The following is a 60,948-nucleotide window of genomic DNA, read 5'->3' as shown; positions in this document are numbered from 1 at the left end:
TGGTTGTGCGTGGAGAATTCCCGAAACACTGGCATTTTTTTGGGAAAGGAGACGTCTATGTTTTAGCTGGTGAATATTGTTAAATTCACCTTTTGCAAGTGATTTTTAGGAAAACATTCTAGTTCCATCAGTTCCTTCTATAGGTGGGATCATGAACCCATTATGTACTCTAATTTCTATTTGGTTGTACTCTTGCAGGAGATTTCACTAATTTATTTATAAAATATATATTTGCCGTTTAATTTTTTTTATATAGAATTATTATATAGAATTGATTTTTGTTAAAAGTAATTCTCACTAAAATGATTTGTGTTTGGATGCATTTATGTAAAAGTGAGTTGAATTGTAAATTTTTGCATGAAAATCAAGAGCTACAAATCCACCTTCAAGTAGAATCAATTCAGGAGACAGAATCAATTCTACTCGACAACAACCAAACATGTCAGAATCAATTTTACACCTCCAAAATCAATTATGATCCATTTAGAAGTGGAACCAAACATACACGCATATGTTTGGTTCAACTTCTACACCATCAAAAGCAATTCTAGTAACATCAAAATTGAAAACTAGCAATTCCAACATGTTTAGTTCAGCTTCTCAAAATCAATTTTCATCTCCAAAAATAATTTTAGTTGAAACTGCAATTCCTAACATTTGAGTTAACTAAAATCAATTCTGAATTAAATTTTGTATTTTGGTTATTACAACCCATTATTCACTTTCACTACCCTTCATCAATTCTCCTTCCCTTTTGTTGCATACCCAACCTCCATTATTTTTTCTCCATAAACTCAACCACTTTCCTTCCAAAATTTTGCTTTGTATTTGATTTGATGAACCAAATTTGATCTAAAAATTTGACGAACCAAATCTGCCCTATAAAATGTACTCCCTCCATCTCTAAATAATAGTCGTTTAAGGTTTATGCACGATTATTAAATAAATAATTAATTGTGTTGACTTTGATGGTAAAATTAGTACCGTTTACTAAAACACCCTTATTAATTGTAGTTAATGGAGTAGTTAAGTTGAATGAAATTTAATAAATAAGGGTATAATAATGGAAAAAAAACAATAAATACTGCATTGATATTTTAAAGTGACAATTATTTTGAGAAAAAGAAAAGTGGGTAAAGAGACAATTATTGTGAGATGGATGAAGTATATGGTCATGATTCACCAAGCTTTAGGTTTTCCTTTAAGGTATTTCCGTCGAAATTTATTGTATTTTTCTTTTACGCAATATTTAACTTGAAAATATTTTAACAAAAAAACTTATATCTAAAAAACATTTGAATTTTTTAAATTATGTTTTAATTAATAGCTAAAACATTTTACTTTTCTTTGAAAATGAAGTTTTTGCCTCAAAAGATATCCATAATCATCACTACCCATTGAGTACGACTTTTTTATCCATAATCATCACTACCCATTGAGTACCACTTTACAAATAAGTAACTTCCCTATTTTATCATTAATTTTAAAAATAAAAATCCACTATATTCCTTATGGGATTAAACACAATATTCTCTCTCAATTTTAACATTTTTGTAAATTGTAATATCTTTATACGATGAACCATGGGACCATATCACAAATTTATCATTCGTGCTAGGTTATTTATTTGTACGTTATACGTGTAGTTTAAATGGCAGCAAAATCTTATTCTTTTTTTTTTTTTGAAATAATTAAACAAAAGATGATAGTCCAAAAACAAAAAACAAATTATGGGGTGAGAGAGGCTCGAACGAACTCTCGACCTCAGGATCACTCAGTAGCTATGAGACCTACGCGCTAGCCAACTGCGCCACCACCCCATTTGATGCTATACACTTGTTCAAAATCTAAACAAACATTTGATGCGGTCTATTAAAAAAACTTTTAAATCCCAGGTAAATAGATGACTTTTAAATCACATCCATATCATAACATGATTAAATGCAAAGCAAGATAGGAACAAATTGCATTGTAATATGAAATTTAATATGCTTAAGCAAAATACTATATCAAACAACAAATCGAGACTTGTTATATGAATTCACTGGAAATATTTCTGGGAGAGTGAAATATTCACTGGAAAAATATTCAATATATGGGATCAAATAGTTTTTTGTTTTGTTTTTGAAAAATGTTACATAGACACCCTTTATTCTCATACACCTTTGTACACCACATACATTAGGATGAGAAATGAGAAGAGGAAAGAGAAAATGTGCTTGTGCGGAGTCCACGTGGCCACGTGTCAGATTTTTGTGTGGATGTCAAGGGGTGTATTGCCACCTAAGGGTGTCTATGTATCATAACTCAATTTTTACTGAGCAAAAGATGGGACTCAAGTTGTTATTGGATCAATTATTGAAACCATGCCTACAAAAATAATTGCTTCATTCGAAAACAAGTTCACAATTCCTAATCAGGATCACAATACTCAAAAACAAAATGCCAAGTCCATCTTTTTAGATGTAATACTACAAGAGTCCCAAGTACAAATTTACCACGCATTCCAAATAATCATTGTAATCCCAGCTTGTGAAATTTTCCATTAGCACAGCATAAGATACCAATCAAAAAACCAACATCTGATACGTACTTTTTTTTGGCAAAACCCAAAGAATACTTATCTATGCAAACTTACAAATGAACTTAGACTTCACAACCCCAAATAATCATTGTAGTACCGGTTTCAGAAATACACAACATAAGTAACTCATCCAAATAAGCACTTAATTATCCACAAAAAGAAGAATTTTTTTTTAGACTTTTTGGTGGGGTGCACCAGGCAAATGTTGTAGTGCAACACAAAGGCGACACCTGAGAGAACCAATAGCAAGCTATACTCTCCCCCCTCAAGATATAAATTTAATATCGTGTGGACCATTGGTCCACATATTAGATATTAAACTAATAAGAATAGATACTACACTTGATCTTAGCCAAAAGGCCGAGAAATGTATGATTTTCTAAGTGAATGGAGTCTTGTTTTATATCACGAGCCTCAGTACTTGTTATTTCATCTAACCAATGTGGGACATAAAACTCATGAAGAGTATAATATTTCTTTCTTTCTAATGTCCAATTTCATAACCATCCAATCTAACAATCCTCTTTTCTAACCTTGGATGATGAATTAGTTTAACCACTGGTTACAAATTTGGAGAGATAGGGAACATGATTAAGATTTGTAAATTGAAATTTCATTTACTTAAGTCCACTACTATATGAAACAACAAAAATAAACATTACATTGCCTTCTAACTTTCTAACACAAGCTAAGATATTTAGTTTTGTTTTTATTTTCCTTTTGCGCAACATATAAAGAGATTAAGTATTGATAACATGAGAAGACCTACCTGTAAATCAATAACATATGCTCTACTGCCAAGCATTTTTTTAGCTGATACACCCAATTTTCTGCATTGCACACAGCATACAAATTATAAATGGTCTGTTGGCACTTGGCACAAAACAGAAACCTTGGAATTTCACATTTCTTAGTTCTTGATGGAATTGTGATATTAAAACCTTGGAAGATATGTCAAATATATTGATGGTTCCAGCTTCTTTTCCTTCACATCATCACACGTGAAAATTTAAATAAAATGGACATATAAGTTTAAACTTGTGTATGCAAAATATTGCCAGATTAAAAAAAAAAATCGGTTATTGTTTCAATAGCCATGAAATATACTTGTAGAGCCAGACTTGATTATATCTCTCTGTTTTCCAATCCTACATGACCAATGAAATGACACCATTACTGTAAGTAAGGTAACAATTGACAGGTTCTTATTGTTTAAACAACCAAAATAAGTCAAGCACACAAGCGATGGAACTTTCATGGATCCACAAAACTGAAATCTGATTTAGTCAGTCAAAATGACCTTAACTCAAGCAATTTGTACTTGTTCTGAGTACAATAGTTCCAACCCTAGCCGCGAAGTGCTTTACCAAGGTCAGAGGTATGGGTAGTCTGTATATTCGATTGCCATTATGAGGAGCCTGGCTCTGGTATTTATAGAAGCCTAAACCTAGCAAAAAGCGGAACTGCTTTCCCTCCACATCCCACGCCAGCTTTGCCCGTTCCTTGCCTTTACCCCCTAAGTTATCGGCCACATGAAATTGGAGAGGGTAGACTTGGTCGAAGTGGGCGGGGACTTCGGGCTTGAGTCACAAAAATCCGTTGTCCTCAATGTGGATTGTGAATATGGCTCTGGGATCCTAGATGTTATGCAGGGATCATGCCCACGTGGCAGGCACGTGGTAGGCCTGCTTCTGTGGACTTCACCCAGGTGGTGGGCAAGTGGAGTGTCCCCCTAGACCTGTAGGATTTATTTCTTATGGTAATACACAATCACTTAGATCCTTCATGTCATATGGAATCAACTAGATCCATATTTAGCGAGGTAAGGAACAAAATGCTTATAATCTGAAATCTTGTATGCTTAACTAATCAAACAACTATTTCTTGGATAGTGAAATAAATATTTATAAGTAAAGACATGTTTGTGAAAAAAGATGGGACTCAACCTGCGGGCCTGGATAGATAATTGAAGACATGTTTGAAAAATACTATCAAATTATGCTTACGATTCCTTGTCAGGATTAAAAATATTCAAACAAAATACCAAATCCAAAACTACCATTCAATCCGAATAATAATTGCAACTCCATCTTCTGAAATTTTCCATTAACACAGCTTTATTTATTTTTTAATTAACTTGTCTTTAGGGTGAGGGGAGCCATAGTCCAAGGCCAGAAGAAACCTTCGGGCTCAAAGAACGCTTACAAAGGTATCCATGAGAAGAAAACAAATTAAGCCTTGGTGGGGTGACAGCTTCTGAAACTACCATTCATATCTAGATAATCCTCGCTGTTTCTGCTTCAGCAATTATCCACCAACAGAACTTAAGATACTGCCAGTTAAAAAACCAAGAAAGTTCTAACAAGTACTTAACCGGATAAGCACTTATGAAACTAAAACAACAAAATTTAATACTAAATTGGCGGGGTGCGCCAGGCCAATGCAATAGTACAACGCAAAGGCGACACTTGAGAGACCCAATAGCAAGCTATTGTGGTGGAGGACTCTCCCCCTCAAAAAATAAATTTAATATCATGTGGACCATTGGCCCATATATCAGATATTAAACTGATAAGAACAGATACTACACTTGATCTTAGCCAAAAGGCCGAGAAAGGTATGATTTGTTAAGAGAATGGACTCTTCTTTTATATCAAAAGCCTCAGTACTTGTTATTATTCTAACCGATGTGGGACATAGAACTCATGAGTACCAAGCTATTTCTTTCTTCCAACGCAGCAATCATCCGAGTCTAACAATTCCCTATTCAAACCTTGGATAAAGAATGCATTTAACCACAGTTAACAAATTCAAGCCAGGGTAACAATATTCTTAACATGATTAAATGCAACTTGGTAGCTACTGCTTCTTTTGTTGTACTGCAAGCTGGTTTAAGTTTATTTTTTATTTTTTATAAATGCAGCTTAAGCCAGGGTAACAATAATCTTCTTCTGAAACGCCCAGGTTTCTGCAATGCACAATATACAAATTATACTATTGGCACAAAAAAGAAACCTCACAGTTTCAACTTTCTAAATTCTTCATGGTATTGTCATATTGAAACCTAAGAAGTGGCCTAATATATTGACAGGTCGGGCTTATTTACGTTTAACACCATCACATGAAAGTTTAAATTAAATGGATAGGTAAGTTTCAAATTGAGTATGCAAAGTATTACTAGATGACAAAAAATCTATAAAACTGAATAGAGTTTCAACAAGGAAACCCTCTATAATTCACGCCAACTGAATTTTATTTGTCTTACACTATGTATTAACTTTGAGCTTTGATGCCTCAGTCTCAATAGGGGGCATGACAACATGGAATAAGTTTTGGTCCAAAATTCTTAAGCAGGAAACATATGTTTCAATGTTATATAAACAATATGGTGTGAATGAATATACCAGCAAGGAGGCAATCAAGGCCTTGAAAATGCTCCTACAGCAGAAAAAATAAGATGGATGAACCCCAATTAATAGAAAAAATCTTACTCCCAATAGTGAGAACGTATACGAAAATGGGCTTATGAATCAAATAAAGTTTTCAAGACAAAGAATGGCCAAACTTTTAGTTGCTGCAGAGCAAACAGCTAGCTTTTTCCCCTGCAACAGAAAGGATGACAAACTTATTAGCAGATAGATCATAGAACGGTGAGTTGGAACAATAATCAGAACAACTCATATTGCAGTCACTCAACCAGTAAAAAAATTTAAACTTTGTGCAACGAAACACTAATTAGAGATCACAATAGTAGAAAAATATATGTAACTGGTAAACAATGATATTGTACGTCATCTCTGGCCTCATCCGTAAATCTCAAAACCATTGGTCTGGGTTTTACCAATGCAAAAATGTACAGGTAATTTAACTTAAAAGATAGATCCACAACAAAAAAACCACCTTCACACTTCACAGTACAGGAATGAGGAACATTATGTGGAAATATACTTACGGAGCTAGACTCGATTATATTTTTGTATCTCTCTGTCTTCCAATCCTACATACTAGTGTTGGAACTTTCATGGGTGCATAAACTTGATTTCCTCACTCAAAATAACTGACTCAAGCAATCACTTAGTTAGATCCTTCTGTCATATCGAATCAACTAGATAGATATCATAACATTATTGTTGGTGATTTCCAAAATAATGGAATCACTTTAGAACCATAAATTGTAACTCTTCATGAGAATCATTCATATACATTGAAACATTATTATTTATTATAGATAATGAACCTTGACATTGATTCAAGTGTATATGGTTATAACCTTTGGCAAAAGGGTTCTTAATGAACCATAGCATTGATTCAAGTGTATATGATTATAACCTTTGACAAAGGGATGTTTAATGAACCATAACATTGTTTCAAGTCAAAGGGGTGCTTTCTCTCATGTGAAGGGTCATATAATGCACTATAAATGTTTAACATTTGGACATTAGTTTGATACACGAAAGAACAACAACACACAATTTTGGACAGAATTTTGTTGCATTAACAACATAATTCTCCCTCATTCTCTTACTCTAAATCATCCATCAATTCTCTAATGCATGAGTGAATTGCTGGAACCATAAATCTGTAAAATACTGTTAGGAGATACGCTTGGTGTGGTTGTGCAATACACGTCAAGGAACTCATAGTATCCTGAAGGGGATTCGCCGGTCATTCCTTATTGCATCCAATATACAGTTATTGGTGGGGGCGAATCGAACCTAAAGGTTAGTATGGCAACCCCATACGCTTTGAGTTTGCATGCATAACCATTAATCTTTTCAGGTTTCAAGTACAACAACATCTTCCCAACAATCAAGATATACAACAAATCTTTGGAATTTATGTGCACACTTCATCGTATTCATCTTCATCATCTTCTTGGTCAAGTTATTGCAGCAGACCCCCAACACAAGATCCAACAATCTTTAGGTTCGATTTATGATTTACTTGTGATTAATGGTTGCAATTTTTGGAAGAGATGAAAGCTTACATTTTCATCCATGACTACGGTGAACGGTAAACAAATTCCATTTATGAATATATGTCGTGGAAATTTATGGATAAATATTTCATATGTGATGTGTTTGTGTTAAATTTACATATGGTTGTAGATGATATATGCATGATAAATCTTGATATGTATGAAATTTATCGTTTGAAATCCATTTGATGTTAATTTGAACATGAGATAATATGCATATAAGTGATGACGTATTATGAAATATTTGGTGTTCTAAATGCATGTGTATTATCTAAAAGTAATTTATTTATGATAGATTTATCATATGGTATTAGATCAATACATGATTTAGAAATAATTCAAGAACAGAATTGGATAAGTATTTTGGATAAATATGTGACTTTGTTTTAAATGGTTTGAAAAACATTGGATAGTATACAAACGAAAAATAATGAAGTTAGTAATAGCCCACTGGTTGCCCTGTTTTGACGAATTGCATACTATTGTAAATAGAACTAGCGAAAACAAAAGGCATCACTTCATTTTCGAGCACAGGATATGCACAGAATTTACAATGCACTAAACCAAGTAAAAATTGGTTGTGATATTCTTTTATGATCATGTTTTATTTTGCTATGTATGTTTAATGCATTCAATGTATGATATATCTTAGCTAGATATAAAAGAAAAGTTGAAGTTCAAATTGAAATGCATGTTAATATTGTTATAGCAAATATGTAATGACATAAAAGTTTGTGTATTATTGCAATATACTCAAGTGACAAAAGTGTGTCATGGTTTGATGATAGTTGGTGAATACTATCAAGAGTATATAAGTTGATCCATAGACATAGCTATGAGAATACAAAATCTATGTGAAGAATTGAATATTCAAAGTTTATAAAAGTTAAAAGAAAATCTTGCAATTATTTGACGAAATGATTGACAAGGAATGATGTCTTTGGAAATGATGTTGAATACATTGAAGACATTATTAGGGATGTGGTACAAACCCAAATCTAATTGATCACCAATGGTGGAAACTCAACCCACACTTGAGTAGCATCAAGTCTTGGGTTCAATGGTGAAAGTACACTATTAGAGTGATTGAAGTACTTGACAATAGAAACATCCCAAGGGGTAAAAGTACTTGGACCATAAGAAGAAAAAGGGTAGGATGAGGTTTTCCTCTTAATGGACATATAGCATACATTTGCTGGAATGCATACTTATGGGGCATTCCCGATATAGTCTACCTATGTGAGAATGAAGTTTGGCCGCTTCACGGAGTTCAAGGGTTTGACTCTTAAATTCTCATGAAAAGGGATATATGACACAAGGCCTTCTTAATGTGTCATCTTACAAGTCTCTTTATCAATGGTACCGAGATTCTATGTGTAAGTTATGCACACTTGTTCTAATGAATAGTTGGTTCAAAGCTTGCCTACCATACTATTTGGGAATGAGCGAAAACTTAACTTACTAAGTAATGGTTCAAATCGCGAGATACCATTATCTGAAGGCATGGAATTTCCGGATTTATGTGATTTAGTATTTTGAAAATGGTGGGGGATTGTTGGTGATTTCCAAAATAATGGAATCACTTTAGAACCATAAGTTGTAACTCTTCATGAGAATCATTCATATACATTGAAACATTATTATTTATTATAGATAATGAACCTTGACATTGATTCAAGTGTATATGGTTATAACCTTTGGCAAAAGGGTGCTTAATGAACCATAGCATTGATTCAAGTGTATATGATTATAACCTTTGACAAAGGGATGTTTAATGAACCATAACATTGTTTCAAGTCAAAGGGGTGCTTTCTCTCATGTGAAGGGTCATATAATGCACTATAAATGTTTGACATTTGGACATTAGTTTGATACACGAAAGGAGATACGCTTGGTGTGGTTGTGCAATACACGTCAAGGAACTCATAGTATCCTGAAGGGGATTCGCCGCTCATTCCTTATTGCATCCAATATACAGTTATTGGTGGGGGCGAATCGAACCTAAAGGTTAGTATGGCAACCCCATACGCTTTGAGTTTGCATGCATAACCATTAATCTTTTCAGGTTTCAAGTACAGCAGCATCTTCCCAACAATCAAGATATACAACAATCTTTGGAATTTATATGCACACTTCATCGTATTCATCTTCATCATCTTCTTGGTCAAGTTATTGCAGCAGACCCCCAACACAAGATCCAACAATTATTAGATGCAATTTAGCGAGATAACGAGCAAAATGAAGATTTGTATTGCGGTCTGAGCCAAAACCCAAACCAGGGACGGTCTGGACTTCCCTCCTGATAGGTCATGAAGGACCCTGAGATGGAATTATCCCTCGACTGCACTGGAATAATGACCCCATGGAGCCATCTGGGCCGTCCAGTCCGGATCCAAGGTGTCCTCTCACAATCTGCTTACAGCTGTCCTCCAAGGACAGCAGCCCAGGTAAAGGTTCAAGGACCAAAACCCTAAACCTACACTATAAATACTACTAACTCAGGAGCATTGCTAAGATGGGACTCAGATTGTGGGTCTTGGATAAATTCTTGAAGACATGTTTGCGGAAATAAATGCTTCATTTTAGTGTAAAAGTAGGTATACAATTCATAATCAGGATTGCAGTTCCTCCAACACAAAAAAGCCAAGTTCAGCTTAGTAAGTAACATTACAAGAGTCCCAAGTCCAAAACTATCATGCAATCCAAATAATCATTGTAGTCTCAGCTTCTGAAATTTTACATTATTAGACTTCTTGAGATACTGGTTAAAAAACCACATCATAAGTTAAAACCAAAAAAAAGTACTTGGCCAAGAAAAGAAATTAAAAACAATTATAACTTAATTGGTGGGGTGCGCCAGGCCAATGCAATAGTGCAACACAAAGGCGACACTTGAGAGACCCAATAGCAAGCTATTGTGGTGGACTCTCCCTCTCAAAAAATAAATTTAATATCATGTGGACCATTGGCCTACATATCAGATATTAAACTGGTAAGAACAGATACTACACTTGATCTTAGCCAAAAGGCCGAGAAAGGTTTCATCTAACCAATGTGGGACATAGAACTCATGAGTACTACACCATTTCTTTCTTTCTAAAGTTCAATGCAACAACCATATCCAAGTTTGACAATTCATTCTTCAATCTGACACAATAGTCTAAGTGAGGCAACAATCGACAAGGTCAACATAAGCATACTAGTGTTGGAACTTTAATAGGTGCTAAAATTGATTTACTCGCTCAAAATAAATTGAAAAAGGATCAAGAAAAATATCTAGTTCTCAGATTTTTGTAGTCTCGAATTTGCAAGTTAAATAGCCAAACAAGGAAACTACAATCATAATGAATGATATTATGAGATGGAGCAGTGAAGAACCTTGTAAGAGTCCAAAAATCATTTTGCTGTTCTGGTGTAAATCCTGAACTGTTACCATCTCCAATAGATCCCTCAGCCGCACTAGATTTACCATATCTTCATTTTCAATGGTACTAGTGGTACAATTGTCAGCAGAACCATTATTGGTCTTTCCGCAATGAGATGGACAACCATGCTTCATGAAACAAACATCATTGGTGTGAACCAGTTTATTGCAGTGAGTACAATGCTCATTCCCGCAGCCACAACCTCCGGAGGACCTGACACCACCATCTCCTCAGCCTTAATCAGCACCACAACCAGAGTTGGAACTTTTATTAGCAGCTTTTCTTACAAAACTAATATTTGTCGTAATGTTTTCACCTCTACTTACTACATGTTAAATCAGGATGATATAGATATGGTAAATTCAATGAATTTGGATTAAAATTGTTTTTATTTATATTGTTTTGTACTGGAAATTATATCCTGATAACTGAAACTATTCTAGCAAATTTACAGCATTGAGGACGGCTTCCATTCAAAATGAAATGATGAGTAAATAATTAAATTTGCTCTTTGAATGATATACAATTAGTCTTGTTAGTTTTTCATTGATGAAAATGTAATCTGAGGTTCTTAAGTATATTTTAAATCAGTTAATAGCCTAAAAATATGTATTTTACGGCTTAAATAGGCCTCAAGATCTTAAAAAAAAAAAAAGGCCTCAAGATATTTCAATAGATGATTTGACTGAAGAAATAGAGTTCATTGCTGGTCATGTTCATTCTTAAGAATCTTAAGGAGGAAAGAAACTAATCATTTGAAAATATTAAAAATAAAAACATCTCAACTTTCATGCACTGAACTTGATGAACCATGAAAGTAAATTCATGAGAGACATTCAAAATACAAACAATGGATTATGACCTTTATTACATTTTGCAATGAACTGAATCCACATAAAAACATGTAAAAGAAAGAAAATAAAAGAAAAGAAAAACAAAGGATCTTAGCCTTGTGATAAACCTCAAACTTTCGACCGGCTTTACTCACATAAACCAATTCAAGGTAACTAATAATAATAACATTTCCATGTCATAAACAATAATTCTATTTAGCAGCTACAACATCTTGAAGTAGCAACTCCAAATCTTTCAAGCTGCATAAATGTTCAAAAAATATTAGTAGCTGTGTTTGAATTGAGAACACCTAATAGAAACAGTTTTCAGCAATGCATTATGATTATACCTTACGTTACTCAAGTCAGGGTAGATTGCTATGGCTTCTTTGAAATCCTACATTCGATCAAAGACAAAACCAGTTATGTCATCATGCAGCCAGTTTTTCCACCCGAATTTCAATATCAAATCGTAGTATTTTCTGGTTAAATTCATTTGAGGGTCCTCACCTGCTCAGCAGTGGAAGATGTGTAGGTAACCACACAAGACATCCCTGCTTGTGTTGCTGCCTGTAGAAATTTGTTAGTTTTGTTGTTAGTTTGAGAATGTATTTTAGTCACAAAAGATGATTAGTTTAGTGGAGAGAAAAAAAACTATTTTAATAAAAGAATTATAAAACAAAACTTAAGACTTAAATGGTGGGGTGCGCCAGGCCATTGCTATAGTGCAACGCAAAGGCGACGCAAGAGAGGCCCAATAGCAAGCTACCGTGGTGGCCTCTCCCCCTCAATAAATAAATTTAATATCGTGTGGACCATTGGCCCACATATCAGATATTAAACTGATAAGAACAGATACTACACTTGATCTTAGCCAAAAGGCCGAGAAAGGTATGATTTTCTAAGAGGATGGACTCTTGTTTTATATCACAAGCCTCAGTATTTGTTGTTTCATCTAACCAATGTGGGACATAGAACTCATGAAGAGTATAATGTTTCTTTCTTTCTAAAGTCCAATGCAGAAACCATCCAAGTCTAATGATTCACGCTTCAAGCCTTGGATGATGAATGCGCTTAACCACAGTCAACAAAGTCAGGATTACAGTATTCTGAACATGATTAAATGCAATTTAGGTAGATAAGGAACCAAATAGAGATTTGTGAATAGAAATTTCATTTATTTAAGCCAACTACTATATCAAACAACAAATCAAGAGTTTTCCTTGCCCTCTAACTTTCTAACACAAGCTAAGATAGTTAGCTTTTTCTTATCTTCCTTTTTCACAACATATAAAGAGATTAATTGAGCACATATATAGAGTATTCATAATATGAGAAGATTTACCTGTAAACCAATAACACTATCCTCTACCACCAAGCAATTTTTCTCTGATACACCCAACTTCTGCAATGCACAATATATAAATTATACTTGGTAATTTGGTATGCAAAAAAACCCTCAAAATTTCACTTTTCAAAGTTCTTGATGGTATTGTCATATTAAAACCTGGGAAGCAGTCACATATATTGACGGGTCGGGCTTCTTTTCCTTCACATCATCACCTTAAAGTTTAAATAAAATTGATAGATAAGGTTAAACTTGGTCCTAAACTCATGAGCAGGAAACATATATGTTTCAAAGTTATGCAAACAATACTAGATATTAAAGTGATGTGCATATACCAGCAAGGAAGCAATCAAGGCTTTGAAAGCGCTCCTGCAGTAGAAAAAATAAGATGCTTGAATGCAAATTCATAAAGAAAACTCCTACTCCCAATAGAGAGAACAAGTATTAAAGTAGGCTTACAATTCCAATAAGGTTTTCAAGACAAAGAATAACTGAACTTTTAGTTGCAGCAGAGCAAACAGCTAGCTTTTTCCCCTGCATCAGTAATTGAGCAAAAAATTATAAGATCCGAACCAAACCAATCAAGTATAACGGTAAACAAGGTTATACTTCGTGCAACAAAACAAAAAATATAGATCAAAATATTACAAAAGTATATATCCGGTAAATAATCGTACAGCATCTCTGGCTTCATCCATCAATTTCAAAACTCCTGGTCTAGGTTTTACCTGTGCCAAAATGCGAAGGTAATTTAATTAATTTGTGTTAGCTTATCAACAAAAATACCACCTTCACAATTCAGGAATGTGGAATATTAGGAGAGGAAATATACGTACAGAGCCAGACTTGATTATATCTTTGTATCTCTCTGTCTTCCAATCCTACATGACCAATGAAATTACACCATACTCTAAGTGAGGCAACAATTGACAGGGTCTTCATTGTTTAAGAAACCAAAATAAGCTAGTTATGCAAGCAACAAAAGCATACAAGTGTTTGAACTTTCATAGGCGCATAAACTTGATTTCCTCACTCAAAATAACTTTGACTCGAGAATCACTTAGTTGTATCCTTCATGTCATATGGAATCAACTAGATCCATATCTTAACATGATTAAATGCAATTTAGAGAGATAAAGAACAAAATGAATATTTGTAATCTGAAATTTCATATGCTTAAGCAGACTACTATATCAAACAACAAATCAAGACTTCTTTCTCATGATTCACTTATATTTCTTGGAGAGTGAAATAAATATTTAATATATTTAAGAAACATGTTAAAATGATGGGATTCAAATTGTTAGTCTTGGATAAATTCTTGAAGACATGTTCATGAAAATAGATGGTTCATTTGAGTGTGAAAGTAGGTTTACAATTGCTAACCAGGTTTACAGTTATTCAAGAGCAAAGAGCCAAGTCCAGCTTTTAACACTACAATACAAGAGTCCCAAGTTCAAAACTTCCATGCTCCAAATAATCTCATCCCAACTTCTAAATTTTTCATTTACAGAACTTATGATACTGGTTAAAAACACACATAATTAATACTAATCCAAATAAATACTTAAAACAAACAAAAATTTAGACTTTATTTGTGGGGTGCGCCAGGCAATTGCAATAGTGCAACACAAAAGCGACACATGAGAGACCCAATAGCAAGCTATTGTGGTGGATTCTCCCCCTCAAAAAATAAATTTAATATCGTGTGGACCATTGGCTCACATATCAGATATGAAACTGATAAGAACAGATACTACACTTGATCTTAGCCAAAAGGCCGAGAAAGGTATGATTTGCAAAGAGAATGAACTCTTGTTTTATATATCACAAGCCTCAGTACTTGTTATTTCATCTAACCAATGTGGGACATATAACTCATGAGTAGTATAATACTATTTCTTTCTTTCTAAAATCCAATGCAGCTACCATTTGACTTAAGTCTCAAATTCATTCTTCAATGTGGCACCATACTCTTAAGTGAGGCAACAATTGACAGGGTCATCATAAGCATACAAGTCTTGATACTTCGATAAGCACAAAAACTCGATTTACTCAATCAAAATAAGTTGGAAAAGGATCAAGAAAAATCTCTAGTTCACAATATTTTGTAATCTTGAATTTGCAAATTAAATAGCCAAACAATGAAACTATAATCGTAATGAGTGTCAGTTTCATTCCTACTGTATAGTTGAAAGGGGCAGAAAAATTTCATGTCCAAGTTTTCCCCTCTAAATAAATAGTAACCAGGACAAGCAAGTTTAGTCAATTAAATGACCTGCATAATTTCCAATCTAAGTCTCATCCTATGAACAATGGGAAACATGGTAATTAGTGGACCTCCTAAGTACTAAATTACTACACAATTTCTGTTCTGATAGTACATTCGGAGCAACATAGCACTAACACTTCAGATTGAAGGCGTGTCTTATGTCAAACACACATCGGTGTTTGGTCGTGTCGTGTCCACTGTGTAAGTGTATAGTGGCCAAGTCATAATAATAAATACAAACAAATGAAAGTAAGATTAAGAAAAAGCATAAAAACCTGAAGAGTGTCAATCAACTTGGCTCGTTCCTCATCACTAGTAGGAGGAGTTTCGAATAACGTTGATGAAGGCCACCCATGTTCCTTAAAGTACCTAAAAATTCTCAATAAAATAAAATAAAAACACAATGACAAACATAACATAATAAATAATACTAAGAAGCAAAGTTACAAGAATAAAAGAAAGAAAGAAAGAAAGAAAGAAAGAAAGGAACCATCGCATTTTGGGTTTGCCACCACCAATTTGGTTCTGAAGTTGATCATAGAATTCTATATCCCAGTTGAGTGGTTGAGGAGAAGAAGATGGAGAACGAACATTGAAGTGAAGAAATGCATCATTATAAGCCTGACGATGTAAGTGCTCAGATTCCAAGATGACGCCGTCACAGTCAAATATAAGAGCTTGAAACGAAGATGAAGATGAAGATGAAGATGAAGCTGAGACTTTAAAGAAGACGCGGTGGTTATTACGGTTATTGTTGTTGAAAGAAAGTAACTTAATTGTTGGATAACGAAAACAGTGTCTGGTTTGGGAGAGATAGGAATGGGAAGTGGAGGGAGTGAGAGAGAGTGTGTGAGTGAGAGTAGAAGCCATGGTCATGTTCATCAACCATTTACCATTCATCTTCATCATCACTTTATTCATCACTCTCTATGTTTTGTGTGGCTCTGCATTGCTATTACATTACCCTCTTTTTTTTTAAAAAACAAATCAATAGATTACCTCTTTCATGATTGCTTTAAAAATATAACTAATGTTCTTTATTTGTATTATAAAATGTTTTTAAATTTTGAATGTATATTATATTGTCTTCTTTCTTTCTTACAAAAAAATATAAATAAAATCTAGGTGAGTGGTGTTTGAGGGGTAAAAGATAGTCTCAAAGCTCAAGAAGTGTTGACCGATGTATGTGTATATATTATCCACCGATGAAGTTTTAATGCGCCATCAAAATTTAAATTCAAGTCCTTATACGATTTGAGTTGAATCTTTAACCCGACGCTAAAATCATGTTTACTGGTAGTGATTGGCTTCTTTATTATTTTATTTTTTGAAAGAGGGCTTCTTTATCTTATAATTAATTAGTTTGGATTAGGTTAAGAAATAATAAGCATTCCTCCCATCTTTAATTTTCAAAACAATAAATAAATGAAAATAAAATTATAATATTTTTAATAAAAAATTAAAGTTATGTTTGAACTATCCTTAATGGAAAGAGAAAAAAATTTGATTGACAAATATTAGTTATCAATTGTTAGATTTGTTTTTCTTCTTCGTCCTAATTTAAGTCCATAATCTCTAACTTTTTATATCTTAGTTCAAACTAATTGAACTACCTAAACCTCTTTATCCAGTTATCCTTATGAAAAATTTATTTCACAGTTGTAGAGATATTGTTTAAGTCATTATATTTACCGCCAATCCGACTCCATATATGCCTAATTCAAGTTATTATTGTCAAAACTGAAATAATAGTTTTTAAACAAAACTAGTAAAAGACTCATGCATTCGCACGCATAACATTACGGTAGTTATATAAACATAATTTATTGATAATATTTTTAAATGTTTAAAGATATTAAATGAAAATTATTATTATTATTTTGAATGGGAAAATTATTATCATTAATATAATATTTTATTAAATATATTTTTCTTTTAATGAAAATGATTAATTTTGTTGATTTCAATGGTAAAAGATTAATTTTGTTGATTTCAATGGTAAAATTATCATAGTTTACCAGTAAAATACAATTATTAATTGTAGTTAGTGGAAAAGTTAAGTTGAATGAAATTTAATAAATAAAAGTATAATAGTGAAAAATAATAAATGTTATATTGTTAAAATGACAATTATTTTAAGACAAAATAAATGTTAAATAGACAATTAATTTGAAACAAAGTCAATTCAAACCGAAAAAATAAAAAAATAAAAAACATTGTTTTATATTATAATCCTGCAAATTTAGCAACTTAGAAATGAGTAAAACATTGTTTATTTTCTCCTTTCAAAATCTTCGTAAACAAATTTTGAAAAACAATAATTTACCCACCTCTAGGTTAACAAATCCATAGAGATGTGAGAGAAAGAGCTCAATGAACTTATTATATGGACTTACCATTATAACCCTCATAAGGGAAATATATACAAGTATATGCCTGAAAATTTTGTCTGCAATCTGTCCATGAAGTTATTTTAAATTCATGGATTTCTATAGTCTATGATGTCAAAATCGTAGATAAATCCTTCACCTTATATTTCAAAAATTAGTTCACATTATATTCAATTTGAGTATATATGGAAGTGGAGTTTAAGATCAATAGAGGTCATTCTGTTCAGAATCCATCACTAACGTGTGTCTGTGATCCTTTCTAGTGAGCACTAGAAGATTGTGGAAGTATGATGTGGCATACTTTGTGTTTAAGCAAATGGTTGTCTTGGACCTTAAAATTAAGGAGGCAATGTTTGCCATTTTTATACTTCTTCTTAAGACTAATTTAATATATGGTTGGTTTAGTAGCTGTGTGAGGGGGTTAAGGAATGAAGTGCTATAAGGATGGTTTTGGGTTCGATTCTCACTTCTAACAAATATTAACATACTAACATGACCATTTAAAAAATAAGTCAAATCCATATATCGACCAGAGTACCTATTTTTCGAACATGAAGCAGCAATAAGTAAGCAATACCATTAAGTAGAAGGAAAATTTCAAACTATAACACAAATGAAAGATAAAAGGTGAAGTAATGTGATTGATGTGTTTAACATGGATCATTACAGTATGTGCTTTCACCCTAGCAACTTCAAATTTTTGGAATTTGTTCATCACATTTTGCTCGTTCGCTTCCACTTTCTATATCCATATTTCTAACACCAATGTTTGCTTTATTAAATTTATTATTATAATCAACAAAATATGACATTAACTGCCAGATACAAATAGATTTGATCAGTGTACATAATTCATTTAATATCAAACATGTCTTGTACATTATTCAAACTCTTAAAACTAACTCATACATCAAAACACTATCATTCATTCACTCTTATGCCCATCATGAATTACTAGTTACAAGCTTATCCTTGCCCATTTCCTCATCATCAACTTTCTTCTCCATTTTCCTCTCCTTACAATCATTGAAATAAATCACACAAGACACCCATTTCAGTGTATTCACCACACTAAGAATCCCAATCTGTATAAAAATTCCACTCCCTCCTTTATAGCATTCAAAGTAGATACACAATAACCTTAAAAAACCTACAAAAACAAATAAAACGAGCATCAAAACAAGTCCTCTCTTATGATTACCACTGCTGAAGTAATATGAAACTCTCATAGCTCCGATTCCATAAATACCCTCCAACACTGATATCACTATACTCATATTCCAAATAGCACTCCATTCCAAATACACCATCATCAATTTCCCAATAGCTACAAAACAAATTGTTCCAAATATTATGTAGCTCCATCTAGTAAAAATGAAACAATTGCTCAGAGTCCATGGAAATGCAATAAGAAGACAATTTGATAATGCAAGTGTATACAAAGAAGTCACAAATGTTCCTTTCATGGTTGACACGCCAATTGAATTTTGAAACATGTGTTTGAGACTCATTTTAAGGTTTTCTTCTGAATTGATAAGCTTTGAAGCTAAATCCATTGTTAATATTTTAGAACAGAATTCTAGGAAATGAAGAGGGATAGTGTAAATAAATCCAAGTTGAATCAAAAGAGGTAAATAATCTTTGCTAAAACTTGGGCCATTATAAATGAAATTGTGGTCGATAACTGAATAGAAACGAAGTTGATTTCTTTCATGGAAAGGTAAAGATAAGATGATTTTTGGAGTTTGAACAAGAGTTTGTTGGAACAATGTTTCAAAGTAAACCATGAGAAAAAAGAAAGGGAGAGAAGTGAGGAAAGTGAAGATGATGAAGTTTATGTTTTTGAAATAGATGGTTAGAGTTTCACCTAGGATATCTAAGACATCAATGTTCTTCTTCTGCTTAATAATATGTTTGGTTTCACTCTCCATTCTAGAATCTGAAATTGATCTTCAATACTGACATTGGTTGAATATGAGAAGCTCAATGTAGATTCTAATTTATAAATAATTGATCTTATATCTTGATTCTACCTTCCAGGAAATACACCCTTTGGTATGTATTTGACTTTACACACTGTCTTTGTCTATTTTATGACATGATGAAATGAAATAATAGTTTTTAATCAAAATGGTTCATTTTCATACAATCAATGTTTTTCAATTTGTGGCATGAAATAATAGTCGTCACTTGTCATCCTCCACCTTTGACTGTGCGCACGACTTTTATTTTTTGTTCTTGTATTGTTTGACTAGTCATATACACTTGTGTATGAATGCCATCCACATTATCCTTTTAAAAAAAAGTTCATACAACAATTTTTTTTATCATAGGGGTTTGAACCTTGTCTTCATGAGCTTAACTCAGTTGGTTGGGACAATGCATAAAATATGAAATGATCGGGGTTTGAACCTCAAACCTTACATATATTATACATTGTTTATACCAGCTAACTGAGCTCACGAGGACATAATATTAATTTTATATAGCAATCTACCAATATGAAAAAACGACAAATAAAGATATGAATAAACTTAATTTTACAATAAAATTGAACTTATTGGTTGGGTGAGCCAAAATAAATTAATATCTATGAAAAAGTATTTGATAATATTAATTTTACACTAAAAATTGAACTTATTGGTTGGGTGAGACAAAATCAGAGTAAATACTCAAGTTCGTCCTTGAATTTGTAAGACCAGCCAAATTCGTCCTCAAGTTTTTCGAAATGTCTATTTCATCCCAAATTTACCAAATGTCAATCAAATCAGTCCCTCCGTTAAGTTGACCTGTTAACGAAGGTGATGTGTACTATTAACCTCTCACAAGGCTTGCCATTTCAGATGTCACGAAAGCAGGGACTAATTTGGCCGAAAATGACAAAATTTCCAAGGACCAAATTGATTAATTTACAAAAAATTCGAAGTCATTTTTGCAGAAAAATAATTGTTACCCAACGTCTCTTTCTTCCCCAAATCTATAAAAAAAAATTGAAAAAGTTAAATTAGCCCACCTAAATTGGCACCAGAGAAGAGAGAATCGAACTTGAGACCTCAAGGAGGAGCACGCTCCCAAGTCTCAAGTCAATACCACCAGGCTAACCCAAGTGGGTTTCATAGTCTATAAAATTGGAACCTTAATTTTATAATTTGTCACCTAGAGTTCAAAATCCCCAAGATTTCTTCCATTAATTGATGACAACGTTCTTCCCCAATTCAAAAAACTTCAAAACCTATTTTTTTTATTGAATTCGAAATCAAAAAATCCCCAAAAATTGTTCAAGCTTTGGTGTTCAAAAATGATGGGTGGTGGGCGTATGGGCAAAACCAGCTATAATAGTCAGTCTAAGGAAAGTGGCAATGAAAAGGTTTGGAGGGCAAGGTTGACGGACAAAGTTGACCGTGTAGGAAGTGAGCTTAGGTTGATTAAGTATTTGATAGTCATAATTTGCTTGTTTTAGTTGTTTAACATGCTACTGTATTGTACTAGGTATGTGTATTTGCTTGTATGAAGGTTAGACATAAGTTGACTAAAAAGTATGGACTAATTTCATGGATGAAATCTTTTGGAGGGACCAAAAATCTAAGAAATATTTTAGGGGAATTAAAATCAAATGTTCATATATTTAGGAGGACCAATTACTTATTTAACCCTTCTGAGTATTTGGTGAAATACCCCCTTAAAAAAGCTAGAATTCTCTCCATTTAATAATATTATTATTATTATATTCAATTAGGGTCTGTTTGGTAAGCCACATAAATGAGCTTCCAGCTTCTAGCTTATAAGCTCGTTTGACAAAAGAAGCTCTGTCTGGTAACACTTTTTCATCATGAGCTTATAGCTTATTTCACGAGCTTATAAGCTATTTTTCAGAAGCTATTCCAAGTAGCTTTTGAGCTTATAGCTTTTAGCTTCTCATGTTTTATTCCATTTATACCCTTACCACTTTAACTAAAACCCATGTTTACCCTTAATAATTAATTTATTATAATTTATGCTTTGTGTTTTATACATGTGAAATGATAGGGAAAAAAAATCAATATCTTCAAAAAACAACGATACTTTCAAAATAAAAATAATCATGTTGCAAAAAAAATAAAAAATAAATACAATGTACCCACCATGTTTGTAATAAAAAATAATCACGTTGCATAAAAAAACAACGTATCTAAACGTTTTAGTAAAAAAATATTGTAAACTTTGACAAAAAATAAAATAAAATTGTAGACATCTTTCTTATTCTTTGTTGACAGGAACACTTTTATTATCTTTTTTTAATTTATTATGTTTTTAAAAGTTTACAAAAGTGGCTCATTATTAGCCAATTTATGAATTTAAAAATAACATATGAAAGTATTAGATTAATATGTTTAAACTATGAAATTTTAAATATTTTAAATATCAATTGATACAAATTTTATAATGCATTAAAAATACCCTTTTATGTCATTTTACGTTTATAAGCTAGTTGAAACGCTAATTTTACCAAACACTTCAACTAGCTTATCAGCTAAAAGCTATCAGCTAGCTTATCAGCTAAAAGCTATCAGCTAGCTTATCAGCTAAAAGCTATTTTTACCAAACAGAGCCTTAATCTATCCTTTTTCAAATATCGTTTTTCATTAAAAAGAGAGAATCACAACTCTTAAAAAAACTACTTGGTCAAATATGATCGGTGGGTTTGTAAAATCATATTTTATGAGAAGTGAAAATCTTTACGTGGATGCTATAATTATTTTGATACGTTATTATCTGAGTTATGATCCATTAACATCAAGATGTAAATCTTTACAACATCTCAACCATTAAATTTAATCAATCGTATGGTTGAAATTACATCACCAAATTAAAAAGATAAACACATTTGCAATGGATCGTGTTCCAAAATATTGAGAAGATGAAATTCAGAGAAGAAAAAGAGAAAAATATGAAGAATGAAGAATGATTCTCATTAGCATTGAATCACTGATACAACAGCCTTATATAGGTTTATAAAATGAAGCTATACTATAAGCTACTATGAACCATCTCGCACAGGATTATAACTAACTAATTGACAGCTAAGCAAGTTAGTTACAAGAAACTTGGGCTACAAGTTAGCCATATAAGCTAGTGACTTGAGCTAACAATTTTGGTAACTTGAGCTGCAAGTTATTGAACAGCAGCTTCTGGAGTACAGCAGCTTCTGATCATGTGCTTCTGAAGTACTGCTTCTGAAGTACAGCTTCTGAACATGTGCTTCTGAAGTACAGCTTCTGAACAGCAGTTTATTCAACTCTAGCTTGTTTCTGCTTCTTCTTCATTTAACAGATGCATTTCTATCTTTTTCATATCTTCTTTCAACACAAAATTTATTCTTTCTTTGCTTTTCCTTTGTCATCGCATCGAATCAAAAGAACTTCTGATAAGTAAAATTTAAAAACTGTTCCAGAGCATCGGTGCTATAGTTAATAATTGAGCATCGGTGCTCAATTCCTCAATTTCAAAGTAAAGTCGACCTAAATTAAATCTCACAAAACAATGGATTGAACATTTGAAATATTATAGAAATGCAAGATTGATGACTGCTTGATATCACCGTTGTTTTATATTATTATGAAATTTGTGGTCCTGGTTCGTGATTCCGAATTTTTTTCTTCTGCAAATTCTGGGACAAATGTTAAAAGTCAAACCATAATTCTTCTTTTCCAATTTTTTGTTTTAATAAGGTTGAAGCATCACCATCAATTTTATAGAAAACGGAGGTGGAAACTGCAATCCAAAGAGATGAGAGTTGCCGATATCTTATCTGATACCGATAGTCTTAGCTAATACTTTAAGTAAATTAACGAAAATCATGAACCATTTTTTATTTTTTATATAAAATTTTGATTTTGATTAAAATTAAAAATATAAATGTTTGTTGCTTTCAAGTTATAACAAACCAAAATAACGATGATTATCTATTTCAATAACATCAACAATATAACAAAAAATACAATATAAATTCTTTTTTTTAATGGCACCAACAACAATCTTTATTATAGAAAAAGTTGTTTAAATGTATAAATGGGATAATAAAAAAGCAAGTATAAATATACTAATCCAGTTTGTTACGTTTTTTAAATGATAAAGGAAAAAAAATCACACACACACATATATATATTGAGTTTGTTAATTTTGTTTAATATTTAAATTTATTATTATCTATTTGTTTCATGTGTTATTTGAATTTGAAAATTAATGGTATTTTTGGGGAAAAAATTCAACCCAAAAAGTGCTTAAATGGGTAGTTTTATTTATATATAGTATAATATAGATAAAAAAAATAAGTATAAATATACTCATCCAGTTTGTTACATTTTTTAAATGATAAAAAAAATCAGACATATATATATATATATACACATATATATTCATATTGTGTTTGTTACATTTTGTTTAATATTTAAATTTATTATTATCTATCTGTTACATGTGTTATTTGAATTTGAAAATTAATGGTATTTTCAGAAAGAAAAATTCAATCCAAAAGTGCTGAAAATGGTAGTTTTCTTTATATATAGTATAGATAAATATAAACCTATAGATCAGACTAAATCATAGATATTATTTGGTGTAAGTAAAGGCGGAAACTGCAATCCAAAGAAGTGAGAGTTGTCGAGATCCTATAGGATACTGATGGTCTTAGCAAATACTTTAAGTAAATAAATATAAACCTTTAGATCAAACTAAAGTGTAGATATTATTTGGTGCAAGTAAAAAGACTTATTTTATATGATACTGGTAGTCTTAGCAAATACTTTAAATAAATAAATATAAACTTTTAGCTCAAACTAAATTATAGATATCTTAGCAAATACTTTAAATAAATAAATATAAACTTTTAGCTCAAACTAAATTATAGATATTATTTGGTGTAAGTAAAAAGACTTATCCTTGATATCAACATATCCTAACTATTATTATTTACAATGGGACGCAAAAAATTACTCAAAATCTCACCCACATCCAATCTTGAAGAGTAGGCATCATCTTTCTATCTTATCTCCAAGAGAATCAGAGTCTTGTTGAAAAAGATAGACACACTAATGTTATTATTTTTTTGAATGGGACCTTAAATATTTTTATAAAAAACAAAATATATCCCATGGTCCCCCCCCCCCCCCCCCCCCCAAAAAAAAAAAAAAAATACACATCTAAATTTTTTTTGAAAGAAAAAACATATACAACTCATGGTCATAAGGTCGGTCATATTCATATATTCATTTTTTCCCACAACAAAAAATCTTTCAAAAATGTTGATAGGATCTAAACTCACTTATAAGTTTAAACAAAGAGGGAGGAGAGAGGAGAGGCTTGGAAGCAAAGAAGGAGGTTATGGGCGTGGGAGGAGGAGTTGCTGGTAGAATGTAGGTTGTTATTACTGACGGTGGTTTTGCAGGTTCCTGAAAACGATGTCTGGTTGTGGATTCCGAATCCTGGCGTGGGGTATACGGTTAGAGGGACTTACAACATTCTCACTAGCGGGACACCCATCAACCATAATGCCCCTTTGGTTTCAGCGGATCTTCTATGAAGGAAAGATATTCCCTTAAAGGTCTCTATTTTTGCTTGGCGGCTCTTTCGGAATAGGTTGCCTACGAAGGTAAATTTATTCCGACGGGGTGTTATTCATAATGAGGCGCATCTATGTGTCAGCGGGTGTGGTTCAAATGAATCTTTTGATCATCTTTTCTTGTTATGCAACCAGTTTTGTAAGGTTTGGTATCTGGTTCGTCAATGGTTGGGTGTCTATATAGCAAATCATTTAACATTGGTGGATCATTTTATTCAGTTTGGTACTTCAACAGGTTTTCCAAACTCGCGGTGTTTTTTATGCACTTAATTGGTTTGCAACTTCGTGGGTTATTTGGAAGGATAGGAACGATAGACTTTTCCGAACCAAAGAAAACTCCTTTGTTCAGCTTTTGGAGAACATTAGGCTTCTTTCTTTTTCGTGGCATAAAGCAAAATTTGTAACTTCCTATTTTAAGTATCATGATTGGTGCCAAAACCCTTTCCTATGTTTGGGTATGGGCTAATCGTTGTTCTCCTTTGTTGAAACATCCTTGTAAATTTTTACTGTCTCTTTTGGCACACCTTGTGCTTCGAAGATAGCTGTTGGTTAATATATTCCATTTTGATTTCTTAAAAAAAAAACGTTTAAACAAAAAGTTTCTCAAAAAAATAGTTTAAACAAAGAGATCGTTAAAAAAATAAAAAATATCACATCTTTTTTTTTTTGAAAAAAAAATCATATCTTATTAAAAAGGGAAATGCTAACGACTTTTTTATAGGTATTTTTTAAGAATTTTAAATTATAAATTTTTAAGAAAAATCGTGTATACAATACATTGAAAATTGAGATATTTAATTTTTTAATGAATAATTTTTAATTTAGAATACTTGTTCGGGACATTACCTTGTTAAAAAATTACTACTAATTAATATTATATGATATGTTGGATTTAGAATTTGAGTTTAGTTTCTAGGTAAAACAATTATTCATCATTATTTATTTATTTCTCATGTACTTTCTTGGTAACCCGAGAATTAAAGAACAAAAGATGATGTCTTATACTCCCTCCTTCTCGGAATATCTGACCCATTTTCTAAAAAAAAGTGTCCCAAAATAACTGAGTCATTTCAATTTTCAATACAACTTTCATCATTCCCAATACAATATAACACTAATTAATACTACTTTCATCATTCCCAATACAATATATTCCACTTTCCCCTTTATTTATACATTTTTCTTAATCTGTGTGAAAAACCAAACTGACTCAGATAAAACGGGACGGAGGGAGTATTTTTTTCATTATTAACCTTTTTTTTAAAAATAACTAATTATAAGGAATTGATCAAAACTGAATTCATTCTTATTGAAGATTAAATTAAGCAAGTATATATACAAATACAGAGGAGAAAAAATAGTTTGGTACTTCAGAGATAAAAATATTTGAGCACTTCTAACAAGGAAATTACAAACGAGCATTTTATAGATAAGGTAGATACCCCAAAAATATTCAGTATCCATAGAGATCTAGAAGATAAGCAAAAGTTCATGAGACAGATCCACACATTACGAAAAGAGTAATGATATTTTGACATTCATTTGATGACAACTTTGTTGACAACCTAGTTTTTCTCACTTCTTATTGGTCAAAAACAATGGAGAGAGAAAAAGGAAGAGAGAGGATAACAACATCATGTGAGTATGAGAGAGAAAGTTGTCCAAAAGTTGTCAAAAAGTGGTTGTCAAAATATCATTTCTCTTACGAAAACAGGGAAAGGGACAATTGCAATGGACAAGACAACCTCCTCTCTTGTCCTCTGTCTGACAACAAAATTAGCAAATAATCATCGTAATTCGCAAAGAAATTACAATTAAAAATCCAGTCATCACATTTCCTATCATAAATTTAAACACTCAAATGCAGTAGATGAAGGTTTCTGAAAATATAGATGCAGCTAGAATAACATAGGAATTCAGGTCTATAACAAACTTTGTACAAATGTACTGCGTACTATCAAACTTGTATACAATCAATGCTGACGCAAACGTCGCATTTCTGTGACCTTGAGCATTAACCACATAGACACCTAAAACTATACTAGTAGTAATTAAAACACAAATATCATTAATTAATATTGATAATTTAATACAAAAAAAGATAAGTAATTTTCATTTTCATTTTACTTGATTAGGAGGAGCAAAATCTTGGATCTACAAGGGTGTACAATTTCTAATTAAGGGTTGAAGAAGTGGTCACCACAATGACATTTCCACCCTAATGGCTTGTAATTTGAGTACCTGTTGCTACCTACTTGTAAAGATGGGCTAAGCCATTTTTTCATGGATGCAACTTTGGAAGGGACAGAATCTTGTCTTGGCAAAGATGGCACCTGAACTGCCATGCATGGATGACACTCGTTGCATTTGCTGTGACAACTTGGTGGCATTGAACCTAGCCTGTTTTTCTCCTCAAATAACAACTCCTACACATATATTAACAAACCCTTTTTAGATTGTTAATTACAAAACCATACACAAACTCAGAAAAGTTGTAGTATGCATGTATGAAATCACGGTGAATTTGACAAAATCACGCTGACTCAGTCAAACTCATCATGAGTCCAAACATGCATAGTATATGGGAGCTATGAAAAAGTAGAATATGGCTTTGGTTAAATTAAAGCATACCCGAGGAGGAATTGAAGGCTGCAGCTTATTGAAGCAAGAAACTAGAGGAAGCAAATGATGGAGAAGAAGAACTATGATAAGCAAGGTGGTTGTTGAGTAATGATATGAGTTAAGAGAAGCCATGACCATGAATTAATGCATATTATGTCAACCGGTTGAAGTCATTCATCATCTAAAAAGAAAAGGAAAAGTGAAAATAATTACTGTAGTAAGTGATTAGTGAAGTGAGATCCTAATGGCAGTATTCTCTGTAACTTTTTTTTTATCGATTTGTGGTTGTGTTGAGGCTTGCGAAGCAGATAGATGAGCAGAGAGAAAAGAGTTAGGAGAATACAAAATGAGCTGTATGAAGGACCCCTTGGCCAGTGTTCTAGCCTTTGAGTCTACTATATAGCAGCATATTTTACTAGCTTTATATATAAGAAACGGAAATGAGAAAAATAATGAAAGGCAAAGGCAAAGGCAAAGGCAAAGGCAAAGGCATTTATTATGCTATCTAATTTTTGTCTCCGTTCACCTCCTACACATTCATCGCTTTGACTATTTTTTTAATTTTATTTTTTATTTAACTTTATTTACATAAAATAATACTCCTTGGTTTCTTTTTTAAATGTTATTTTGATATAAATTTTGTATTTCTATTTAAGAGGAGTGCTAGCAACACTCTCTTTTGAACACTCTCTCTAGCACTCACTCTTTTATTGAGTGAAATCAATGTAGGACCTACACTTTGAAAATGGAACCCACATAAAGTGGTGGGACATACATTGATTTCACCCAATAAAGGAGTGAGTGCTAGAGAGAGTGCTCAAAAGAGAGTGTTGCTAGCATTCTTCCCTATTTAATTTTCGTTTTAATAGTTTAAGACTTTGTTTGGGAGTTTGGAGGGGAAGGAAAGGAAAGGCTTTGAGGGGTGCAAAATATGAGGAAAAATAGAGAAATCTTTCAAAAAATTTAGAAGAGTAGTTTTTTAGAGAATGATAAATTTATGCATATGATTACTTTATTTTTAATTTTAAAAATGTTATAACAACATAAATTAAATTTGAAGAATTCTTATTAACCCTCCAAAACCCCCCAAAACCCTCCTCCAATACAATTTTTTAGTTCCTCTAAATGAGGAGGGTTTTGTATTATGAAGAAAAGTTAACCCCCCAAAGCCCTCATCTCCCATTTTCCTCTATTTCTTCCACTTACTTATTCCTTTTTTCCCAAGTCTTCCCCTCCCTTCCCCTCCAAACTCGCAAACAAAGCCTAAAGGTAAAATTTACAATTATATTTGATAAATTAAAATAATAGCATAATCGAAAAGAAAATACTTCAAAAATTTCTCTCATTAATTTAAATGTACTATTTTAAAACGACAGTACTTAAAAAAAAAAATGAAGAGTATCATCATGTAATCAACTTTTTAAAGAGTCTCGATTACTTCAACATATTAAACTTACACCTACAAATATAACTATTAAGCCATATATCTATTTAACCAATGTATGGTAGGTATGACTTGGTTTGTTTTTTGTGAATGAGCATGGCATGGCTTCTTTTTATTTATTAAAGTGGTATTACTTATAATTTTATAATCGTCTTTGAAAGGATTAAAGCTTAATACATTGAGGTCATAAGATTGAACATTTATAATGAGCTAACACCTCAAGTGTTTTCGGTAAAAAAATGTTCGTCATTGTAGTTTAACTAAAAAAATTATCTTCCCTAATTTTTTTAAATAATCTTTTAAATTATTTTATTAAGTCAAAATAAAGTTTTGAAATAAAATTATTTTACTTGAACACCTTGAAAATCAACATAGGTATATAGAATTACTTTTACACCTTGAAAATTGATTGAGAGTTTCTCAAAATTACGGTGGTCCTACCGTGATAGTAAATTTAGGGTACAAGACATATCTTTTATCAAGATGAGAGAGTTTCAATTTGATTATGACCAACTCAATGTCAATGAAAAATGCACTATAACAGTATGTTTGGATGAAGAGATTGGAAATTATAGAGAAGTTATAATTCAAGGCAATTCAAATACTTTGATTAAATTTTTTTCATTTTTAAATATTTATGCTTTGATGGAGGCAGGACCAACCCAACATATGTTGTCTAAAGTGGATTTTAAGGTGATGCTTTTTTATAAACCATAATAGTGTTTTAGTAAAATCACTGATTAACTGTTTTTTTTCATATGTGTTTTAGAATACAAAATTATTCATTAAACTAGTGTAACTGGTTTTATTTAATACCTTTTAACCATAAGAAAGTGAGCTGATTCAATTTTTTTTTTTAAAATAATACTTATTTTAGATAAGATTTTATTAATTTTATTTTGAAAGTACTAAAATATGATGCCTTCATATAAATATATATTTTTGTGTTAGATTTTCTCATATTCGTAGAGAGCATGATACTTGTGTAGACAAGTAAGTTAATGTTTGCCTCTTTGTTTATGGTTTAGTCTGGTGAGATCAACACCTAGTAGTTATGGAGAATGTTTCCTTAGAGACATGATGGATTTACCTTATTATCGTTTTCATTAATCATTTCTTGGTGGGTTTGATTTATCTCCCCCTTCATTGTTTTCCTTTTCACATTAAAATACTAGCTTTGGAGAGATTGTATATGACTGGTGTTGCATTGAAGTTTCAAAACAATCGAAATGTCATTGTGTTGCCATGATAAATTCATCTCCAACTTTGCTAAGGTAAGATATGATGCCTTTTCTATTCTCCAATTATGTAGTAGTATTTAAAGTTTGTTAATTTTAACTTTAACAAAATACTTCATAAAATTCACTCATTTTAAAAAATAATAAAAATTTATCATTCAAAGAACTAAATTTACATAAAAGAATTTAAATTTCCCTACAAAATTATATTTCCTCAAAAAAATTCTTTCAACCAAACGTTATAGTACTACGGTTTAAAATTAAATGGTAGATTGTGGATTTTGACCGTAAAGTATACGAATTAGGTGCCCAAATTCAAGTTTTTATGAAGGACAAAGAAAGTGAATATGATTGAGTGAAGGCTGACATGTATTTATTCTTCTCATAAATAGAATTCCTGCAGAAATGGCCCCCCGTATGATATCTAACAAAACTAGCATAATAAAAACATTGACAATTGACAAATTACTAGTAAAATCTTGCAATTGTTTTTGTACCATTGCATTGTATTTATCCCCAAAACTTTACAGCCTTGACAAAAGAAAATATTCTATTTTTGTTTGGAGCTATAACATTATTCTTAAATTCTTAAGACTGATAACCAGATTGTATAAATTAATACACTGATACACAAACTCATACTCACTATTTCAAAATATTAACTTTTTTTCCAGAAGTTTTGAAATATTAACCATCATCCCAATCATATGATAAAAATCAACTGGTAAATAATAATAAGCCTAATTGTTTTACTAAAAAAAATAAAATAAGCCTAATTGTGTTGATCAATTACACGTCCAATTTGATTTGGCGAATGTACCGTGGGTGTTTGCCTACCCGAGTTCGGCTTCAAGATAAAGGAGTCCAATGTCCCACAAGTTGTGTGAGTTGTGGTGGCCTGCATGAGGACCTTGCACATATTTGTTTTGAGTGTCCTTTTACTGTGCAGGTTTGGTGTAAGATTGGCCTTTGAAATGTGGTTCATGAGGTGTTTCTCGAAAAGAATTCAGCAGTTGATGCTATTTTCGAATTGTTACATCAGCTCTCGCAAGAACTTGGTCAACGATTTGTAGCTGTCCTTTGGAGCCTCTGGAAGCATAGAAATCTCAAACTTTGGCAAGAGGCCACAGAAACATGTGCTCATGTAGTAGATCGGGCTTGTCATCTTATGGAGGATTGGCATGCAGCTAATGCTACTCTTCCGGTAGCTAGTCGAAACAACATTTCAAAAAATTAAGTTCGTAATGATCAGACAACAACAATAACACCGATAAGACAAGGCAATTCAGTTACAACTCGAATTTCCTCTTCTTCTACAACAACGAGTGATATGGCTTCAGACAGGTGTCAGCGTCCACAACGAGGCCATCTGAAATGTAATGTTGATGCTTCATTTTCGAATCAGTTGAATAGAACATGTATTGGAATATGTATCCGTGATGATGAAGGTACCTTTGTGTTGGCTCAAACCATCCCGCTCTCTCCTGTGTATTTTGTTGCCGTCGGAGAAGCCTTGGGTTTATTCCACGCCTTACAATGGCTAAGTGACATGCAATTTGACGACGTCGATGTCGTCTTGGATTCAAAGATTACAATAGACGCCTTCCATCATTGTGAGGTTGATGTTACGGAATTTGGACAGGTAATTTCAGTATGTCAGAGTCTTTTCAACACAAACTTCTCAAACTCTAAGGTCGAGTTCAACAGGCGACAAACAAATGAGGTAGCTCACACCCTTACTGGGGTTGCCACATTAACTGCTAGTCTCACTATTTATTATCGTGTACCTCGTTGTATAAACTCTCTTATTATTAATGAAATGCTATAAGCATACTCCTTTTCTTTCAAAAAAAAAAGCAATTTACATGCATAAAGGACATCTCCAATTTGATCATGTAGCATCAGATAGAGACACAACCGGTTACCATAGAATCATTTGGTTGAAAATGTGTTCTTCAACCTTGTGACTTTGGGTTGATACTCTAGCGCACCTAAAAAAGGGACGTTGAGACGCGCCCACCTTTGATGTAAATTGCCGAAATTGATCGAGCACATTTTCTATCAAAGAAAGCATTGCATACCAAATAAGCTTAATTAATGATGCATGTGGAACTATTGTATCAGTTTCCTTTTCCAGTTTACGTGATTCATTGCTGTGTTAAATTCCGCAGCTTTCAACTAGTCAAAGCTGCAATTAGACTATCGACATTGCACTGAGAGGGTGAGAGGGATAGTGACTGTGTGAGTGACCATAGTACACATCTTTTTTACTACTGAGAAAGGCATGAAAAAGATGTGTCTCCAAATATTAATATTTTCCAATTTGTACACTTTTGCCCATTTATCTAAGCTTTCATTTTTGTGTTGTCACAAATTGAGTGCTGATGATACTTCATTTTCTCCCAAGTTTTCCAATGGAGGGTCAATGCAATTATTTACCATTAATTGGAGGAGTAAAAAGTTCAGGCAAAAGACAAGGACACTCACCCTACCTCTCTTGCGTCTATATTATTATTGTGTACCATCCAAATTCGTCCTCAGTTCCTTGCTTGCTCTGCATTCTGTTTTAGCGTTAGAACAATTAAATGAAAAAACAAGTACTATGAGTTCATACTCACATGGAATGCCGGATTTCTTGTCACTCATAATTTTGACGATTGTGACTAAGGATAATGGGTATCCATGGCCCTCTCGATAAACAATTTATTTCCGGCTTACAACACAAACTCTTATCGCACTAAGGGTTCATCTAAAACTACTTTTATAGCAAAAGATAGAACAAATTTAAATTGTTTTTGCATAAGCTATAAGCTGATTCTATAAACAATCTTATGTAACTTATGAAATTCAGCATAAAATAAAAATTGTTGGAATATTTTATTAATTATTTTTTAAAATTATTATATTCCAATATAATTACATGTGATAACACTTTTTTTATTAATTGCGTAAAAAAACACTTTTTTATTAATTATATTTCAATTAATAGTCTATTTTTTTTAAAGAATTAATAGGCTATTTTAATTAGTGATGAAATTATATAACAAAACTAATTAGAATTATAATTCTTTAATTAATTAAATGTACAATCAATTGATATGAGTTCAATATGAATGAATATCATATGACTCGTTTGAAATAATGGAAACTTTAATTGCCTAACACTATATATAGGCTATGATGCTCGTCATAAGGAGTATCATGTGAGAAATAATCATAAACCGACGGGTGCTCCTCATTTGTCTCTTTATGTTTTAGATTGTTGTCGTTGATAGACTACCAACAAAGAAATCCAAGTATTTATAATATCTTTAATTAATAAACATAATGTGGATCCAAATTAATAACATAAAATACCAAACCTACCTACAAATAATGGGACAACCTAGCCATTATTTGAATCAGTAATTGATTGAAGTTGATATATTAATACGAACAAAACGAACTCTGCACAGAAAATGAAAAAATAAATAATGACACACTTAAACAGAGAAATCATGAAAGAAACATTAATACATGTGAAAACCACTTATCTGGAATAAAAGCGGGGAAAATACGCATGTGATTTCGTGTTGAAAAATAACCCAAAATCACCTTTTCCACTAAAAGAAGATGAAGAAAAACTTAATGAAAAGATAGAGCTTGTATCTCTAAAAAATTAGGGTTGGATTTTCATAATGACGAATTTATAGAAACCTACCTTTTATGAAGTGAACAATTAGGGCTTTAAGTGTTATCTCACTGTTCTCCTCTTTTTAACCTCCACCGCTCCTATTGATTGTTTTTCTTCCTTTCTTTCGGTATTTTTTTAAGGTAAAATTATCGCCAAAGTTCTCCTCCAATTTCATCATGTTTATTTGCCTTTATTTTGATTTTCATTTAATCAATTGTTTATTTACGTCAATACATTTATTCAAATTGGTTTCCCTATGAGCTTCGATCAGTTTCAATTAATTAACCTATTTGAAAGCTTATTGCAATACTGTTCATGTCAGATTTTTTTTCTTTTCCTCCACATATGAGTGAATAGTTAATTAAATATTGAATTAATTGGCTATCAATCTATATATAAGATACAATGTTTCCCATAAGCGACTTATAAATCAAAGTGATCGGAATAGCCATGTTTTTAGATATGTAATATTAACGACTTAGTTATTAGCTGAATGCAAGGAGAGAAAATCAAAAGAACGTCAAACTAAAACGACAAAATCACGAAAGAAAAACCTAAGATTCTAGATCAAAATATGTCCCCAAAATCATCCATTTATGGTGAAAGAATAATAAGAGAAACTTAGAGAAAAAAAGTGGAGCTGAAATCTCTAAAAAATTAGGACCGACTTCTCATATTGATGAAGTTTAGAAAAACTTATGCAGTGAAAAAAATGCGGTGCTAAAGAATGTTTTTTTTCCTTCTTTGAATTTCGACTACTCTTCTTAATTATTGTTATTTTTTTTTTCAATATTCATCTTTTAGGGTAAAATATTTAAAATTTGTACACCAAAAAATACTTAAAATTTCGTCATATTTTTTGGTCAACATGGTTAAGTGAAAAATACGAGGTTTGAATCCCGACCCTTACTTACATATTACAATGTTTTTAACAATTGAACCATGCTCACGCGGACTTAATTCTGTCATGTTTATCTGACCTTAATTGTATACATTTTGATTTTAATTCAATCAATTGTTTGTTTATGTCATCACGTGCATCGATTTTGATTTCATATTGACTACGTTGTATACACTTCATTCCCTTAATATTTTTTGGTCGAATGACGAAAATCGCATGCACGAAGAGCAGATAAACTAGTGTTACATGCCCTTTTCAGGATAATCCATTTTTTTGATCACATACCCCTTTTCAATATAATCAAAATTTTAATGTATTTTTTTTGTTATTTCTATTTTATATCACAATATCGTTTACATACAGTTCTCAATCCTATTATAATTATAAAATACAAATAATATAATTTAATTTAATATTTAATACTGAAAAAATATTAAAGTGAATAAACTATTGCCAAAAAAATTAAAATGGGCCGTGATGATTAGGCTCATACCCGTCAACAAGCCCACAAAGTATTTTTGGCGGGAAGAATGTTGGTCCCACATATGATTTCCCGCCATAGAAGTCGTCTTGGCGCTCAATAGGAATAGCGAGAAGAAGAACTGAGAAACCATTTCCCAAACTTTGGAAGTTAGGTTTCAGAGAAGCTTCAACCGATTCAGCGAAAATGGAAGCATTCGGTGGTTATTTGGTTGATGAGAAAGCCGTTAGGGTTGAAAACGCTTTCTTAGATTTTCTCAAAAGGTTCGATATTCTTCTTCATTTTCTTCATCTTCATCTTCATCTTCTCGTTCTTCATTTTCGTAATAATTAACTTAATTAGTTTAATAATTGTTTCTGTTTTGTTTTGGATCACCAGTTTCAGATCTGGACAAAGGAATGAACTTTATTACGAAGCGGAGATTGAAGTCATGAGAGCTAACGAATCCAACACCATGTTCATTGATTTTGAACATGTGATTAGATTCAGTGATGTTCTTCAGAAAGCTATCTCTGATGAATATTTGAGGTATTTTTTTTCCAATTGGATTTTTATTGAAATTACTGAAACCCTAAAATTTGGTATTATTTTGGGATACTGATAATTGTTTTTGTGTTGTTGTTGATGATAGGTTCGAACCTTACTTGCAGAATGCCTGCAAGAGGTTTGTTATGGAGCTTAAGCCGACATTCATTTCTGATGATAACCCTAACAAGGATATCAACGTTGCCTTCTATAACATTCCAATTGTCAAGAGGTATATTCAATTCATTTCCAATTTCGTTTTCATTTCGTTAGTTTTAGTTTAATGTATTTTAATTTGCAAATTGAGGCTTTGGAGTTTTGATTAGGTCTGTCGGTGTGAGGGTTTTAAAATTAAGTTTGTGTCTGTGTTCGATGTTTTTATAGGCTAAGGGAATTGGCTACATCAGAGATTGGTAGGCTTGTATCTGTAACAGGAGTGGTGACAAGGACAAGTGAGGTTCGACCTGAGCTTCTCCAAGGAACTTTCAAGTGTCTAGAATGTGGTGGGGTTATAAAGAATGTTGAACAGCAATTCAAGTATACTGAGGTAGTTAATTGAAAATTGTAATTTTTTGTTGCCCGTAGTCTTAAATTATGAATAATACGGTGTTTCATATCGTTGCTTATTTTGATTTTTATATGACTGTTCTGTTTGTGCTAATGCAGCCAACAATTTGTCCAAATGCTACATGTAACAACAGAGCAAAGTGGGCACTGCTTCGCCAAGAGAGCAAATTTACTGATTGGCAAAGGGTCAGAATGCAGGAGACGTCCAATGAGATACCTGCTGGCTCTCTGCCTAGGTCATTGGATGTTATTCTTCGTCATGAGATTGTAGAACATGCTAGGGCTGGTGACACGTGAGATTTCTCTTGCCCCGAATCTGCTTTAACTTTTCAAGTTGTACTGAAATGTAAACTTTATGGAATTTGGAAGTCAAAATAATCAAACCACAAACTGTCCAATTTGCAGGGTGATTTTTACTGGAACTGTAATTGTCATACCTGATATATTGGCGTTGGCTTCCCCTGGAGAGAGATCAGAATGTCGTAGGGAAGCTTCTCAACGCAAGGGTGCTTCATCTGGGAATGAAGGTGTGAGGGGCCTTAGGGCTTTGGGAGTCAGAGACCTCTCCTACCGACTTGCTTTTATTGCCAACTCTGTTCAGGTTCGTTATATTGTACTTTGTTATTCATAACGTTCATATGATTTAATGTTAGTTGTGATAAATATGTTTTCTGTATGGTTTGTTCCAGATTTGTGATGGTAGAAGAGAAATAGACATCAGGAATAGAAAGAAGGATTCAGATGAAGATGATCTGCAATTCACTGTAAGTTGGTGATGATTTCTATGCATTATTATGTCAACCGTTTGATTTTGAGTTCACATTGTCAGCTGTCATGACCAACTGACTGGTGTTGCATATAATATGATTATGAATAATATAAAATTTTTGGCTTTAATCTACATATTTTAGGTTGATTACCATCCCTGTTATTTCCCCCTAATATTTATCAATCTATTGCTGTCCTTAACCTGTTCATTTTTCTTTAACACATGTTATGTGCACACATACATGATGTTCTCGGTCAAATTTCTGTCATATACGAGAGAAAATGACCAACACTATATTTGACTGGTTGATTTAACAGGCTCAGGAACTGGATGAAGTTCAAAGAATGAGGAACACTCCAGATTTCTTCACCAAGCTTGTTGAAAGTGTAGCTCCAACTATTTTTGGTCATCAAGATATTAAGCGAGCAATCCTTCTTATGCTAATGAGTGGGGTTCACAAATCTACTCATGAAGGCATCAGCCTTAGAGGGGACATAAACGTTTGTATTGTTGGAGATCCTAGCTGTGCAAAGTCTCAATTTCTTAAGTACTTACCTTTCTCTTTTTCTTTGATTACTTTCATGCTGGTTTGTGCGAATTGAATGGATCATGTATGGTTATCATTTCAGGTATACTTCAAGCATTGTTCCAAGATCTGTGTATACATCTGGAAAGTCATCATCTGCTGCTGGGTTGACTGCAACTGTTGCCAAGGAACCAGAAACTGGAGAGTTTTGTATTGAGGTCATTAATCTGCCGCTCTTTTGTATTAGTGGAAGTGTACACATTAGTTGTGCATGAAAGCAGCTCTATAGAACTAGCGTAGGAAAATGATAATAAGATTATATTTTCAAAAACTTACATTATTTCTTTTCATTTGTGTTTGTATCCTTGGTTTGGCAAATTTAAATTGGTACACATTTAACTTGTCCTAGTTTAAACCAGATTCAACTAGTTCTACTGTTCATCATAATTATTTGATAAAGCACAATAATAGGATTAGAGTTGCTTTAGGTTTAAAATTACTGCCTGGAAAATAGTGAATCAATGAACGATTAAGTATCATTAACAGTTAAGAATTAAGTTAGAGTAGGCTGTATATCATAAGTTTGTCTGTCCACCATGGATTCTGAACTAAGCATTCCAAAATGTTTGCGAGTTGTAATTATGATTTTCCATTCAGAAACCGATATAAAGTATAGCATAAAAACGATTTATCAAACATGAATTGAGAGGTATTGCCTGAGTTCGGTAAAGATGAATTCAAAACAAGTGGGTTTTAATATATTCAAGCACTTTATCATTATCTGGCTGCATAAATACTCTCTAGTGTCTTGTTTTCTTATGTAAGAACTTGTTTTCAGGCCGGCGCTTTGATGCTTGCTGACAATGGCATTTGCTGCATTGATGAATTTGACAAGATGGACATAAGAGATCAGGTAAGAGGCATGCATTTTTTTACTGGCATTTGAGGGTCATGGACTGGAAAGTATCTCATATTTGATTGGATTGAAGGTTGCAATTCATGAGGCTATGGAACAACAAACTATTAGTATCACAAAAGCAGGAATACAAGCAACACTCAATGCTCGTACTTCCATTCTTGCCGCTGCCAACCCTGCTGGAGGACGGTATGATAAGTCTAAACCACTGAAGGTAATAACATGTTCTGCTAACCTGGTTATTAATTACCTTATTGAGTTTAACTTGGCCTAATTTAGTTTTTGCCCTTTCTTTGTTTCAGTACAATGTGGCTCTTCCACCGGCTATACTTTCAAGGTTTGATCTTGTATACATTATGATTGATGACCCAGACGATGTTACAGATTACCACATAGCTTCTCATATTGTGCGAGTTCATCAAAAGCGCGAAGAAGCTCTTGCTCCAACGTTCACTACAGCAGAACTGAAGCGTTATATAGCCTATGCAAAAACTCTTAAACCAAAGGTTTGAACACTGCTTTTTATTTTGGTTCAAACTGTGTTAGAACTTGCCTTTTTGCTTCTTTCTTACTTAGCCTGATTAATGCAGCTAACGTCAGATGCAAGAAAACTACTGGTAGACTCTTATGTTTCTCTCCGTAGAGCTGATACAAATCCTGGCAGTAGGGTTGCATATCGGATGACAGTTAGGCAGTTGGAAGCTTTAATCAGGCTGTCGGAGGCCATTGCAAGGTGTCATCTGGATAATCAGGTGTTTAATGATTTTAGAGGCTGGTGAATATGCATTTGTATATGTTTTCCTTAGCTGGTCTAAAGACGATTTTCTGATTTTATAACAGGTACAACCTCGTCATGTTCGTTTAGCAGTAAAACTGCTGCAAACTTCTATAATAAGGTAGGATATATTTCTTGCTTTGTTTTAAATTTCTATTTTGGGAGCTAGCTTTTGGCTATAACTGCTCTTTTACTTTTTTTCCTTGCAGAGTGGAGTCAAGTGAGATCGATTTATCTGAGTTTCAAGATCAAGATATGGACGAAGAAGCAGGTAGTGACGATGGAAATGATAATAACGATGCTGATGGTCAAGCTGGAAACTCTACTGCTCAGGAAGCCGCTGGAACCAATGGTGAGGTGTCTCCTACCCATTTTACCTTGCAATCGTCTATGGGATAAAATTTACTTATTCACTGGTTTAATTGACTTGCAGAAAAACCAGCCGATGGATCTAACCCCCAAAGAAAAAAATCTACTGTAACTGATGAATACTTTCAAAGGATCACCAAGGCCCTTGTCATGCGTCTTAGACAGCACGAGGAGACCGTAATGCAAGAAGGTTTTAACTTGAAACTTTGTTGTTATAGAATATCTCAACATTGTTATACATCAAAGTTTTGATCACTACACATTGCTGTTTAAAATTTAAATTCTAAAATTTATTCAGGTTCTGAACATCTGGATACCCTTTGTCTGGCGAGATTTGTTTATATAAAACAATGTCGGTGATACTACAAAGTGTCCAAACTCCATGTGATCATATTGAAGGTTGAATTTTCTGTGGGTTTATCTATTGCAGGAAGTGGCTTAGCTGGGATGAAGCAACGGGATTTGATTAAATGGTATGTAGACCAGCAAAATGAGAAAAATAATTACAGTTCCGTGGAGGAGGCGAAAGTTGAAATTTCCCAAATTAAAGCAATTATAGAGGTATGTACTTGTTTTATAGATCCTTCAAAGAAATTAGTATATTTATTGGCATACATGTTAACTATATGAAACATTTTACTGTAGATTTTAATTCGAAGAGAGGGGCATTTGATCGTGATAGATGATGGCAGGCAAGCAGCATCAGAAGCTGCTGGTGCAGAACAATCAGAGTCTGCTGCTAGAAATGATAGAACTTTGGCTGTGGCTCCTAATTATGTTGTTGATTAATAGCCTAGTAGTGATGAAAGAGTTTGGAAGCCACTTTGTTTCGCCGTCCCAATATTGCAGCAACTTGGTGGTTTCCTTTGTCTTGAGCTGCAAGCTTTTCTTGGTAATGCTGGAAAACTGGTGTATCGCCAATTCAGTTTACTACTGAAAAGTTTGATGATGTTGGTATTTTAGTAGACAGTTGATTATATTTGTAATATTATTGTCTTCATTTACAGGGAGTACTAATTTAAGAGTTGAACGATGTCGGTCAAAAAAAGAAAAGAGTTGAACGATGTATGCATTTTACCTGTAGTTAATCATTTTCACTTTTAAACGATTTTAGTATAGAACAGGTTAGCCAATTTAACTAATCAATCTTGTATTCTAAAAGCATTTTTGTTCAAGATATAAAAGCATCTATTTATTTATATTCACATCAACTCACAACAAAGATTAACTAATCAATCTTGTATTCTAAAAGCATTTGAATATCAAAATAAATCAACTTACAAAACTACCCTTCTATTTTAAATTGGTTTGGGTAGGGACAATTTTTTTTGTTAAAAGCAAGTAGGTGTGTGCCCTTGATTTACATCTTAATGTTTTTAGGAGGATGTATAACACACACACACACACATAAATATGTAAAAAGAAGGAATATAATGTTTAAACTGGGCTGCCAGGCAACAAAAAGGATATACAAAATTAGAAATATAATGATGTAACAGTCCTCAATTTTATTTAATATGTAAATTTGGAAGTACCCTAAAAATAAAAGAAATATACAGCATCCAGATGTAAACCTCTGATGTATTTAGTGCATCTGAAATAGTTTAGAGTCTAATATTGTGTGTAAACAACAGCCCGAAGTACTCTTTCGGTCCACGGTATTTTTGAAAAAATGGTTCAATCCTATTTAATACTCCGTCCGTTTTAAAATAAGTGTCGCTTTAGTCAAAAAAATTTGTTTCAAAATGAGTGTCGCTTTCAGTTTTCAATGCAATAATAATTTTTTCTTTTCAATTGTACCCTCCAATTATACTCTGCACACTACTTCCAAAGTATTACTTTTAAAACTAACCAATAGTTAATAAGGATAATTTGGTAAAATAACCATTCTCTTTCTTTTAATCATTGCATTTCTTAATATGTGTGTAAACACCTAAAACGACACTCATTTTGAAACGGAGGGAGTATTATCTAACCAACAACTAAAAAACACTTTCAGTCAAGGGTAATTAAGAAAACAAACCACCACCATGAATTCAATCCTATCTCATACAAAACAAACTTGACCCCAATAGCTCAGTTACTAATCTAGACAAAAAGTATGTTCTACTAAAGTATGTACCACACCAATGCATATTCATCTGTTTTTGTTACAGCAAAACTAAGGAAAGACGTGAACTGTGACAAATTGATGATGAGTGCCTTGTAATCCTGAAATGAAAGTAAATGAACAAACACAAAGAACTAACAATACATTCCCGAAATTTACCACAGAACCAGAGAGTTCAGACAATTCTCCCCTCCTTGAATTGACTCGTTGAGTAATTTTTCCCCATCTGTATCCACGGGAAACTTGAGGCTCCCTTAGTAAATGTGTAATCATTATTTATGTGCCAATAAAATTCTGGCTACTTTGACTTTGTGTGTAGATGGATGATTCAGTTTACACATCAAAAAACAAAGAATGTAACACTGAGATTCATCCCTCTGTAATTTGATGGTTTTCCTTAGTTTAACCCAAGCTTCAAATTTGGTGGACCTCCTGATTTACCGCATTGAGATTCGCAGCTGAGTTAGACATATCTATTGTACCGTGTTCTTCACTAGTTTCAGGCTTGCTTTCCCATAGCTTACCTGCCTTCGCAATTGCAAGAATGAGATCAAGTTGTTTTTGCTGTTGTTCCTACATGAATGATCAAACACCATCAAGATAAGTCAAACTCGATGAGCAAAAATCACGACGATATTTTAGAAAATAAAATGTTCAAGAGAATATAAAATCTCTAGTCTGACGTATGGGTTTAAACTGGAATACTAGATTCATGGTCTGGTAAACATTTTGCTTCAGAATATAATATTATGTCACATCATTGTGTTGTGTGTGGGTGTGGGTGTGCGTAGGTGGGTGAGTAATACTGTCAACGAATCAAAATAAAATCTCTACCGCACATGAGAGCTAAAGTGTTTGAATAGAATACTACAGCCACAAAATAATGTTACCTTTAAAGTTCAATAACAAACTAGTGTCATTTGATTTCTAAAGAGTGCTTGCTCTTTCACAGAGTTTAAGTAACATTGAAGGGATAATTACCTGCATTGCTAGCAAAACCTTTTGAACTTCCCCCAGCTCCTTCTCCAAAATGTCTGATTGCAGGGCTAATGCTCTTGCGGCCTCGGAATTCTTCTGTGCCAGAGCTGCAGTCTTCATTCAAGAAATGAACAAATAATTAGATATCATTTTGTTATATTTTTTCTGTTCATTAAATTGATAACAATATATAAACCTTCAACCAGACACTCAAAATGTTAATGAGCATTTTTTTTAAAGAACTAAGTACTCGAAATGTTAATGAGCACTTTTTTTTTAAAGAACTAAGTAATAATTACTTAGTGTTCTGTAAATCTTATTTTTTTATCAACAAATATTAATTCCAGTAATATGAATTCCTCGGAGGACACTACAGTACAGGATCTACATCTCAGAGAGTTTTTGCTTCATGCTCCTGCAACCAGATTGAGTCAATTTTTAGGGAGATTCACAGTTGTAGTGGCTGCTTTCATGAAATGGGGGCAAAACATTTTGTCCCCAGTTTCATTGTTTTCTGACCTTCCTTCTTGAAACCTCATACTTTGTTTCAAAGATAGACTGTTTTCCAATGTCATTTCCACCCAAAACCTGCATTTTCTTGCAAGCTCATCGCTCTGTTCTATTCACATACTTTGTTCTGTTCACTATCTACACATGTTTTCTTTTCAGCATTTTCACATATTCTCTGTCATGAGTTCTCACACTGTTTACCTATCTTTTGCTCAGATTCCACATTCCTGTTTTTTTCTTCCCGCTGTGTTCTAAGTCTTCTGTTTATTATTTCATGATTTCTGTCATTTTTTACTAGTGTTTTTAGCTTAAGGCTATGAGTTTCTCAGTCTTTCATTTTAGAGCATTTATATATGTCTTGCATAGAAATTTTCACATGTATCTATGATCTCCAATAAAGTGCCAGACTCTATTCCCTATAGCAGTTTGAGGTTAGTCTGTTTGCGACAGCTATCGAAGATTGATTGAAAGCCGGGCATTAGCATTTCAAGCTCCAATCTACTCATATCAGGGGTTAGTTTAGAGGCATAAAATCATTCTTTCATGAGCTTCTCTATCCATAAGCTTATGTTTTTAGGAAAGTTGATGTTTGACTACAACCAATGACGAACACATGAATACACACTTGGAATTATTTATCTTTTCTAATTCCCCTAACTACTTCTGGTTGCAATCTAGGTTATTTAGGTAATTTTTTTATGCATTTTATCCTGTAGAGCTGCCAAGATTGGTTATGAACCTTAATTTTGTCAGCAACCTAACATTGCTAGAATATTTGAGCCATTATGATATTATTGCTTATATATTATCAACAAGCAGTTTGAACTCATACTATAAGTTCTAAATTACTACTTTTGACAAAAATTAATAAATAACCCAACAAACTCTCCCTCAAAAAAAAAAAAAAAGGAAAAAAAAAACACCCAACAAACTCTCAGCACATATCACTATACTTTCAAAAACACAGTTGTCAATATTTTGTTATTTGAACAAGTCGGTTGTGAATCACGCATCTCATCTACGATCTTACATTGCTCTATGAACCTATTCTATCTAATATTCAATAGGTCTTTTCCATTGGTAAAAACTATACTAAATGTGTATTTGATTCTTCAGTGACGAAAACTGATTTTCATTAAAAGTGAATCGAAAGTAAAGTGACTTATGTTAAGATCAATTTACGTAAAAGTAAGTTGAACAATAAATTGGGCTAAAAATCAATTATAAAGACGAAAAATTCAAATAAAGCTTTAAGTTGGAATATATTCAAGAGGAAAAATCAATTCTACTTGAGAATACTTTACATTTCATAATAAACTTTATGGTTCAAGAATCACTTTTATCTCTTTTTACTCAACAATTCATCTTACACACATTAAGAGTAGTGTAGTAATTACCTCAGTTATAGGTTCCTTCAAACCCTTCCTGGTAACACGAAACCTAATCCCCAATTTCTCAAGCTGCCTAGACAAAACCCTAACAACCGTCGCATTACTCTTCAAATCCTCCTCCAATTTCTCAATTCTCTGCAAAAATTCCACCTCCGAAACAGAAACCCCACCGTTCAACACCGTCTCTCTCCATTTCCTTCTCCTAATCACCGCACCAGTCAAAACACCAACCACCAAAAACAACAAACTCCACGGAGCAACTCTGTTACCGATAGCAAGATATAACTCCTTCTTCCAAATTGCAGTCACGGCGACGGTGAAAGATACGATGAGGGAAGAGAGAAGAGCGGAGAGTTCGAGGAAGGAAAGGAAGGAATCAAAATTGGAATCGGCGACGGAAATTTGAGATCGGCGGGGGAAGGAGTTGGAGTGGACGGTGTAGGAAGTGAAACGGTGGGGTGTGGAAAGTGGTTTGAGGCTGAGGATTGGAGTATTGAGATGAAGAGGACGTAAGAGTGAATGAGGAGTTGAAGAAAAAGGTGAATGCGTGAAATGGTGATGATGGCAAGTGAGTAACATTGTTGGTTTGAATTTGAAAGTGTGACTATTTGGGTAGAAGTAGAAGTAGAAGTAGAAGAAAGAACATTACTGGAGTTTCGATATCATCAAGATACGATTTTCAGCTCTCTTTGACCATGGCTTCATTCAGGCTTCTGTTTGGGTGACAAAGGTATGTTTGAGACTTTATTTAATTAAAGTATTTTAACTGGACAAAGGTTATTTATAGTACTTAATATTAGTTTTTTATTTTACAGTGATTTTATTCAAACTTTAATATATTATTCTATTTGTTCAAAATTATAAGTCGTTTTGATCATTTTACATAAATTAAGAAAGATAATTAATGTTGTATCGAATAGAAATTATGAGTTATATTACATAATTTTTTTTTTGAATAAGAATTATATCACATAATTATTATTCTTCATTAATGGTCTGATAAAAATAAATTAAAGAATTAAAAAAGAGTAATAAATAATTAAGGTATAATAGAAAAAGAATCATTTAATGTTTCATTAATATTATAAAATAACATATATTTAGGGAGAATATACTAAAACAGCTTATAATTTGGGACAAATTGATTAAAACGTATAATTACGAGATGGATCGAGTAATATTAACAATTGATTGATATTAGAAAAAAGAGTTATAAAGGCGTATTTGACTTTCAGAAAGCTAGTGTTCATTTTCCCAATATTAACATATAAAATAAAACAATATTTGTTTTACTAAAACGACTTATATGATATGAAATGGATAGAGTAATATATTAGTACTTATGTAATAAATAATTACAAAAGTTTTTTCCTCAAAATTAAGAAGAAAAACCTAAGTGCCCCTTACATTATATTTTTGTTATCAAAATATGCCTTTATTCAAAATAGTTGTACGATTGTTTATAAGATTTTTTTTTTCTTTCATTGTGAGCATTACGACATGTGAAATGATATTTTGGAGATCAAATTGAGCAAAAGAAAGAAACATATTCAACATCAGACTGAACGAAACATATTCAAAACAATGCTGGAAATTCAAGAGACAACAAAAAGAATGTTTTTTTAAGGTGGAAAAAATACGTGATTAAAGGGTAGAGATGATAAAGGTAGAAATTGAAGATGGAAATGCAGAAATAACTCAACAATGAGAAAACTTGAGTTAGGGGAAGATGATGACAGGGGTGTTCCTTAAAACGTTCGTTATGAAGATAAAAACCATTGCAGTCCAACCAAACCGTGTCTTGGAGTTGACGTATAGGTCAAGAAAGAGAAAGGTTTGCATAAAATGGTCAAGAATGGATATGAATAACCTACAATGGCAAAAAACCTGGGTACGAATTTTCATCTTAACAATAAAAGTTAGGAGAGAGCTTTAACACGCAATCTCTACCAACCAAACTCGATTTTAATTTTGCACTTAATAACCCGAGCCCAAGTACCTAACAACAAGGAAGAGGTTTAGAGAGTACCACCAATGTTTTTGAGCACACAAACCACAGTTCTGTATTTCAAGTAAAACAAATTGCAGTGATTGTATGAAGAACTTTATGAACAATGAATGTATGGAGATGATAGAACAGACTGGGCAAATAAGTAGTAATAGTTGGTAGAATACATCAACAGTTGAGTAGTCCAAACATTATTGCCTAAAATTGGAAGGAGTCATCCACTTTAATGTAGTTAAAAGTAATGTTCAAGTGGTGTTCTTATGTCTGTGTTTTTAACTTTGAGGACGAAGTTTGCCTAATTTTTGAGTTCCTAACAAAACCCCACAATTGTCAAAGGATGTTTGACTATTCAACACAATTAACAGTCAAGTCAAATGAGGTTGCCAAAGGATCAACCCAAAAGATTTCCCCAATTAACTATCACTCCAAAAAAAAATCCCTATCTTAAAGTGAAAGATAGGCCTTCAAAACCGTGCTCCAATACAAATAACTTGGCAAACATAATCACAACTCCATTAGCGTTCTGAAAGTCAAATAATTCAAGTGAAAGTCTCGTGCAAAGGAGTTATTTTATATAAACACGAGATTTGAAACATTGTATAGGACACCAAATATACCCATATATCAATCTCTCACTTTTTATCTTACACATTGAAATACATGAGGTAGGGCAGTGTATTTAAAGTCCACATACTACCCCTTGCAAAACACCAAAACTTGTTAATCGAGGCACTACAACGTCTTCCCAAAACTTGTTTTTCATCCACTACTAGGAACTGGGTCTAGTAGGATGCATTGCCGAAAATACCCACTAGCATAAAGATTTCGAGTTAAAATACCCACCAAAGCCATCCTTCAAACAGAACAATATTTTTAACAATGTTATCAAACCTCAACTTATCAACTACTAGTCATTTTTTTAGCATCACCAACACTAGTTTTAGGCAAGAATACTAAATTAAGGAGATATATCTTAAGTAATAATGCAACACAAAGAAAAGGTGCTCTAAAACTCAGTTATTTCAAAACAGGAAGGCTAATGGATCAACCAAAATAGAAGATGCAAACAAAAGGCCAAACACATAGTAGGTTCAAATCCTTTGGTATAGGTCCATAGTGGGCACCAAACAAGGATTACAACTTATTGAGCGAGCATCTGTAACCATACATGATGCTCAGCCCTTGAGCAGCACTCCCCAAAATTAGATTGATGATCAAATTGGCTATGTTGAAAAAAAATGATAAGATGGCAAGGTGGTATCAGGGAAGATTTGGGTGAAATGTGTGGGATCAACTCCTACGACTAACAAAAATAACATCTAATATTAGTCACAACCCTAGAACTCGATGGGTTTTCCCCTTATAACAAGAAGACAGCCCTAGAGATTGCACTGTGACTAAAAACCTTCGACTGAAGTTTCTTCAATGAAGATAACCTGGGAATGGAGCTTTTCCACACCAGGGGAGGGGCTCCATCAAATCAACTGGACACTGGTCAGTTCTGATTAACAACCATATCTCTCCTGCTTGAATGAAGGTTGTATAGGCAGGTGTAAATAAAGAAAAAAATTATCTAAAAACTAATATGCCATACAGCACAATCCAATGATATAAATTTCACCAACAGGCATATAATCAAGTTTTGGGATCACTTAACAGTTAAAGAGGCCGGATGAGTTTACTGCAGCATATATTTTTGGTCAGTATAAAGTAAAAACAGACCTTGCTGTAGTATATGGTCACTAACATAAAATTCAAAGGCAATAATAAACTAAGTTCCAGAAACCGAGCAAGAAAAGTACGAGACCAATAACATCCCAGGACAAATGGCCAACAACCGTTCTTGATCAGTGTATATTATGCTGATGAAGACTAGTATAGCTAAATGCTTCCCAGATTTAAATATTACTACTCCAGGACACACTATCATCAAATCTTGAACACCATTCCATATGAAAATCTAATAGTATGGCATGTAACGATTTGGCCTTCTGTACCTTGGAGCCTTCCTGCAGTTTGACGAAAAACAGAAGAAACCACAAAAAGTCAATTCTAAATAACAATTGAGCTTTGGTCTAAAACAGTAAAAAAATAACAATTGAGCATAGCATACAGAAATTTAAATGAGGCATGTTGCGTACCCATATCCATAAGGGGAGTACATGTAAGGGGGAGCATAAGGCCTCCTGAAGCCATATGCCATGTAAGGATTGAATCGCCTAGGACGATATTGTTTCATTCCAGGAACATTGGTCCTCTTAGGCAGAACCTGGAAACATAACATCCGTATCATCAAAAACTACAAATTCACTAGACGAGCTCATGGCTAATTTAAACTCAAGGTTCACATAAATTTCAAAAAAACATACTTTCAATTGACGGCCATGCAATTCAGATTCAGATAACAGGAGAGCCTCCTGAACAGCTTCAGTTTCAACAAATTCCACATAAGCAAAACCTTTAGGCTGACCAAACTTGTCTGTCAGGATAGTGACCCTGTTCACTGTACCACATGACTGAAAGTGTTGCTGCACTTCCTCTGGTGTGCATGCATAATCAACCTGAAGACACATGAATTTCAAGGGATTTTGATGCAAATAGTTAGTTGTATAAAATGTTAATCCAGATGAGCTAAAACCCAATTCATTTATCATACAAAAAACTACACTCCATAATCACACTATTAAAAATCACATATATATGCAAGACTCATGTCTCGGTAAAACTATTTTATCAACTATATCTTATATTTTTAACAAAAAAAAACAATCTTAGTGAATTGAACCATATCATCTATATCGTCAGTTGTAACCTTTTGAAAAATGCAAAATATAAAAGTGTAAAACTGAAAACTATTTGCACATTTATGATCTTTTTAATACGGAATATATCAAAAAAACTGACAGACAGATCACTGAATATATCAGAACTAACATTGTCTACCCTGCAAAGTCATTGTGAAGTCACCCATTTTGAACTGTAAAATTCATGCACAGCTATTACTTTTAACTACAATGACAACAAGAATCTTTACATTAGAACAATTATTTATTGTATCAATTCAGACTCCACAAGCCACCAACAATAAAACCAAATCAAGCCAACTCCATAAAAAGAAGTTTGCCTATACCATCCTTCATTGTGCATTTCACTCATTTTACAGGCTTTTCTCAAACTCCACAGGCCTTCTCACACATACTACTATTTATTGTCCTCCTCATAGTAGTAATTCACAACAGTACCAACCTTATCAGGTCTACAAGTCACCTAAAGAATGAGGAAGATTGCACGACCTAAATTGTACAAAGTTTATGAAGGCAGCGTGTAATGAATAGATAATGAAATAAGTTGGTTAGAATTCAAACTGCTGTTGTAAAAACAATTTTGTAAGATATTTTAGAAATGGGAAAAGGGAAAAAGCCTCAACAAAAAAATATCAGGAAGCCTAATTCATAAACGTGAAAACAATTATGAGATAAAGACCAAAGGGAAACAACAGCTGCACACCCTTTGGCACGTTGGGCAAATGACACAGTAGAGGCGCCACTGACATAGTTGCAGTCAACAAAAGGACTCTCTATGACTAAGATGCATGCGCAAAACTTACAGAAAGTTCTTCCAAAAGAACCACAAGCTGTCTCCTCCAGTTGTGAAGTTGAATCATCTTTAACACATACTACCTTCAGCTGTACTAGTTTCTGCCATGCTCATGAGGGATGCCATTCACAGTTTCCTCAAAATGTTCTTTATTTTTCCTTTTTCTTTTCTCATTTCTTTCTTTTCTTTTCTCTCTCTTTTTTTTTTCTTTTCTTTTTTCACTTTTCTTTTTTCAACTTCATCTATTTTTCTTTTTTGTATTTTTTTTCACATTTCTTTTCATATACTTAAAAGTTTTTCTTCTCAATCTTTTCTATTTTCTATTCCTCCGTGTGATACCTCACTAAATTTCATAACAACAACATACATTCTTTTCCCCCTCTACTATGAGCCTAAAAAACACCAGTGGCCCACCCGCAAAATACAATGTTAACATCCAGCGCTAATTATAGGACACGTGTAATAACAACGACCCTGCGATCATAGTGAGACATATGTCAAACCCTGTCTCTGAAGATTGTTAGTAATCACTCCAAACAAAAAAAAACTGTACAGTTTTGAATAAAATATAATAAAAGAAAGCAATACAAAATGAACCTATGCAGCTCAGCCTGAAATCCATTGAAACAAATCTGATTTGAGAAAAAAAGGTGTCATTCTCTCCGCTCACAACCAATGAAGGCCTCAAATTCCTAATGTTCCCACCATGAATAGTTACATATGCTTCTTGAAAAGCATTTATCCTAATAGCATGTGTGAACTAATTTGAACTCGTAACTAATCTGTATAAAAGTATTTTACACAAAGCAGTTAATATAGAATAGATAAATCTTTAAACGTGTTACTGAAGTTATACAGACTCTTTGACACACTTGAGAGTAACATGTTCTTGATTGACCAGAATAGAATAATTACGTGGAACAAGGAAAAGGGTTATATTTTTCAAGAATTGCAAAATCACATGGGTACAATATTGGTTGAGTATATTGATAACAGGACGGTTTCTTTGTAGACTCCAAACCAACTCTCTTAGAGCATTTCCAGAAAACTCACAGCATTCTGACATTGTTTCCAGCCAATCCTTATTTCACACATCAGAACACAACTGTCATTTGGTCTCTGTTCGGTTCACATCCTCACAAATTCAGAGAGGTAACTGTTTTTTTTCTAGCTTTTATCTGTTTGATTTCTCATTTTTGTTTAGTATGTGCCATGCTTGCTTATAGATAAATGGCTGCGTTGTTTTTTGCTTTCAGAGAGGTTTCAACATGTTCGTCTATTTTTCAAAGACGTCTTTCAATTTTGAAGCGGCTATTCTGATTATTTCCCTTTTATGATCCTTGACTTTCTTGTTTTTACTTATTTGTTTAGCTTAATCCAAACTTACAATTAATAATTGTAATTGTCTTTAAAGTTTAAATTAAGGTAATCTTTAATTTCTGAGCATTTATACCTCTGCACTCAACAGGATAAATATTTAGCAGTCATCCTGCAATAGCAGCTTTGAGATCAGCTGGGTTAGATAACTGTACTGTGTACAATTATTAGAAGAAAAAACCCCAAATTCTGCGACCCCTGGTTTGACAGAAAGAACATTGAATAAATGGGTCCAACATGTTCACCTATAGATACGGTTGGTTTGTTTTTTGTTTTCAGATAGGTCTCGACATGTTCGCCTACTTTTCAAAGACGACATTCAATTTTTAATTATGAAGTGCCACTAATTCTGAATTTTCCCCCTTTATGATCCGTGACTTTTGTTGTTATTAAATTGTGGGTTTCTCCTAATACTATCTTTCGATTAATAATTATGAGTGCAGGTGATTTTTTAATTCCTGAGCATTTATACCTCCGCATACTGCAGTATATATATATATATATATAGTAGTCATCTCGCTCAGTGTTGTCAAAGAGCATCTCCACCAGCACTACAGCGTTGTGGAATTTGAACAAATCATTACTGTTCCGTGATACGCTATTTATTACAAAATGGTATCAAATAGCAGCTGTGGCGACACTCGCTATAGCATAGACGGAAATGAACAAACCACTTTTTTGTGATCCATGATTGACAACATTGATCTCTCTATAGCAGCTTTGAAAGAAAGCGATAACTGTACTATGTACCATTATTAAAAGAAAGCAGTTTCGCCGACCCCTGGTTTGACAGACAGAACATTGAATAAATGGGCTGAAACTAAGGCCCGGTCTAAGAGGGAAAAATGGCTAAATAATGGCTTTAGAAGCTAAGCTGTCAGATGTCGTCATCAGAAACTGAGTCCACATAATGGAGTTAAGAGACAGAGGCTTATGTGGCATTCATTTGGTCTAACACGGTGACAGGGATATAAATACAACAGATATTGGGTGAAAAATTTGTATACAACGGATATTGGGTGAAAAATTTGTATGCCACGTAGAGGACAGTAAATGCGAAGACGACAAAAAAGAACAAGTTGGAAGCGAGGCTCAAAATCCATTGCCTACTATCTATTTCATCAATTTATATATTCTTCGTATAAATTTAATCGTGACAAAAGTACATACATGTAGAGTGATTAGGATTTTAAGCATTTAACTTGTCCAACTGCCGCCCTTTTGATTTTAATTTTTTGATGATGAGGATTATGTATTTACTTTTGCTGTATCCAAGACTACTAAATTAGTTCGTAATAACTAAATCAGGCCTTATCCTTTACGTTGATTAGGTAAATAAAATCAGATTTTCATATCCAACTAAACAATAGGATGCAAACATGCACGTAAAGGAGGAACCATGGTTCCGATTGAAAAACAATAAAAAATAAGAGATAGAGAGATACATACATTGCCGACAAAAACAGACCTAGCATCTGCCTCCTCCTTGTTTTCCTGAGAAGCAGCTACAGAAGCAGGATCTACACAAGAATCCCAATCAAAATGTTAAAAAGAGACAACAAAAGTATTACAATATCATCAACAATTGCAAGATATAAGCTTAAGTGCAAATTGAAAGTTTAGCTATGTATAATTCCATCAATAAAACTGAAATGTTTTGAATTGTGATGTGTTAATCACGACGATAATCATGGTTACGATTATGATTCAAACGTAAAAGTTAGATGCTGAATTGGATTGCATGCAATGGAGTTGAATCGGATTCGAGTTAATTCAATTAAGGTTTTAAAGAGTGATTAACGAAAGACGATTAGATCAATAAAATGAAGAATTAGAGAGAATCATTATGAAGACCTTGAACGGAGCCAATTTCCTTCTCGACCTTAGCATGCATTTCACGAAGAGCGGCGGCTTCTTCTTCCATTTCCTTCAAGCGGCGCCTCATCTCATCGAGCTCCTTCATACCACCGGCTTCATCGTCGGCGGCGGACATGTCGACGTCTCCTTCCATCTCAGCCACGTCTGGGATTTCTCCTCCGTAAACCTCATGCTCTTCTTCATCCATCTTTCCTTTCGATTCCACGCAACCAAATGCTATTGCGATGTGAATTAGGTTAATGCAATGTAATGAACCTTGTTTTCTACTCCTTTTATACACCAGTGTCCGTTTTTTATTATTTTAACAGTAAAGTTATTTATCTTTCATGAGACAGTAAATTTATTTGTCCGTTTTTTATTATTTTAACGGTAAGGGTCTGTTTGGTTCGAGAGTTTTTAAGGGGAGGGGAGGGGATGAGAGATTTATAATTTGATGTGTTTGGTTCAAATTTTAGAAGTGAAGGGGAGGGGAGAGGAGGGGAGCAAATTTTATTGCACCGCCAAAATTATCCTTAAATTAATTTAAAATCTCAATATTATCCTTATAACATTTATTATTATTATTATTATTATTATTATTATTATTATTATTATATTATACTACTTTTGTAACAACTTTTATTATATATTATTAACAAATTTTGTTTGTAACAACTTTTATTACTACTTGTAACAACCCTATTATTAATCCATTATTTCATCGTCTATACCGTGTTGTTATCGATTACATCGTTATTATTTCGTTACTTTATTATCCTTATTTAATTAAGTTTAAGGGTAAAACAGTAAAATAATTTTAAAATCCATCCCCTTCCCTTGTGAACCAAACACATTTGTAATTAAAATATCTCCCCTCCCCTCCATTAAAATCCCTTCCCTCCCCTCCCCTCCCCTCGTAATTCTCGAACCAAACGGACCCTAAATTTATTTATCTTTCAATAAACAGTAAATTTTGTTTTGAACAAATAAACAGTAAATTTATTTATCCCTTGACCCAATTTTTTTTTTATATTTTGGTATCGTATTAGAATATAAATTTGTGGAATATCTCATCGTTAGATAAATATTTAACTTATATTATTCTTAGGTTTAAATATGTTTTTGGTCCCTATAAAATTGCGACCTTCTAAGTTTAGTCCTTAATTAATTTTAATAGATTTTTTAATCCCTACAAAAAAAATTTACTTATAATTTTAGTCCCTGCTAAAATAAATTTTGTTTAATTATCCTTAAACTCTTAAATTTTTGGCTTAAATATGTAAAACGTCCCTGTAATTTCGCGTGTTTTTGCAAATCGTCCCTGTATCTTTTTTTGTTTCAAAAACATCCTTGTAAGTTGCTAACTGTTTGCAATTCGTCCCTCCCGTTAACTCCCGTTACAAAAACGCTGTGGTGGCAGACGGAAACACACGTGGCGAAGTGTGAGTTGGCAAAAGCTTGCTTATGTGTCATCGAGTGGCTAGAAGCAGGGACCAAAAATAAAAACGCAAAAGTGCATAGGGATGAAATTGAAAAAAACGTAAATTTTGTTCATTCCTCTCCCTCTATTTTTTCTTCTTCATCTTCAATCCAATTTCTTCATCTTCAACCCCAATTAAAACTCTACAATCTTTAATATTAGCATATTTTAGTCAGAAAGTACCAAGCATCACTCACATGTTAAACCACAACATGAACATAAATAAACCCATTTTTCCAATTTTGTGTTATACCCATTTTCCCCCCTTTTAATCAAATGAAGCACCAAATAAACAACATGAGTAAACAACATCTTCATTCAACTATCCTTATGCAAAACAACTGCAACAACACAAAAAAAACACAAAAACCATCACTAAAATTTCCTCCATATTTGTGTTCCTGAATCCTCCAGGAGAGCTCTCTTCTGTTCCCTCCTCCTGCAAAACAATACCAACAACAACAGCACAAAAAAAGTCCCAAAATTTCCTCCAGATCCGTCATCACCTTCATTTCACAAAAACCATCACTATAGTTTCCTCCAGATCTGTGTTCATTCTCTGTTTGTAAACCCATATTCTCAAATCACAATAATCCCAATCTAAAACTGTTCCAGAAGAAGGAATTAAGAATGAGAAGAAAAAATTGAGCTTTTTTAATGTAAAAATTGAATTTTTATGCGGTTAATCTTTATACGTTCGTCGAAACGGAATTTTTCGCTCTCTCGGACTCGCAACTGCAAGCTATGGTTGCAACCCTCTCCGATTTTCGTTACAATTGGAGTTCATAGATTTATGGATGTTGAAAATGATGAAAATCTGGATAGTTGAGATGTATTAGATGTAGATTATGAAGATGAGAGGAATCTGGGTTGTGTTTGATGAAAGTGGGTTAGGTTAAGGTGAATTCGAATTTGAGAAGAGAAATTTTTTTGAGTTTTTGAGATCCAAATTCAAAAAAGTAATTGAAATTGTTTTTGTTGTTGTTATTTCTGGTTATGTTGAATTTATGTGGGTTTAAGAGGAGAAAAAAAAAAGATGAAGATGAAGAGTTTAGTTGTAGATGAATGTGCAAAAAATCTGGGGTTGAGATTTGTTGTTTTTGCAGAGAAAAAAAAATCTGGAAAAAATCTGGGGTTGAAGATGAAGAAATTGGATTGAAGATGAAGAAGAAAAAAAATAGAGGGAGAGGAATGAACAAAATTTACGTTTTTTTCAATTTCATCCCTATGCACTTTTGCGTTTTTGTTTTTGGTCCCTGCTTCTAGCCACTCGATGACAGATAAGCAAGCTTTTGCCAACTCACACTTCGCCACGTGTGTTTCCGTCTGCCACCACAGCGTTTTTGTAACGGGAGTTAACGGGAGGGACGAATTGCAAACGGTTAGCAAATTACAAGGATGTTTTTGAAACAAAAAAAGATTCAGGGACAATTTGCAAAAACACGCGAAATTACAGGGACGTTTTACATATTTAAGCCTAAATTTTTTAACGATTCTTTTTATACAAGTTTAGAACACTATGAAAGGTTCATTTACTAAAATATAATTTTTTAACATGAAATAAATTAAATATGAATTTTTTAAAACGACAAAAGTTTAAGATATAAGTAATAAAAATATGGAAGTAGAAATCAAATTTTTGCGATATTTTTTTCGGAGGACCTTTTAATAACGTTCTTAACACGCCTGTAAAAAATTGTTGAAAAACTTAATAGTTTAAGCATAAATTAAACAAATTTGGATTGAGTAAGGACTGATATTGAGTGCAGAAATTTTTTGTAGGGATTAAAAATGCTATTAAAATTAAGTAAGGACTAAACTTACAAGGTCGCAATTTTGTAGGGACCAAAAACATAATTAACCCTTATTTTTATTATAGTTGATTGATTAAAAACTTAAATAATATTATAAAAAAAGTGTAATTTGAATAGTTTAAAGTTTAAATGAAAGTTATAATTGAAAACTAAAAAATCAACTCAAAATCATGTGATTTTGTACACTGGTTCGTGCGTCTTATCATGTAATCATACTGGACTAAAGTTTTATTTGCGTAAAAATAAGTAACATATAAAATAGTAAAAGGTATATCGATTCACACACGACGATACATGTCTAAAGCCACGTCAAACCCTTCTATCCTCACAATAGGTATTGATAAAAATGTTTTAAGGATGAATATTAGGTACAATGTTATATTGGTCGAAGAAGAGGTTTTTTTTTTTTTTGAAAGAGGTCGAAGAAGAGGTTGAAATGATATAAACTCAACGTATCGCATAACTACAACATACCAACTAGAACCATGTTTCAAGCAGGGGCGGATCTACATGTACTTGAGGGTGTGCACCTGCACACCCTGAACTTTTCAAATTTACACGTATAATCTTATATTTATTGACTTTGCACACCCTGAAAAATTATCTTTGCACCACCAATCTATTATTTCTCTCACAAAGAGATGAAAAATCAAAGAAAAAGAAGTGAAATATAAGTGTGGCTAGCTGTAGCATGAAGAAGAGGAGCAGGAAGTGAGAGATGAACCAGAAAAGAAGACGAAGGAAGACGGCTAGTGTTCTTTAATTGATACGAAGCAATTAACTAGGGTTATGTATGAAGGTGAGAAAAACACAAGAAGGGGGGTTGAATTGTGTTTTAGAAAAATTCTTCGTTTCTCCTAAAAACTGAACACACTGATCAGAAGCTAAGTGAGACAGCTTCTGAAGTGATAATCAGAATCTAAATGCAGCGGAATAAAACAGAGAGAGAGAGAAGAAGAACGACACAAAGCAATTATACTGGTTCCTTCCACAATCCGGAAGTAGTCCAGTCCCCCTTGCACTTCCAAGGAGATTTCACTATGAGTAATATCTGATTACAAATGCTCAAGCACACAAGCAAGAGACTTCCAATGCTCAAGCACACAAGCAAGAGACTTCCTTTGCTCAAGAACACAATCAAGAGACTTCCTGCTCAAGCACAACTGCAAGAGACTTCTTAACTAAACAAAATTACACAGAAAATTGTTTAAGGTTGAACACTTGATATACAATCAGAGGTGCTCACAATACAAATCAGATACAGACTCAATGGACTTAAGAATTTCTAAGATATGACTTGAGACACAGAAATTCTAAGTGAATGCAGAACAATTTCAGCAGAGGTTTGGTACTTGTGAAAATCTTGTGAGTCTTTCGTTCAGCGTTCTTGCATTGCCAAATCTCTAGGTCTTCACTCCTTTATATAGAGGTGTGAAAGAGACGTTGTGAAATTGCCAGCGCACCAAAGAGTCGTTGTTGAAGCTTGATCTTTCACCAATGATATATTGCCTGATTTGGTTGTTGTCCTATGAAGAACAAATTTGAAATCCATTCCTTATCCAAAGGAACATCTATGCAGGCAAAACCGTATTCTGGAGCTGTTTTCTTGTCCTGTAGCGTGGACACAAAACAGAGTAGTGGAGAACGTGGTTGTACAATTCGTACAAAGTACAATGTCAACGCTTTCGTCCAAATTGCAAACACACGCCTTCAAACACCTTTGAAATGACCGTTGCAAACTCCACTAATCCTTTGTTTGTGTTTTCGAATCCAATAGACAGCTTTTGCATTGATAATTCTTCAATTCTTGATTCTTTGCAAATCCAGTTGATATTCAGCTTCTGGTGAAATGGCTTCTGATGAGGCAGCTTCTGATGATGCAGCTTCTGATGATATGACTTCTGCAGCTTCTGATGACGCAGCTTCTGATGATGTGGCTTCTGGACCTCTTGTCTTCAGAAGCACTATTCTTCAGGAGCAGCTTACTTCAGGAGCGCTATTTCTTCAGGAGCAGCTTGACTTCAGGAGCGCTTTTTCTCTTCAGTAGCAAGTTGCCTTCAGGAGCGTCCAAGCTTCAAATTTTTGTTGTTTCCATAGCTCTTTATTTGCTCATTCAGAACCAATGATGATGTAACTTTATAATTATGGTCCTGTACACTTGAACAAATATTAGCTAGTCCAATTTACAATTTTTAATACCTTGTTATCATCAAAACCCTTTAAGGTTCATTGTTAAACACATTTTGTTCCAACAATCTCCCCCTTTTTGATGATGACAAACAAAAGTATTTAAAATTGATCAATTGTTGTTAATCTAATTAACAAGTTGACTTTGGGGTTCTGAGGTTTGTAAGCTCAGAATCTGAGGTTTGTAAGCTCAAACTCCCCCTGAGTCTGATAGTCTTTAAGGTGAGGTTTGTAAGCTCCCCCTAAGTTCTATCCAGGTTAATTAAATTCATTTTTCGCGCAATAAAATTATCAGAGCTTAAAAACAAAATTGAATCATTGAAAGAATTAACTTATAGCTAAGAAGAATGGTTCAATTAATTTTACTTGAATTTTGATACTCCTTCGTTCGTTCATAGCTTATACCAATAAGGTAAGAAAAAATGATAGAAGTTTTTCAAAAATTTCAAATGCCATTAATGGGGCTCAGAGCCTTTAAATACTTGTCACATATACTCCCCCTTTTGTCATTATCAAAAAAAATTAAAATAAGCATAAAAGACAAAAAGATTTGAGAAAAACTCAAACAAAAGAGAGTATAAAAGAAAGTGAACTAAATAAGTCAGAGCAAAATATATGAACATGTATATCAATTGTCAGAAGCAGCTAAACAGTCAGAATCAGTAAGCATTCAGAAGCAAAGAGAATTAAATCAGAATGGTTTCAGAAGCAAGGACTAGGAATTTAAAACAAACAACAAACAAAAAGAAAAACACAAGGGTGTGCAACTAAGGGTTGGTTTGATGTTGTTTCTTCATCTCCTCCATTTCTTCAATCTTCTTCTGCAACAGTTCTTCAAGCTGTTGTTGCCTCTGGAGAAGAGCCTGTTCCCTTTCCTTAGCTTCTTGCTGCTGCTGTGCCATCTGTTTCTTCAGAAGCTTACACAACCTGGCTTCTCTGGTCAAGTAGTCCGTTTCTGAGAAGAAAGGCTGGTTTGCCAGGAGCAGTGTAGAACTTCTTACTCTGAGACTCTGATTCAGATGCTCCATTAACTTCCTGACAGAAGCTTCCTTGCTTCTGATGCACTTAGCCCTTATGCTTTTAATTAGCTCAGTTGCCCGGTTCTGAAGAGATGCCCAGGAGTCATCATATGCACTTGTGAGATCAATTGTCCTTCGTTGATCCACAAGATTATGCAACTGACTCAGGATTGAGAGAAGCTCAGAATTAATATATCCAGATTCCAGGATGTTTGAGGGTGGTTGTTCAAGGATTTCAAGATCAGAATCACTGATTTCCAAATCTTGAACAGGGTTAGGAACTGGAATGGTAAAGTGTGTTTGTGTGTTTGAAGATGAAGGCTGGTCAGAGGCAATGTGAGTGGTAGAGGTTGAGGCTTGAACATTGACTAGAGAGATGTCAACATC

At 33.2% G+C, this 60,948-nt stretch overlaps 6 protein-coding genes and 5 non-coding genes across 11 annotated transcripts; 1 reads left to right on the top strand and 10 right to left on the bottom strand.

The window, feature by feature from the left end:
• Positions 1 to 2,768: 2,768 nt before the first annotated feature.
• On the bottom strand, positions 2,769 to 2,957 carry LOC146933634 (U2 spliceosomal RNA). The gene has a single exon (XR_015009040.1). It is a non-coding gene; the product is annotated as a U2 spliceosomal RNA (small nuclear RNA).
• Positions 2,958 to 5,006: 2,049 nt separating this feature from the next.
• Positions 5,007 to 5,205, bottom strand: LOC146933633 (U2 spliceosomal RNA). The gene has a single exon (XR_015009033.1). It is a non-coding gene; the product is annotated as a U2 spliceosomal RNA (small nuclear RNA).
• Positions 5,206 to 10,408: 5,203 nt separating this feature from the next.
• On the bottom strand, positions 10,409 to 10,603 carry LOC146933632 (U2 spliceosomal RNA). The gene has a single exon (XR_015009034.1). It is a non-coding gene; the product is annotated as a U2 spliceosomal RNA (small nuclear RNA).
• A 1,226-nt stretch (positions 10,604 to 11,829) lies between these two features.
• LOC146933629 (Haloacid dehalogenase-like hydrolase (HAD) superfamily protein) lies at positions 11,830 to 16,327 on the bottom strand. The gene is made up of 11 exons (XM_085705429.1): positions 15,931 to 16,327; positions 15,716 to 15,809; positions 14,005 to 14,049; positions 13,846 to 13,896; positions 13,628 to 13,702; positions 13,504 to 13,537; positions 13,328 to 13,383; positions 13,166 to 13,225; positions 12,331 to 12,390; positions 12,171 to 12,217; positions 11,830 to 12,081 (listed from the first exon to the last, which is right to left on the bottom strand). The coding sequence occupies exons 1-11, from the start codon at positions 16,320 to 16,322 to the stop codon at positions 12,033 to 12,035; spliced, it is 963 nt and encodes a 320-aa protein (XP_085561555.1). The 5' UTR covers positions 16,323 to 16,327; the 3' UTR covers positions 11,830 to 12,032.
• Positions 12,520 to 12,715, bottom strand: LOC146933631 (U2 spliceosomal RNA). The gene has a single exon (XR_015009020.1). It is a non-coding gene; the product is annotated as a U2 spliceosomal RNA (small nuclear RNA).
• On the bottom strand, positions 14,766 to 14,961 carry LOC146933630 (U2 spliceosomal RNA). Its single transcript, XR_015009035.1, has one exon. It is a non-coding gene; the product is annotated as a U2 spliceosomal RNA (small nuclear RNA).
• A 2,271-nt stretch (positions 16,328 to 18,598) lies between the features above and the next one.
• LOC146933628 (uncharacterized) lies at positions 18,599 to 19,815 on the bottom strand. The gene has a single exon (XM_085705420.1). The coding sequence runs from the start codon at positions 19,759 to 19,761 to the stop codon at positions 18,775 to 18,777; it is 987 nt and encodes a 328-aa protein (XP_085561546.1). The 5' UTR covers positions 19,762 to 19,815; the 3' UTR covers positions 18,599 to 18,774.
• Positions 19,816 to 27,529: 7,714 nt separating this feature from the next.
• On the bottom strand, positions 27,530 to 28,439 carry LOC146933627 (EPIDERMAL PATTERNING FACTOR-like protein 1). The gene is made up of 2 exons (XM_085705419.1): positions 28,059 to 28,439; positions 27,530 to 27,853 (listed from the first exon to the last, which is right to left on the bottom strand). Exons 1-2 carry the CDS (start codon positions 28,185 to 28,187, stop codon positions 27,605 to 27,607), a joined length of 378 nt encoding a protein of 125 aa, XP_085561545.1. The 5' UTR covers positions 28,188 to 28,439; the 3' UTR covers positions 27,530 to 27,604.
• A 7,478-nt stretch (positions 28,440 to 35,917) lies between these two features.
• MCM6 (minichromosome maintenance (MCM2/3/5) family protein) lies at positions 35,918 to 41,338 on the top strand. Its single transcript, XM_085705418.1, has 18 exons — positions 35,918 to 36,049; positions 36,165 to 36,314; positions 36,418 to 36,543; positions 36,696 to 36,858; positions 36,978 to 37,171; positions 37,284 to 37,479; positions 37,568 to 37,642; positions 37,965 to 38,194; positions 38,277 to 38,391; positions 39,012 to 39,086; positions 39,163 to 39,303; positions 39,392 to 39,595; positions 39,680 to 39,841; positions 39,930 to 39,985; positions 40,074 to 40,216; positions 40,298 to 40,423; positions 40,664 to 40,794; positions 40,879 to 41,338. Exons 1-18 carry the CDS (start codon positions 35,973 to 35,975, stop codon positions 41,020 to 41,022), a joined length of 2,508 nt encoding a protein of 835 aa, XP_085561544.1. The 5' UTR covers positions 35,918 to 35,972; the 3' UTR covers positions 41,023 to 41,338.
• A 904-nt stretch (positions 41,339 to 42,242) lies between these two features.
• On the bottom strand, positions 42,243 to 45,941 carry LOC146933625 (uncharacterized). The gene is made up of 3 exons (XM_085705416.1): positions 45,229 to 45,941; positions 43,325 to 43,435; positions 42,243 to 42,916 (listed from the first exon to the last, which is right to left on the bottom strand). The coding sequence occupies exons 1-3, from the start codon at positions 45,799 to 45,801 to the stop codon at positions 42,758 to 42,760; spliced, it is 843 nt and encodes a 280-aa protein (XP_085561542.1). The 5' UTR covers positions 45,802 to 45,941; the 3' UTR covers positions 42,243 to 42,757.
• Positions 45,942 to 48,816: 2,875 nt separating this feature from the next.
• On the bottom strand, positions 48,817 to 54,328 carry LOC146933624 (polyadenylate-binding protein 2-like). The gene is made up of 5 exons (XM_085705417.1): positions 54,059 to 54,328; positions 53,654 to 53,724; positions 49,600 to 49,791; positions 49,372 to 49,499; positions 48,817 to 49,239 (listed from the first exon to the last, which is right to left on the bottom strand). The coding sequence occupies exons 1-5, from the start codon at positions 54,267 to 54,269 to the stop codon at positions 49,191 to 49,193; spliced, it is 651 nt and encodes a 216-aa protein (XP_085561543.1). The 5' UTR covers positions 54,270 to 54,328; the 3' UTR covers positions 48,817 to 49,190.
• Between the last annotated feature and the right edge of the window lie 6,620 nt (positions 54,329 to 60,948).

The sequence above is a fragment of the Medicago sativa genome, chromosome 4 (assembly GCF_051527215.1).
Source record: "Medicago sativa cultivar Bolivia chromosome 4, Bolivia_mono, whole genome shotgun sequence".
Lineage (NCBI taxonomy): Eukaryota > Viridiplantae > Streptophyta > Magnoliopsida > Fabales > Fabaceae > Medicago > Medicago sativa.
The sequence above is the reverse complement of the archived record's forward strand: the minus strand, read 5'-3'. Positions and strand labels throughout refer to the sequence as shown.

What these genes read in the sequence shown, in the direction of transcription:
- LOC146933629 (XM_085705429.1), bottom strand. Translation starts at nt 16,322, where the DNA reads ATGAACATGACCATGGCTTCTACTCTCACTCACACACTCTCTCTCACT. An exon ending in TTGAAAACCTTATTGGAATT is followed by an intron (nt 13,538 to 13,627) that starts GTAAGCCTACTT and finishes TTTCTACTGCAG; the next exon opens with GAGCGCTTTCAAAGCCTTGA. An exon ending in CCTGACTTGAGTAACGTAAG is followed by an intron (nt 12,082 to 12,170) that starts GTATAATCATAA and finishes ACATTTATGCAG; the next exon opens with CTTGAAAGATTTGGAGTTGC.
- LOC146933628 (XM_085705420.1), bottom strand. Translation starts at nt 19,761, where the DNA reads ATGGAGAGTGAAACCAAACATATTATTAAGCAGAAGAAGAACATTGAT.
- LOC146933627 (XM_085705419.1), bottom strand. Translation starts at nt 28,187, where the DNA reads ATGGTCATGGCTTCTCTTAACTCATATCATTACTCAACAACCACCTTG. An exon ending in AGCCTTCAATTCCTCCTCGG is followed by an intron (nt 27,854 to 28,058) that starts GTATGCTTTAAT and finishes ATATATGTGTAG; the next exon opens with GAGTTGTTATTTGAGGAGAA.
- MCM6 (XM_085705418.1), top strand. Translation starts at nt 35,973, where the DNA reads ATGGAAGCATTCGGTGGTTATTTGGTTGATGAGAAAGCCGTTAGGGTT. An exon ending in TTATTGCCAACTCTGTTCAG is followed by an intron (nt 37,480 to 37,567) that starts GTTCGTTATATT and finishes GGTTTGTTCCAG; the next exon opens with ATTTGTGATGGTAGAAGAGA. An exon ending in GGAAGCCGCTGGAACCAATG is followed by an intron (nt 40,217 to 40,297) that starts GTGAGGTGTCTC and finishes ATTGACTTGCAG; the next exon opens with AAAAACCAGCCGATGGATCT.
- LOC146933625 (XM_085705416.1), bottom strand. Translation starts at nt 45,801, where the DNA reads ATGTTACTCACTTGCCATCATCACCATTTCACGCATTCACCTTTTTCT. An exon ending in TGAAGGAACCTATAACTGAG is followed by an intron (nt 43,436 to 45,228) that starts GTAATTACTACA and finishes TCTTGAATGAAG; the next exon opens with ACTGCAGCTCTGGCACAGAA. An exon ending in AGGTTTTGCTAGCAATGCAG is followed by an intron (nt 42,917 to 43,324) that starts GTAATTATCCCT and finishes TCATTCATGTAG; the next exon opens with GAACAACAGCAAAAACAACT.
- LOC146933624 (XM_085705417.1), bottom strand. Translation starts at nt 54,269, where the DNA reads ATGGATGAAGAAGAGCATGAGGTTTACGGAGGAGAAATCCCAGACGTG. An exon ending in GGAAATTGGCTCCGTTCAAG is followed by an intron (nt 53,725 to 54,058) that starts GTCTTCATAATG and finishes ATTCTTGTGTAG; the next exon opens with ATCCTGCTTCTGTAGCTGCT. An exon ending in TGCATGGCCGTCAATTGAAA is followed by an intron (nt 49,500 to 49,599) that starts GTATGTTTTTTT and finishes TTATGTTTCCAG; the next exon opens with GTTCTGCCTAAGAGGACCAA.